The following is a 72089-nucleotide window of genomic DNA, read 5'->3' as shown; positions in this document are numbered from 1 at the left end:
GAGACCCTTGTGCCCTTTGCCGTTACAATCCCTACCACCGATAAATCATTATGGATAACTACTTGCATTTGTCGTTCATACCTTCATCCCCAATTGCTCTTGTTATTACAAGATTCCCTAAAACATTCCAATATCCCGAGAATCCATCATGCCTGCTGCCTTACAGCTCCATTTTCGCTTTAATACATATACGGATAATTCCTCACACTCATCGAGGATTTGTTCATTCCTAGTTGATTATGTGATCCACAAGATACTTTGAAATGCTATCCGGTCTTCCGATTATCCATTGCCAACTATTGCTCTACAAATACTTGTCTGCTTGCATTATGGTTACTTTCTATATGTCTAGCAATATTCACGAGCATCCTTTGTCACTGTCATTTTGAGTCTTTGATTCAATATGTTTGTGAATGCTCGCAATCTTCAATCCAACAAAGAATTCATCCTTCCGGCTCAGACATCATTTTAAACATGAGCTGGTTCTCGACCAAGCGGATTGCCATCGGTTGTACCCCTAAGTCTATGCAACTTATCCGTCCTTAATCAGAGCATTTGCTTCTGATCCCTTGATCGTAAATCATAATTCTTTTGCATTTGAGCTTTGAGTTAGTTAGATGATTCTATAGTTTGATCTCCTTGCATTGTTTCTTCCTCTGGTTGAGTACCGATGCTCACATCAGATCCCTTGAGGACCACCGAATCTGTTGTTGGATTTTATCCGATAGCGTCCTTCACATTCAATCACTTTGTAAGTTCTTTTTCCATTGGTAAATCCTATCCTCAGATTGACCAACCATGCTCTGCTTTCGAGCTTGTGTTATTTACTCCCGAAGTTTGTGGTATATGTTCCTAAGATGCCTTGATGGGTTGAACCTACGCATTCCCTAATCCGTGTGAACCCGAAAGATTTCATGGGTCATACTTATCTGGTATTGCACTAGGCAAAACTTTCAACAACTAATGTCATCTTTGAAATATGAGAGGTGAATGGAAGGTTATGCATTGACGAAGTGGGAGTCGACCTTGAACCTTCGTGTTCATGCCCATGGACACGATGTAGATCCTGTCATGGAAGCTTCTTGCAATAATAACCATTTCCTTGAAAATATCATTTGGATCTGTGAATTGATCCTTTGCAATCATGGTTCCGACCATAATTTCTTCCTTTGATTCCATTTCTCAGACAAGTAAAAGTGGTTGTCTTCTATAGATCAATACACCCCACTTGAACCTTTAATTTGATATGCCTTCAAGTATTATCTCCCTGGTATGTCGAGCATATCATGCCATTGCACTACATCTTATGAATTTGTGCTGGAGTAATACCTTTCCCTATCATAGTCAGTCCATGAGTTTTGGGTTGTCGTCAACCGAGAACACCGAATAGTGAATCGACTCCACACTGCGATTCGACAACTCTTAGTAATCTTCATTGCTTACGAGTTTAATACTCCATCATGTCATTCCTGGCCTTATCGGCTACATCATTATCGTGCTAAATTTAACTGTGCTATCTGGTTCCTCCCGGAGCACAAATTTCAACGGTGAGCTAATCTTACGTCGATCTTCCTCGTCATATCATTTCTCCTTGAACAACAAACTTGATTTCGAGTTTGTGTCATACCCATGGTTCCAATAACCTTTTGCTTCATCATTCCTTCAACTTGATGTCATCGTCGATCGATTACATCTTCAAGAGATCTCTCAACAAATGTGTCATGATCATCATCAGCATTCCGAGCTCTTCCAAGATATCTATCGAATTCTTGATGATAAATACCACCCTTTGCTCTCGGTGATATGTGTTATCATCGACCACTTTATTGTCTTTCGTTCAACACAAACTTGTTCGTGTTTTGTGTTATACCTTGAGCTCCTCACTATCTAGCTCATGTTCTGTTTTACCTTGGAGTATTACCAACTCTTTTTGTCAAGAATGTGGTGAGGATTTCACCACCTCTTAAGAATTCTTGATATAATAACACTTCTCGCCATCTGCATTCATTCCTTGGTCCCCGTGTTGTTTTTAACCGGAACAACAACAATTGAGCTATGACGCATGAATTTGAAACTTCTAGCAACCCTATTGCTTTGAAGTGAATGGGCGATGGTTTCATTCTAAGTCTTTCGATAATTGAATCACCATTCTAAACATTGATCATGCTACCTAAGCCCATATTATCGGTGCATCTTTCAAGCAATGTTTAATTGTGTAGGTTTTCCTTGAGCATGCATCATTATACCATTTGATCTGGCAAATGTTATCTCCTTGTTCCCATAATTGTGGAATCCACCCTTTGGAAATCACGATGATTTGTCGCTGAGTCCATCGGCCACCTCATCATCCTTTCCTTGGTTTACTGATGAACTCTTGTTTCAGAACTCGCTTCCATAGTTCATTCCCCGAGAATCTTATGATGTCTTCTCCTTAATTCGTGTCGCACCTTTTTATCTCAGGATCCCGAGTCTGAGGTATCCTGACACCAATAAGATCTGAATCTCGGTCAGATATGATGGTTGGAACATATTTCCAAGAGTTATAACATTGGTCTTGTGACGCCCCCGATTCAATCGTACACTAATCATACACGCAAACGTGTACGATCAAGATCAGGGACTCACGGGAAGATATCACAACACAACTCTACAAATAAAATAAGTCATACAAGCATCATAATACAAGCCAGGGTCCTCGAGGGCTCAAATACAAGTGCTCTATCATAGACGAGTCAGCGGAAGCAACAATATCTGAGTACAGACATAAGTTAAACAAGTTTGCCTTAAGAAGGCCAGCACAAACTGGGATACAGATCGAAAGAGGCGCAGGCCTCCTGCCTGGGATCCTCCTAAACTACTCCTGGTCGTCGTCAGCGGCCTGCACGTAGTAGTAGGCACCTCCAGTGTAGTAGGAGTCGTCGTCGACGGTGGCGTCTGGCTCCAGGGCTCCAGCATCTGGTTGCGACAACCAGGTAGAAGGGAAAAGGGGAAAAGAGGGAGAAAAGCAACCGTGAGTACTCAGCCAAAGAACTCGCAAGCAAGGAGCTACACTACATATGCATGGGTATATGTGTAAGGAGGCAATATGAGTGGACTGAACTGCAGAATGCCAGAATAAGAGGGGGATAGCTAGTCCTATCGAAGACTATGCTTCTGGCAGCCTCCATCTTGCAGCATGTAGAAGAGAGTAGATTGAAGTCCTCCAAGTAGCATCACATAGCATAATCCTACCCGGCGATCCTCCCCTTGTCGCCCTGTGGAAAAGTGATCACCGGGTTGTATCTGGCACTTGGAAGGGTGTGTTTTATTAAGTATCCGGTTCTAGTTGTCATAAGGTCAAGGTACAACTCCAAATCGTCCTGTTACCGAAGATCACGGCTATTCGAATAGATTAACTTCCCTGCAGGGGTGCACCACATAACCCAACACGCTCGATCCCATTTGGCCGGACACACTTTCCTGGGTCATGACCGGCCTCGGAAGATCAACACGTCGCAGCCCCACCTAGGCACAACAGAGAGGTCAACATGCCGGTCTAAATCCTATGCGCGCAGGGGTCTGGGCCCATCGCCCATTAAACACCTGCACGTTGCGAGGGAGGCCGGAAGCAGACCTAGCCTCCCTTATACAAGAGTAGGCGTTCCACTCCAATCCGGCGCGTGCCGCTCCGTCGCTGACGTCAAGAAGGCTTCGGCTGATACCACGACGTTGAGTGCCCATAACTGTTCCCGCGTAGTTGGTTAGTGCGTATAGGCCAGTGGCCAGACTCAGATCAAATACCAAGATCTCGTTAAGCGTGTTATTATGAAATAACCGCGGACGCCGACCAGGGCCAGGCCCACCTCTCGCCTAGGTGGTCTCAACCTGCCCTGTCGCTCCGCCACATAGTAACAGTCGGGGGCCGTCGGGAACCCAGGCTCACCTCTACTGGGATGGAGCCACCTGTCCTTTCAGCCCCCTTATCCGAATCACTTGCGGGTACTCAACGAGCTGACCCGACTTTAGTCACCATCTATAGTATGTATATATGTATAGTATATACCCGTGATCACCTCCCAAGTGATCACGGCCCGATAGTATAGCAAGGCAGACCGACAAGAATGTAGGGCCACAGATGATAAACTAGCATCCTATACTAAGTATTAGGATTGCAGGTAAGGTATCAACAGATGTAGCAACAATGTCAGGCTATGCATCAGAATAGGATTAACGGAAAGCACTAACATGCTACACTACTCTAATGCAAGCAGTATAGAGGAGAATAGGCGATATCTGGTGATCAAGGGGGGGGGCTTGCCTGGTTGCTCTGGCAAGAGAGAGGGGTCGTCAACACCGTAGTCGTACTGGGTAGCAGCAGCGTCGGTCTCGTAGTCTACCGGAGAGAAGAGGGGGAAGAAACAATGAATACAATGCAAACAGATGCATAATGATGCATGACATAACAAGTAACGGTGCCAGGTGTGCCCTAACGCAGTAGGAGGTGATACCGGTGAAGGGGGGAAACATCCGGGAAAGTATCCCCGGTGTTTCATGTTTTCAGACAAATGAACCGGGGGAAAGTTGCGTGTTCGCTATGCTAGGGATGTGTGGTGGACAAACGGGTTGCGTATCCGGCTTTGTCTTGTCGTTTTGAGCAACTTTCATGTTGAAAATAATTTAATCCGAGTTACGGATTAAAGTTATGATTTTCTAAAGATTTTATTAATTTCTGGAATTTAATTAATTATTTAAATAAATTCGAAAATGGAATAATGACATCAGCATGATGTCATGCTGACGTCAGCAGTCAACAAAGTTGACTGGTCAACCTGACCAGTGGGTCCCACTTGTCAGAGACACATGTTAATTATCCAAATTTAATTTAATCTAATCAGAATTAATTAGGGGTGGGCCCCACTATCATACTAGTTAAATAACTAATTAACTAACCAGGTTAATTAGACAACTAATGTTTAATTAGCTTAGTTACTTGTTTAGTTTAATTAAACAAAATTAATTAAGTTAAATATTTCTCTAATTAATTAATTAACTATTTATTTTTTTATTTTTATTTTTATTTTTATAAATACGTTCAGGGGGGTGGGGGCCCCTTGTCATTGGCCCAGGGGGCCTAGTGGGTTTGCAGGTGCTGCGGTTGCCGCGGGTGCGGGCGCTGGGCATCGGCGCCTGATTGGGCGAGCGCCCAGATCGACAGGCAAGGGGGGGCGCCAGCCACGGGCGTGGCGAGGCCGTCGGCGTGGCCGCCGGTGCCCACAACGCCGGCCAAGGGAATGGAGGGCGGCGCCACGGGAGGGCGGTGACGGGCGTTCAGAGCGGCAAGGCCTCACGCGAGAGGAGGAGAGCGGGGTGGTCAGAGCGCCGGAGTTGGTCGCGGACATGGTGGCGTCACCGGTGCAGGGGGTGCAGGAGCGAGGCAAGGTGAACGGCGGCGAGCACAGAGGAGTCGGCGACGGGTGCGGCAAACGACCAGGGTGCGCGGGGCTGGCACGTCCCCGAGCCGCGAGCAGGGGAGGAGACGAGCATGGGGCGAGTGGTGCAGACGCGCGGGCCGGTGGCCGCGGGGACGGGTCGCAACAGAAGGTAAGCGGGGGCGGCGTGTCAGTGTGCACACGATGGTTGCGGCGGCCGTAGTGATGGCGGGGGGGGGGGGGGCTCACACGAACGGTGGCAAGGGCGCGGGCACGCGAGGAGCTTCGGCCATGCGCGGGACGATGGGCGCGGTGAGCGCGGGGAAAGAGGAGGGGAGGGTCTCACAGGGGGGTGTAGGGACCGTGGCAGCGGGGGTCGAGGGGGGAGGGGACGAGGACGTCGTCAGCATCGAGGAGGCAGGCCGGTGGGGGAGGGCGCCGGCGAGGTCCAGGCGGCGTGGTCTCCAGGCGGCGACGGGCGACGGCGTGGGGCGCCGACCGAGGGAGAAGGGGATCGGGCTCCTCCCGATCCAGATCCAGAGCGAGGGGGTGGGGCTGGGGGAGAGCGAGTGTGGAGTGGGGTAGGTTAGGGTTTCGGTGGGTGAGGGGATAAGAGGTGGCCGATTGGGCTGGTTCGACCGGGCCGGCAGAAGTGGCCAGCTGGGCCGGTTGGCCCAGAGTTGGGCCAGGGGCCCTTTTCCCTTCTTTTTTTCTGCTTTCTGTTTTGTATTTTCTTTTATCTTCTTTTCTGTTTTAAATCATTTTAAATTATCTAGGCATTTTATAAAAATGTGTTTGCTTTATTATAATTACCCAGGCATTTAACTGCACACCCCGAACATTTTAGTTAAATATTTTGAAAACCTTGTTGTTTGGAATTAATTTGAAATTGAATATGAAATGTTTTCGAATCAACCCGAGATTAACTATAGTGACTGAGGTGACATGGCACCATTAACGTGAGATTACTGTAGCCTAATTATCCGGGCGTCACAAATCTCCTCCACTACAAGAAATCTCGTCCCGAGATTTAAGGGGGAAGTAAGGGGGAAAGTTCTGGTTATGAAATTCTAACGAGTCTTCTCAGTCTTGGCTGCCCTTTCGAAGAGGTTGACCCCTTTCGTTGATGTCTTCATTTCTCTGCTTCAAGGCCCCATGATCAAGTCGTCATCCTTTCTTCGGGATCTCCATCGTCCTACGAACACGACCAAGGGGAAAAACTCCGGAAGAATGCATCTCCACAAAGCTGGCCATCTGGCGGTGAACTCAATGGGAAATACACAAGGTACCCCGCGAGTTGTATTACAGTGAATTCGTTGAGTGCAATATACGATGGTACCAAAGTTTTAAACGGGTAGGCAATCATTCGATGACTAGGCAGAAGGTGGAATGGGGGTTTGAACAACGAGAATAACATGGTGTTTGATTCCAGGATGGATAATGGTATAGCATTTAGCTCATGAATCACATACGAAGGCAGGTGCAAAGGATCCATTAGAATCCGGGTTGTAAAGAAGAGTCAGGTTTCAATCCAGTGGACCTGTGGGTTATGGGCCCACCGTGTGGTTTAAAAGTAGGAAGCGCGATGACATCTTGCACAATAATGTAAGCAAGTCATGTCAGAGGATAGCCTGTCAGTTATGTCGGCAACAACATCGGTACCAAGGGCGGGGGACGAAGAGAACCATTTTCCTGCTCGTTGAAACGAGGCGGACCAATAGGCAAGGTTCTCATCCATCGGTGGCTACCAGAATGTCATCAACAATAGTAACAGGGTCTTACTGAATAGAGTTGTACACTGAAGTGTTTACATAAGCAGGAGAATATTATTGCTTACATCATAAAGATCACAAGAAACGTTAAACCAATCAATGGAAAGGAAAATACGATTATCATATTAAACAGAACAATGGAAAGGAAAATGTGTTTAAACACATATTTCAAGGGTATATCCTTCCCAAGGACAAGCAGAGCATGATATCCATGACAGGATATAATGTAGAAAACTCTTTAGGTAGGGGAGAAAATTTTCATGACATTACCCATACAACGGTGTTTGGATAATTTATCAAGAAACATTTAGCATTGGGCGTTAAATATTCTTGTTGAAAATTGAAGTACCATAGACATGCTTCGAGATAGCATTGACATGGTCTTCAAGCAAAGGTCGAACTTTGGATACTCAAAGGATCCATCAAGATAAACTTATTAAACAAGACATTCAATTTCCTCATGGAAAAATGGTTAACCTTGTCAAAAAGGAAACTATAACAATAGGGCCTCAGGCCAGGTGTGCTAGGCATGACATCACCTTACCGGGTCATATAAAGGCCAATGTTATATCTCATGGAAATATGTTCCAACCGTCATATCTGGCCGAGATTCAGATCTGACTGGTGTCAGGATAACTCAGACTCCGGATGCCTAAGAAGAAAGGCGCAACACAAATTGACGGGATGACACTATAAGATTCTCAGGAAATGAACTATGAAGCGAGTTCCGAAACAAGAGTTCATCAGTAAACCAACGAGAGGATGAGGAGGTGGCTAATGGACTCAGCGACCATTCATTGAGATTTCCAAAAAGATGGATTGACACAATTATGAGAACAAGGACATAACATTTGTCAGATCAAGTGATATAATGAGGTATGCTCGAGGAAAACATACAGAATTAAATATTGGTTGAAAGGTGCACCCGAAATATGGGTTGGGTTGCACGGCCAATGTTAGAATGGTGATTCAATAATCAACAGTCTAAGAATGAAATGTCGACCATTAACTTCAAAGCAATAAGGTTGCTAGAAGTTTTTAAAATTACTAGTCCATTTGTCGGTATTACTGTTAGGAACAACAGGGGGCCAAGAAAAGAATGGTGATGGTGAGAAGTATCACTTAAATCAAGAATTCTCAAGAACTGGTGAAATTCCCAAGATATCCTTGACATAAAAGATGGCAATATTCCAAGGTAGAACATGACACAAGCTGGGTAGAAAGGAACTCAAGGTAATACAGAAAACATGAGCAAGTTTGTGTTGGAGGGAGGGCATTAACATTGCCGATGATAATACAAACCATCGAGGGGCAAGGATGGTAATCCCCATCAAGAATTCAATAGATATTTTGGAAGAGCTCATAATGTTGATGATCACGACACCTTTGTCAGAAGATTCCATGAGGCTGCCATTGAATAACGACGACATCAAGCAAAAGGAATGGTGAAGCAAAAGACCACTGGAACCACGGATACGACACAACCTCGGAATCAAGTATTGTTGTTCAAGACAATAATATATGACAAGGAAGATCGACGTAAGCTTAGCTTAGCGTCAAAAGTGTGTTCTGAGAAGAAGGAACAGGTAGCACAATTAAGATTTAGCACGATAATGATATAGCCGATCAGGCTAGGAATGACATGATCGGGTACAAACTTGTAAGTAAAGAATATCAGTAGGAGTTGTTGAGCCGTAATGCGAACACGGTTCAGTTATCGGTGTCTTCGAGTGTTTAATAACTCGGAGCCCGTGAAAAATTGGAATCGGTGAGAACGTAGCACTTGATGAAGAACTCATAAGAAGTTATGCAGTTCCATGATAATCTCGAGATACCAGTGTAATACTCGACGACAGATCAAAGTAGAGGTTGGACCGGGGTATTGATCCATAGAAGACAAGTGCTTAAACTTGCGCAAGAAATGGGATCAAAGAAGAACATACGGTCGGAAGCACGATTGCAAAGGATCAATTCACCGATACCAAAGCATATTATATCAAGGAAATAGTTATTATCACAAGAAGCTTTCATGATAGGATCTACATCGTGTCCATGGGCATGAACACAAAGTTCAAGGTCGACTCCCACTTCTCAAATGCATGACCTATCATTCACTTCTCATTTTCGATGGAGTTGTAGTATTGAAATTTTATTTGGTAAATCACCAGGAGAATATGACTCGTGAAAACTCTCGGGTTTGCACAGAGTAGGGAAGGCATTGGTCCAACCCATCGGGTATCTTAGGAACATATACTACAAAGTTCAGAAATAAATAAATCAAGCTCGAAAGCAGAGTGTCGTTGGCCATATCAGTGAATAGAATTTACCGATGGCATTATGTATCAGGGAAAGAACTCCTCGAGGTTTTTGTATACAAAGGACACTGTCGGATTGATAATTCAGCAAAGGATCTGACGGTCCACAACGGAGCTGATGTGAGCATTGGCACATAATCATAGGAAGAATCAAGGCAAGGGCCTTAGATTATAGGAACAACCGACTAACTCAAAGCTCATTGTAAAGAATCATGATTTCTAATCCAAGGGATTAGAAGCAAACGCTCTGATTAAGGATGGGTAAGCTGAATAGACTTAGGGGTACAATCGACGACAATTTGATTGATCGATAAACAGATCATGTTCAAAATGACGTCTGAGCCGAAAGGATGAATTCTGTGATCTGATTAAGGATTGCGAGCATTCGCGACATTTTGAATCAATGGACTCAAAATGATAGTGACAAAGGCAGCCAATAAGACTACTATACTTATGGGATTAACCATAATGCAAGCAAGCAAGAATTTCAAGAGCAATAAGTTGCTTAAGGATTTTCGGAAGATTGAATATTATTTCGAAGACTTTTGTGAAACACCTGAACAACTGGGGGTGAGCGGATACTCGGTAAGTGCGAGGAATTATCCGCATGGGTATTCATGTGGCAAAGGACTGCAAGGCAGTAAGCGCAAAGTATTCTCGGAACAATAGAGAGAATATCAGAGTATCTTGTAATAACAAGATCAACGGGGAATGATTGTATGAATGGCAAGTGTACTTCCATTGGGGTTTATCAATGGAATGGAACTGCAAAAGCGATGGAACAAAGTATCGAGGGAACATCGGAGAGTAACTTCAGAACCTTCTATTGTATCAGGTGATCACCTGTATCGAGTGGCTCTCCGGGAGGAAGTAGTTACGAGAACCTAGAGTTAGATTTAGTAAAATCATTTTACCCGAATAGAAGAGAGATCAGAGTCCCAGAGTATAGACAAGGAGTAAAAGATCCTAATACCACCCAAATGGCGACGCGGGCCCATGGGCCGCACAGCCAAGTTAGAAAAAGTTTTTCAATGACTAGACTCGACTTCGGCCAAGGAGTTGGAAAGGGGGGTTCCTACAGGCAGTCGGCTCTGATACCAACTTGTGACGCCCCTGATTCAATCGTACACTAATCATACACACAAACGTATACGATCAAGATCAGGGACTCACGGGAAGATATCACAACACAACTCTACAAATAAAATAAGTCATACAAGCATCATAATACAAGCCAGGGGCCTCGAGGGCTCGAATAAAAGTGCTCGATCATAGACGAGTCAGCGGAAGCAACAATATCTGAGTACAAACATAAGTTAAAAAAGTTTGCCTTAAGAAGGCTAGCACAAACTGGGATACAGATCGAAAGAGGCGTAGGCCTCCTGCCCGGGATCCTCCTAAACTACTCCTGGTCGTCGTCAGCGGCCTGCACATAGTAGTAGGCACCTCCAGTGTAGTAGGAGTCATCATCGACGGTGGCATCTAGCTCCAGGGCTCCAACATCTGGTTGCGACAACCAGGTAGAAGGGAAAAGGGGAAAAGAGGGAGAAAAGCAACCGTGAGTACTCATCCAAAGTACTCACAAGCAAGGAGCTACACTACATATGCATGGGTATATGTGTAAGGAGGCAATATGAGTGGATTAAACTGCGGAATGCCAGAATAAGAGGGGGATAGCTAGTCCTATCGAAGACTACGCTTCTGGCAGCCTCCATCTTGCAGCATGTAGAAGAGAGTAGATTGAAGTCCTCCAAGTAGCATCGCATAGCATAATCCTACCCGGCGATCCTCCCCTCGTCACCCTGTGGAAAAGCGATCACTGGGTTGTATCTAGCACTTGGAAGGGTGTGTTTTATTAAGTATCCGGTTCTAGTTGTCATAAGGTCAAGGTACAACTCCAAGTCGTCCTGTTACCGAAGATCACGGCTATTCGAATAGATTAACTTCCCTGCAGGGGTGCACCACATAACCCAACACGCTCGATCCCATTTGGCCGGACACACTTTCCTGGGTCATGACCGGCCTCGGAAGATCAACACGTCACAGCCCCACCTAGGCACAACAGAGAGGTTAACACGCCGGTCTAAATCCTATGCGCGCAGGGGTCTGGGCCCATCGCCCATTGCACACCTGCATGTTGCGAGGGCGGCCGGAAGCAGACCTAGCCTCCCTTATACAAGAGTAGGCGTTCCAGTCCAATCCGGCGCGCGTCGCTCCATCGCTGACGTCAAAAAGGCTTCGGCTGATACCACGACGTTGAGTGCCCATAACTGTTCCCCGCGTAGTTGGTTAGTGCGTATAGGCCAGTGGACAGACTCAGATCAAATACTAAGATCTCGTTAAGCGTGTTATTATGAAATAACCGTGGACACCGACCAGGGCCAGGCCCACCTCTCGCCTAGGTGGTCTCAACCTGCCTTGTCGCTCTGCCACATAGTAACAGTCGGGGGCCATCGGGAACCCAGGACCACCTCTACCGGGATGGAGCCACCTGTCCTTTCAACCCCCTTATCCGAATCACTTGCGGGTACTCAACGAGCTGACCCGACTTTAGTCACCATCTGTAGTATGTATATACGTATAGTATATACCCGTGATCACCTTCCAAGTGATCACGGCCCGATAGTATAGCAAGGCAGACCGACAAGAATGTAGGGCCACAGATGATAAACTAGCATCCTATACTAAGTATTAGAATTGCAGGTAATGTATCAACAGATGTAGCAACAATGTCAGGCTATGCATCAGAATAGGATTAACGGAAAGCAGTAACATGCTACACTACTCTAATGCAAGCAGTATAGAGGAGAATAGGCGATATCTGGTGATCAAGGGGGGGGGGGCTTGCCTGGTTGCTCTGGCAAGAGAGAGGGGTCGTCAACACCGTAGTCGTACTGGGTAGCAGCAGCGTCGGTCTCGTAGTCTACCAGAGAGAAGAGGGGGAAGAAACAATGAATACAATGCAAACAGATGCATAATGATGCATGACATAACAAGTAACGGTGCCAGGTGTGCCCTAACGCAGTAGGAGGTGATACCGGTGAAGGGGGGAAACATCCGGGAAAGTATCCCCGGTGTTTCATGTTTTCAGACAAATGAACCGGGGGGAAAGTTGTGTGTTCGCTATGCTAGGGATGTGTGGTGGACAAACGGGTTGCGTATCCGGATTCGTCTTGTTGTTTTGAGCAACTTTCATGTTGAAAATAATTTAATCGAGTTACGGATTAAAAGTTATGTTTTTCTAAATATTTTATTAATTTCTGGAATTTAATTAATTATTTAAATAAATTCGAAAATGGAATAATGACATCAGCATGATGTCATGCTGACGTCAGCAGTCAACAGAGTTGACTGGTCAACCTGACCAGTGGGTCCCACTGGTCAGACACACATGTTAATTATCCAAATTTAATTTAATCTAATCAGAATTAATTAGGGGTGGGCCCCACTGTCATACTAGTTAAATAACTAATTAACTAACTAGGTTAATTAGATAACTAATGTTTAATTAGCTTAGTTACTTGTTTAGTTTAATTAAACAAAATGAATTAAGTTAAATATTTCTCTAATTAATTAATTAACTATTTATTTTTTTATTTTTATTTTTATTTTTATAAATACGTTCAGGGGGGTGGGGGCCCCTTGTCATTGGCCCAGGGGGCCTAGTGGGTTTGTGGGCGCTGCGGTTGCCGCGGGTGCGGGCGCTGGGCGTCAGCGCCCGACTGGGCGAGCGCCCAGATCGACAGGCAAGGGGGGGCGCCAGCCACGGGCGTGGCGAGGCCGTCGGCGTGGCCGCCGGCGCCCACGACGCCGGCCAAGGGAACGGAGGGCGGCGGCACGGGAGGGCGGTGACGGGCGTTCAGCGCGGCAAGGCCTCGCACGAGAGGAGGAGAGCGGGGTGATCAGACCGCCGGAGTTGGCCGCGGACATGGCGGCGTCACTGGTGCAGGGGGGTGCAGGAGCGGGGCAAGGTGAACGGCGACGAGCATGGAGGAGTCGGCGATGGGTGCGGCAAACGGCTGGGGCGCGCGGGGCTGGCGCGTCTCCGAGCGGCGAGCAGGGGAGGAGACGAGCACGGGGCGAGTGGTGCAGACGCGCGGGCCGGTGGCCGCGGGGATGGGTCACAACAGGAGGTTAGCGGGGGCGGCATGTCGGTGTGCACACGGCGGTTGCGGCGGCCGTAGTGACGGCGGGAGGGGGGGCTCACACGAACGGTGGCGAGGGCGCGGGCGCGCGAGGAGCTTCGGCCGTGCGCGAGACGATGGGCGCAGTGAGCGCGGGGAAAGAGGAGGGGAGGGCCTCACAGGGGGTGTACGGACCGTGGCAGCGGGGGTCGAGGGGGGTACGAGGACGTCGTCAGCGTCGAGGAGGCAGGCCGGTGGGGGAGGGCGCCGGCGAGGTCCAGGCGGCGACGGGCGACGGCGTTGGGCGCCGAGCGAGGGAGAAGGGGATCGGGCTCCTCCCGATCCAGATCCAGAGCGAGGGGGTGGGGGAGAGCGAGTGGGGGGTGGGGTAGGTTAGGGTTTCGGTGGGTGAGGGGATAAGAGGTGGCCTGTTGGGCTGGTTCGATCGGGCCGGTGGAAGTGGCCAGTTGGGCTGGTTGGCCCAGAGTTGGGCCAGGGGCACTTTTCCCTTTTTTTTCTTTTCTGCTTTCTATTTTGTATTTTCTTTTATCTCTTTTCTGTTTTAAATCATTTTAAATTATCTATGCATTTTATAAAAATGTGTTTGCTTTATTATAATTACCCAGACATTTAACTGCACACCCCGAACATTTTAGTTAAATATTTTGAAAACTTTGTTGTTTGGCATTAATTTGAAATTGAATTTGAAACATTTTCGAATCAACCCGAGATTAACTATAGTGACTAAGGTGACATGGCACCATTAATGTGAGATTACTGTAGCCTAATTATCCGGGCGTCACAGGTCTTTATATGAGCCGGTAAGGTGATGTCATGCCTAGCACCCCTGGCCGGAGGACCTATTGTTATAGTTTCCTTTTTGGCAAGGTTAGTCATTCTTCCATGAGAAAATTGTAAGACTTATTCTATCTGGCCTGATGGATCCTTTTTGTTTCCAAAGTCTGATCTTCACCTGTTGAACATGTCAATCCTATCTCGAAGCATGTCTATGGTACTCCGATTTTCAACAGGAACATTTGAAGCCCAATGCTAAATGTTTCCTACTCAATTATTCAAACACCGCTGGATGGGTAATGTCATGAAAATTCTCTCCCCTACCTAAAGAGTTTTATACATTATATCCTGTCATGGATATCATGCTCTGCTTGTCCTTGGGAAGAATATACCCTTGAAATATGTGTTTAAACACATTTTCCTTTCTATTGTTCTATTTAATCTGATACTCGTATTTTCCTTTCCATTGGTTGGTTTAACGTTTCTTGTGATCTATATGATCTAAGAAGTAATATTCTCCTGTCTATGTAAACACCCCCGTGAACAACTCTATCAGTAAGACCCTGTTACTATTGTTGACGACATTTCGGTAACCACCGATGGACGAGAACTTTGCCTATTGATCTGCCTCGCCCTAACAAGCATTAAAATGTTCTCTTTGTCCCTCCCTTGGTACCGATGTTGTTGCCGACATAACCGACAGACTATCCTCTGACATGCCTTGCTTACATGATCGTGCAAGATGTCACCGACCTTCCTAGTTTTAGACCACATGGTGGGCCCATAACCGAAAGTTCCACAGGATCGAAACCTGACTCTCCTGTACACCCCCTGTTCCCAAAGATATTCCTCGCGCGTGGCCTCGTAGGTAGTTCATGATGCCACCTTCCGCGACATCGTCGATTCTGGTATCAGACACAAAACTAATTCTAATTGCTCTAAACCCCTTTCACACTCTTTTTCTGACAACGAATGGTTGTCTATCCGCTTGAAACTTCTTATGGTACCTTCGGACTTTACTCTCGATGTGTTTTAATTGTTCAATTTGAGAGGTACTCATATGCTCAATCATGGGTTAATCCCAGATTATTACCCTTATAGCATTATGTCATTGCCGATCTGCCCCGTTACCTATTCGTAAGTACGAAGGAACCCCCAAAGAAAGGATGACGACTTCATAATGATGACCTCAGGCAGTGGAATGAAGACATCAATGTAATGGATCGATCTCTTAGAGAAGAGCAGCCAAGATTGAGAAGAACCGTTAGAATTTCGTAACCAGACCTTTCCCCCTTACTCCACCTCTTAAATCTCGGGACGAGATTTCTTGTAGTGGAGGAGAATTGTGACGCCCGGATAATTAAGCTACATTAATTCTCTGCTAATGGTGACACGTCACTTCGATTACTGTTGCTAATCTCGCGTTAATCCGAAACCGATCCAACTTCAAAATTGAATTAAAGGCAAAGACCAAAAGTTTTCAAAAATTAAAACTAAAATGTTTGGGTTGTGTCAAATAAATCGTAAGTAGTAATGGTGGAGAAACCACATTTTTATAAAATATTTAAATGCTCTAAATTAACTAAAACAACAACTAGAACAATTAATTAAATACATATTCAAGTTATAAGGTTACAAACTATTTTTAATTAAATGCCTAACTAGTATTGTCAGTGTTATAACTAGTAATACTACATTAGGTGTTGTTTTTATAATGAACGAAACTAAAATGAGTAGTAAATATAATAGCAAAACTAATAACAGGAAAAATAAACAAAAGACAAAAAAAAGGAAAACAAAGGGCCAAAAAACCCCGGCCCAATTGGGCCTCGAGCCAGCTGGCCAGCCCAACTGGGCAAAGGCCTAGCTTCCCCCCACTGCCCTTATCCCCCTCGAACCCTAACCCAACTGAGCCCCACTTCCCCCATGACACCCACTCCCCCTCGTTCCTCTCACCCCCATGATCTGGTTCGGGGGCACTTGCCCCCGATGACCGCGTCGCCGCCACCACGCTGACCCCTCCATCACCGGCGCCCTCCTCCTCAAAGCCTCTGCCACGCGTGGATCCGGTCTGGGCAGTCGATGCCCCACGCCTCTCGTTGCCTCCCCGACCTTGTTGCTGGACCGGCCCCGTCTTCCTTGATGGCCTGCCTCCACTCCGACGCTGTCGTCCCTGTCGCCCTCCTCGCGCCCCGCTGCCTCGTTCCCTGCCGCTCGATGTGAGCCTCCCCCTCGATCTCCTTGTTTCCCCCCTTTTCCATTTCTTCGTCGCCGGAGTTCGCTGGACAACCGCAACGATAGCTCGCTAGGCGCTCGTGCTCACCACCATCGGTTGCGCACACGCACACTCGCTCCAGGGCGCGCCCCTGGCTGTGGCCTTCACACGCACGCCCCCTCATGCCCGTCAGCTCCGACCACCGCTGCACGCCGTCGCCGTCGCCGTTGTAGCCCACCCCCGCTCGGAGCGATGCCGCCGTTGCACGCGCGCTGCTCCTCCTGTTCGAACGACCCGCTCCGCCGCCCAAATGGTCGTTGGAGGCCTTATTCCGACCACCACCGCCGCGTCGGGCCTCATAGCCAGCGCGTGCGCGGTTTTGCCGGTTGGGCCACTTCCTGTGGGTCCCAGCACTAACCATGGTGGTTAGCCCTAAGCTAACCTCCATAATCCACCCTTGTGACACTGACCTATGGGCCAACTTAATTAATTAAAGTAAGTAACTAATTTAGTTAAGCTAACAGGGAATGACAAGTGGGCTCCTAGCTAATTAACCAGATTAATTAAACATGTTTTATATATAACAGTCACTGACGGTGGGACCTACTCGTCAGGTATGATCAGTCAACAGCCAAATTGTTGACCGTTGATTATGCTGCTGACTCAGCCCCCTGGACCCACCAGTCAGCCTCTGCTGACTGGGCAGTTGACCCAGTCAACTGGCCCTTCCCTGTCAGCCACACATGGACATCTCTGGGTACACTTCTGTGTACCCATATCTTTTAGTGTTTAATTTATATTCGAATTAATTTAATTCCAGGAATTTAGAAAATGATTTAAAAATTTAAAATTAATATAAAATAAACCGTAGCTCAGATGGGAAAACTTTGTACATGAAAGTTGCTTAGAACGACGAGATGAATCTGAATACGCGGTCTATTCGTCAGCCACACGTCGCTAGCATAGCGAACCTGCAACAATCCACCTCTGGTTCAACTGTCCAAAAACGCAAACACCGGGAATACCTTCCCAGATGTTTCCCCCCTTTGCCGGTAACACCTAGTACTGTGTTAGGTCACCCTTAGCACCGCGTATTGGCGTGTTATACTTTGTGATACTTTGATTGCTCTGTTGTTTATTGTGTTTCCCCTTCGTTACTTCATTCTGGTAGACCCCGAGACCGACGCCGCTGCTACCTAGTACGACTACGGCGTTTACGACCCCTCCTTGCCAGAGCAACCAGGCAAGCCCCCCCTTGATCACCAGATATCGCCTATTCTTCTCTCTACTGCTTGCATTAGAGTAGTGTAGCATGTTACTGTTCGGTGACTCCTATTCTGTTGCATAGCCTGTCATTGTTGCTACAGTTGTTGATACCTTACCCGCAATCCTAAATGCTTAGTATAGGATGCTAGTTTATCATTAGTGGCCCTACATTCTTGTCAGTCTGCCTTGCTATTCTATCGGGTCGTGATCACTCGGGAGGTGATCACGAGTATATACTATATATATATATATATATATATATATATATATATATATATTATACAGATGGTGACTAAAGTCCGGTCGGCTCGTTGAGTGCCCACGAGTGATTCACAGATTGGGGGCTGAAAGGACCTTTGCCCCGATGGCCCTCTGTGTGGATCTTTATGGCAGAGCGACATGGCAGGTTGAGACCACTTAGGCGAGAGGTGGGCCTAGCCCTGGTTGGCGTTCGCGGTTGCTTCATAATAACACGCTTACGAGATCTTGGTATTTGATCTGAGTCTGGCCACTGGCCTATACGCACTAAACAACTACGCGGGAAAGATATGGGCACTCGACGTCGTGGTATCAGCCGAAGCCTTCTTGACGTCGGCGACTGAGCGGCGCGCGCCGGATCGGACTGTAAGCCTGCACTTGTATTAAGGGGGCTAGGTCTGCTTCCGGCTGCGTACGCAACGTGCAGGTGTGCAATGGGCGATGGGCCCAGACCCCTGCATGCATAGGATTTAGACCGGCGTGCTGACCTATATGTTGTGCCTAGGTAGGGCTACGACGTGTTGATCTTCCGAGGGCGGGCATGACCCAAGAAAGTGTGTCCAGCCAAAGGAGATCGAGCATGTTGGGTTATATGGTGCACCCCTGCAGGGAAGTTTATCTATTCAAATAGCTGTGTCCCTCGGTAAAAGGACGACCCGGAGTTGTACCTTGACCTTATGACAACTAGAACCAGATACTTAATAAAACACACCCAGACAAGTTCCAGAGATAACCCGGTGATCGCTTTCCCACAGGGTGACGAGGGGAGGATCGCCGGGTAGGATTATGCTATGTGATGCTACTTGGAGGACTTCAATCTACTCTCCTCTACATGCTGCAAGTCGGAGGCTGCCAAAAGCGTAGTCTTCGAAAGGACTAGCTACCCCCTCTTATTCTGGCATTCTGTAGTTCAGTCCACCGATATTGCCTCTTTACACATATACCCATGCATATGTAGTGTAGATCTTTGCTTGCGAGTACTTTGGATGAGTACTCACGGTTGCTTTGCTCCCTTGTTTTCCCCTTTTTCCTCTTCTTCCCGGATGTCGCAGCCAGACGTTGGAGTCCAAGAGCCAGAGGATCCCGAGGATGGTTCTACATGGAGTTCGGTTTTGAGGAGTAGTTAGGAGGTCCCAGGCAGGAGGCCTCGCCTTTTCGATCGGTGCTACTTTTGTGTTAGCCTTCTTAAGGCAAACTTGTTTAACTTATGTCTGTACTCAGATATTGTTGCTTCCGCTGACTCGTCTATGATCCAACACTTGTATTCGAGCCCTCGAGGCCCCTGGCTTGTAATATGATGCTTGTATGACTTATTTATGTTTTTAGAGTTGTGTTGTGATATCTTCCCATGAATCCCTGATCTTGATCGTACATGTTTGCGAGCATGATGAGTGTACGATTGAATCGGGTGCGTCACAAGTTGGTATCAGAGCCGACTACCTGTAGGAATCCCCCTTCCAACTCCTTGGCCAAAGTTGAGTCTAGTCATTGCAAAACTTTTACTAACATGGCTGTGTGACTTATGGGCCCACGTCGCCATTGGGTGGTATTAGGATCTTTTACTCCTCGATCTTTACTCTGGTACTCTGATCTCTCTTCTATTCGGGTTAAATGATTTTGCTAACTCTAACTCTAGGTTCTCGTAATTACTTCCTCCCGGAGAGACCCTCACTCCAGATGATTTCTTGCTGCATCAAAGGATTCCGATGATACTCTCTGAAGTTCTCCCGAGAGCCTTGTGCCTTTTGCTGTTACAATCCCTACCACCGATAAATCATTATGGATAACTACTTGCATTTGTCGTTCATACCTTCATCACCAATTGGTCTTGTTATTACAAGATTCCATAAAACATTCCAATATCCCGAGAATCCATCATGCCTGCTGTCTTGCAGCTCCATTTTCGCTTTAATACATCTCCGGATAATTCCCCACACTCATCGAGGATTTGTTCATTCCTAGTTGATTATGTGATCCACAAGATACTTTGAAATGCTATCCAGTCTTCCGATAATCCATTGCCAACTATTGCTCTGCAAATACTTGTCTGCTTGCATTATGGTTACTTTCCATATGTCTAGCAATATTCACGAGCATCCTTTGTCACTGTCATTTTGAGTCTTTGATTCAATAAGTTTGTGAATGCTCACAATCTTCAATCCAACCCAGAATTCATCCTTCCAGCTCAAACATCATTTTAAACATGAGCTGGTTCTCGACCAACAGGATTGCCATCGGTTGTACCCCTAAGTCTACGCAACTTATCCATCCTTAATCAGAGCATTTGCTTCTGATCCCTTGATCGGAAATCATAATTCTTTTGCATTTGAGCTTTGAGTTAGTTAGTTGATTCTATAGTCTGATCTCCTTGCATTGTTTCTTCCTCTGGTTGAGTACCGATGCTCACATCAGATCCCTTGAGGACCACTGGATCCTTTGTTGGATTTTATCCGATAGTGTCCTTCATATTCAATCACTTTGGTAGTTGTTTATCAATTGGTAAATCCTATCCTCAGATTGACCAACCATGCTCTGCTTTCGAGCTTGTGTTATTTACTCCTGAAGTTTGTGGTATATGTTCCTAAGATGCCTTGATGGGTTGAACCTACGCGTTCCCAAATCCGTGTGAACCCGAAAGATTTCACGGGTCATACTTATCTGGTACTGCACCAGGTAAAACTTTCAACAACTAATGTCATTTTTGAAATACGAGAGGTGAATGGAAGGTTATGCATTGACGAAGTGGGAGTCGACCTTGAACCTTTGTGTTCATGCCCATGGACACGATGTAGATCCTATCATGGAAGCTTCTTGCAATAATAACTATTTCCTTGAAAATATCATCTGGATTTGTGAATTGATCCTTTACAATCGTGGTTCCAACCATAATTTCTTCCTTTGATTCCATTTCTCAGACAAGTAAAAGCGCTTGTCTTCTATAGATCAATACACCCCACTTCAACCTTTAATTTGATATGCCTTCGAGTATTATCTCCCTGGTATCTCAAGAATATCATGCCATTGCACTACATCTTATGAATTTGTGCTGGAGTAATACCTTTCCCTATCATAGTCACTCCATGAGTTTTGGGTTGTCGTCAATCGAGAATACCGAATAGTGAATCGAGTCCACACTATGATTCGACAACTCTTAGTAATCTTCATTGCTTACGAGTTTAATACTCCATCATGTCATTCCTAGCCTTATCGGCTACATCATTATCGTGCTAAATTTAACTGTGCTATCTGGTTCTTCCCGGAGCACAAATTTCGATGGTGAGCTAATCTTACGTCGATCTTCCTTGTCATATCATTTCTCCTTGAACAACAAACTTGATTTCGAGTTTGTATCGTACCCATGGTTCCAATAACCTTTCACTTCATCATTCCTTCAACTTGATGTCATCGTCGATCGATTACATCTTCATGAGATCTCTCTACAAATGTGTCGTGATCATCATCAGCATTCCGAGCTCTTCCAAGATATCTATCGGATTCTTGATGAGAAATACCACCCTTTGCTCTCGGTGATATGTGTTATCATCGACCACTTTATTGTCTTTCGTTCAACACAAACTTGTTCGTGTTTTGTGTTATACCTTGAGCTCCTCGCTATCTAGCTCATGTTCTGTTTTACCTTGGAGTATTACCAACTCTTTTTGTCAAGAATGTGGTGAGAATTTCACCACCTCTTAAGAATTCTTGATATAATAGCACTTCTCGCCATCTGCATTCATTCCTTGGTCCCCGTGTTGTTTTTAACCGGAACAACAACAATTGAGCTATGACGCGTGAATTCGAAACTTCTAGCAACCCTATTGCTTTGAAGTGAATGGGCGATGGTTTCATTCTAAGTCTTTCGATAATTGAATCACCATTCTAAACATTGATCATGCTACCTAAGCCCATATTATCGGTGCATCTTTCAACCAATGTTTAATTGTGTAGGTTTTCCTTGAGCATGCATCATTATACCATTTGATCTAGCAAATGTTATCTCCTTGTTCGCATGATTGTGGAATCCACCCTTTGGAAATCACGATGATTTGTCGCTGAGTCCATCAGCCACCTCATCATCCTTTCCTTGGTTTACTGATGAACTCTTGTTTCGGAACTCGCTTCCATAGTTCATTCCCCGAGAATCTTATGATGTCTTCTCGTTAATTCGTGTCGCACCTTTTTATCTCAGGATCCCGAGTCTAAGGTATCCTGACACCAATCAGATCTGAATCTCGGTCAGATATGATGGTTCGAACATATTTCCAAGAGTTATAACTTTGGTCTTTATATGACCCGATAAGGTGATGTCATGCCTAGCACCCCTGGCCGGAGGACCTATTGTTATAGTTTCCTTTTTGGCAAGGTTAGTCATTCTTCCATGAGCAAATCGTAAGACTTATTCTATAAGTTGTTCCTGATGGATCCTTTTTGTTTCCAAAGTCTGATCTTCACCTGTTGACCATGTCAATGCTATCTCGAAGCATGTCTATGGTACTCCGATTTTCAATAGGAACATTTGAAGCCCAATGCTAAATGTTTCCTACTCAATTATTCAAACACCGCTATATGGGTAATGTCATGAAAATTCTCTCCCCTACCTAAAGAGTTTTCTACATTATATCCTGTCATGGATATCATGCTCTGCTTGTCCTTAGGAAGGATATACCCTTGAAATATGTGTTTAAACACATTTTCCTTTCCATTGTTCTGTTTAATCTGATAATCGTATTTTCCTTTCCATTGGTTGGTTTAACGTTTCTTGTGATCTATATGATCTAAGCAGTAATATTCTCCTGCCTATGTAAACACCTCCGTGTACAACTCTATCAGTAAGACACTGTTATTATTGTTGACGACATTCCGGTAACCAACGATGGACGAGAACTTTGCCTATTGGTCTGCCTCGTCCTAACGAGCAGGAAAATGTTCTCTCCGTCCCTCGCCCTTGGTACAGATATTGTTGCCGACATAACCGACAGACTATCCTCTAACATGCCTTGCTTACATGATCGTGCAAGATGTCACCGACCTTCCTACTTTTAGACCACATGGTGGGCCCATAACCCACAGTTCCACAGGATCGAAACCTGACTCTCCTGTACACCCCCTGTTCCCAAAGATATTCCTCGCGCGTGGCCTCATAGGTAATTCATGATGCCACCTTCCGCGAGATCCTCGATTCTGGTATCAGACACAAAACTAATTCTCATTGCTCTAAACCCCTTTCACACTCTGTTTCTGACAAAGAATGATTGTCTATCCGCTTGAAACTTCTTATGATACCTTCGGACTTTACTCCCGATGTGTTTTAGTTGTTCAATTCGAGAGGTACTCATACGCTCATTCATGGTTAATCCGAGATTATTACCCTTATAGCATTATGTCATTGCCGATCTGCCCCCATTACCTATTCGTAAGTACGAAGGAACCCCCAAAGAAAGGATGACGACTTCATAATGATGACCTGAAGCAGTGGAATGAAGACATCAATGTAATGGATCGATCTCTTCGAGAAGAGCAGCCAAGATTGAGAAGATCCGTTAGAATTTCGTAACCAGACCTTCCCCTCTTATTCTACCTCTTAAATCTTGGGACGAGATTTCTTGTAGTGGAGGAGAATTGTGACGCCCGGATAATTAAGCTACAGTAATTATCTGCTAATGGTGACATGTCACTTCGATTACTGTTGCTAATCTCGTGTTAATCCGAAACCGATCCAACTTCAAAATTGAATTAAAGGCAAACAACAAAAGTTTTCAAAAACTAAAACTAAAATGTGTGGGTTGTGTCAAATAAATCATAAGTAGTAATGGTGGAGAAACCACATTTTTATAAAATATTTAAATGCTCTAAATTAACTAAAACAACAACTAGAACAATTAATTAAATACCTTTTCAAGTTATAAGGTTACAAACAATTTTTAATTAAATGCCTAACTAGTATTGTCAGTGTTATAACTAGTAATACTACATTAGGTGTTGTTTTTATAATGAACAAAACTAAAATGAGTAGTAAATAAAATAGCAAAACTATTAACAGGAAAAGTAAACAAAAGATAAAAAAAGGAAAACAAAGGGCCAAAAACCCCCGGCCTAATTGGGCCTCGACCCAGCTGGCCAGCCCAACTGGGCAAAGGCCCAGCTGTCCCCCCACTCCCCTTATCCCCCTCGAACACTAACCCAACCGAGCCCCACTTCCCCCAGGACACCCACTCCCCCTCGTTCCTCTCACCCCCGTGATCTGGTTCGGGGGCGCTTGCCCCCGACGTCCGCGCCGCCGCCGCCGCGCTGACCCCTACGTCGCCGGTGCCCACCTCCTCAAAGCCTCTGCCACGCGTGGATCCGGTCTGGGCAGTCGATGCCCCACGCCTCCCATCGCCTCCCCGACCCTGTTGCTGGACCGGCCCCGTCTTCCTCGATGGCCTGCCTCCACTCCGACGCCGTCGTCCCCATTGCCCTCCTCGCGCCCTGCTGCCTTGTTCCCTGCCGCTCGATGTGAGCCTCCCCCTCGATCTTCTTGTTTCCCCCCTTCTCCGTTTCTTCGTCGCCGGAGTTCGTCGGATAGCCGCAACGAGAGCTCGCTAGGCGCTCGTGCTCACCACCATCGGTCGCGCACACGCACGCTCGCACCAGGGCGTGCCCCCTGGCCGTGGCCTTCACACGCACGTCCCCCCTGTGCCCGTCAGCTCCGACCACTGCTGCAGGCCGTCGCCATCGCCGTTGTAGCCCACCCTCGCTCGGAGCGATGCCGCTGTTGCACGCGTGCCGCTCCTCCGGTTTAAACGACCCGCTTCGCCACCCAAATGGTCGTCGGAGGCCTTATTCCGACCACCACCGCTGCGTCGGGCCTCATAGCCGGCGCGTGCGCTATTTTGCCGGTTGGGCCACTTCCTGTGGGTCCTGGCGCTAACCACGGTGGTTAGCCCTAAGCTAACCTCCCTAATCCACCCTTGAGACACTGACCTATGGGCAAACTTATAATTAATTAAAGTAAGTAACTAATTTAGTTAAGCTAACAAGGAATGACAAGTGGGCTCCTAGCTAATTAACCAGATTAATTAAACTTGTTTTATATATAACAGTCACTGACGGTGGGACCTACTCCTCAAGTTTGACCAGTCAACAGTCAAATTGTTGACTGCTGATTATGCTGCTGACTCAGCTCCCTGGACCCACCAGTCAGCCTTTGCTGACTGGGCAGTTGACCCAGTCAACTGGCCCTTCCCTGTCAGCCACACATGGACATCTCTGGGTACACTTTTGTGTATCCATAGCTTTTAGTGTTTAATTTATTTTTGAATTAATTTATATCCAGGAATTTAGAAAATGATTGAAAACTTTAAAAATTAATATAAAATAAACCGTAGCTCGGATGGAAAACTTTGTACATGAAAGTTGCTCAGAACGACGAGATGAATCTGATATGCAGTCCGTTCGTCAGCCACACGTCCCTAGCATACCGAACCTGCAACAATCTGCCTCCGGTTCAACTGTCCGAAAACGCAAACACCGGGAATACCTTCCCGGATGTTTTCCCCCTTTGCCGCTAACACCTAGTACCGCGTTAGATCACCCTTAGCACCGCGTATTGCCGTGTTATACTTTGTGATACTTTGATTTCTCTGTTATTTATTGTGTTTCCCCTTCGTTACTTCTTTCTGGAAGACCCCGAGACCGTCGCCGCTGCTACCCAATACGACTACAGCGTTTATGACCCCTCCTTGCCAGAGCAACCAGGCAAGCCCCCCCCTTGATCACCAGATATCGCCTATTCTTCTCTCTACTGCTTGCATTAGAGTAGTGTAGCATGTTACTGTTCGGTTACTTCTATTCTGTTGCATAGCCTGTCATTGTTGCTACAGTTGTTGATACCTTACCCGCAATCCTAAATGCTTAGTATAGGATGCTAGTTTATCATCAGTGGCCCTACATTCTTGTAAGTCTGCCTTGCTATACTATCGGGCCGTGATCACTCGGGAGGTGATCACGGGTATATACTATACATATATACATATTATACAGATGGTGACTAAAGTCGGGTCGGCTCGTTGAGTGCCCGCGAGTGATTCACGGATTGGGGGCTGAAAGGACCTTTGTCCTGACGGCCCTCTGTGTGGATCTTTGTGGCGGAGTGGCAGGGCAGGTTAAGACCACCTAGGCGAGAGGTGGGCCTGGCCCTGGTCGGCGTTCGCGGTAGCTTCATAATAACACGCTTAACGAGATCTTGGTATTTGATCTGAGTCTGGCCACTGGCCTATACACACTAACCTACTACGCGGGAAAGATATGGGCACTCGACATCGTGGTATCAGCCGAAGCCTTCTTGACGTCAGTGACTGAGCGGCGCGCGCCGGATTGGACCGTAAGCCTGCACTTGTATTAAGGGGGCTAGGTCTGCTTCCGACCGTGTAAGCAACGTGCAGGTGTGCAACAGGCGATGGTCCCAGACCCCTGCGCATAGGATTTAGACCGACGTGCTGACCTCTTTGTTGTGCCCAGGTAGGGCTGCGACTTGGTGATCTTCCGAGGCCGGGCATGACCCAGGAAAGTGTGTCCGGCCAAAGGGGATCGAGCGTGTTGGGTTATGTGGTGCACCCCTACAGGGAAGTTTATCCATTCGAATAGCCGTGTCCCTCGGTAAAAGGACGACCCGAGTTGTACCTTGACCTTATGACAACTAGAACCGGATATTTAATAAAACACACCCAGACAAGTTCTAGAGACAACCCGGTGATCGCTTTCCCACAGGGCGACGAGGGGAGGATCGCCGGGTAGGATTATGCTATGCGATGTTACTTGGAGGACTTCAATCTACTCTCTTCAACATGCTGCAAGACGGAGGCTGCCAGAAGCGTAGTCTTCGATAGGACTAGCTATCCCCCTCTTATTCCGGCATTCTGCAGTTCAGTCCACCTATATTGCCTCTTTACACATATACCCATGCATATGTAGTGTAGATCTTTGCTTCCGAGTACTTTGGATGAGTACTTACGGTTTCTTTGCTCCCTCTTTTCCCCCTTTTTCCTCTTCTTCCCGGATGACGCAACTAGATGTTGGAGTCCAGGAGCCAGAGGATCCCGAGGATGGTTCTACATGGAGTTCGGTTTTGAGGAGTAGTTAGGAGATCCCAGGCAGGAGGCCTCGCCTTTTCGATCGGCGCTACTTTTGTGTTAGCCTTCTTAAGGCAAACTTGTTTAACTTATGTCTATACTCACATATTGTTGCTTCCGTTGACTCGTCTATGATCCAACACCTGTATTCGAGCCCTCGAGGTCCCTGGCTTGTAATATGATGCTTGTATGACTTATTTATGTTTTTAGAGTTGTGTTGTGATATCTTCCCGTGAGTCCCTGATCTTGATCGTACGTGTTTGCATGCATGATTAGTGTACGATTGAATCGGGGGCATGACAAGTTGGTATCAGAGCCGACTGCCTGTAGGAATCCCCCTTCCAACTCCTTGGCCGAAGTTGAGTCTAGTCATTGCAAAACTTTTACTAACATGGCTGTGTGCCTTATGGGCCCACGTCGCCATTGGGTGGTATTAGGATCTTTTACCCCTCGATCTTTACTCTGGTACTCTGATCTCTCTGTGCTATCTGGTTCCTCCTGGAGCACAAATTTCGATGCTGAGCTAATCTTACGTCGATCTTCCTCGTCATATCATTTCTCCTTGAACAACAAACTTGATTTCGAGTTTGTGTCGTACCCATGGTTCCAATAACCTTTCACTTCATCATTCCTTCAACTTGATGTCATCGTCGATTGATTACATCTTCATGTGATCTCTCGACAAATGTGTCGTGATCATCATCAGCATTTCGAGCTCTGCCAAGATATCTATCGAATTCTTGATGAGAAATACCACCCTTTGCTCTCGGTGATATGTGTTATCATCGACCACTTTTTTGCCTTTCGTTCAACACAAACTTGTTTGTGTTTTGTGTTATACCTTGAGCTCCTCGCTATCTAGCTCATGTTATTTTTTACCTTGGAGTATTACCAACTCTTTTTGTCAAGAATGTGGTGAGAATTTCACCACCTCTTAAGAATTCTTGATATAATAACACTTCTCGCCATCTCCATTCATTCCTTGGTCCCCGTGTTGTTTTTAACCTGAACAACGACAATTGAGCTATGACGCGTGAATTCAAAACTTCTAGCAACCCTATTGCTTTGAAGTGAATGGGCGATAGTTTCATTCTAAGTCTTTCGATAATTGAATCACCATTCTAAACATTGATCATGCTACCTAAGCCCATATTATCGGTGCATCTTTCAAAAAATGTTTAATTATGTAGGTTTTCCTCGAGCATGCATCATTATTCCATTTGATCTGGCAAATGTTATCTCCTTGTTCTGGAACCATGCCTTGGCGCATTGTCGGTGCGCGTGGCCGAGCTCCTCCTTGCAGTAGCAGCCAAGCCGGATCACCTCCGACCCAGGTGCCGCCGCGGGCCCATTGCTGCCCTCGGGACTGAGGTGGCAGATCCGGCACGCCACGTCGCGGGTCGCGCCCCCCGTGTTGAGGTCGATGTCGATGGCCACCGTCGCCGGCGCCGAGTCAATGTCGATGACCACCGGCCCGACATTCCCCATTTCCGCCCCGCCGGCCGCTATCTGCTGCGAGGTCACGACCGCCGCGGGCACGACGGCCGCGTCTCGCCGCATCGCTCCCGGGGCGAACCTGTCGGTCGCGGGGGCTACGACGGGAACATGAGGCGGTATGATAATATGGGTTGCGTGCGGCGGGATGGTTTGGGTGGGTCGCTATGGACGCGGGAGGGAGTTGGGTCGAGCCGGCCTACACATGATGCGTGTGTCATTAGTTCATCGCTCATCATGGCCTATCTGCCGGCTCGGATGCCCGTACAAGCACCAGCGCGGCAACAACTCCGTACGATATGACAGCGTCCGTCGATCCGGCCGAACAACCTGTGGTGGCTGTGTTGCCGACGTGGTCAGGACTCAGGAGTGTTGATGCTCGTTTTTTAGAGGAAAAGAGAGTTTTATTCCATAATGAAAGAGTTACAGTCGAGAGGTAAAAGATCCTCAATACATGGTGGACCTAGGTACAACCACACAGCCGTGGTACACTCTAAACGACTATAATTTGCCAAATGGCCGGCAACTCTATTTTGATCCCTATATATTTTCGGGGGAATAAAGTCCCGGTCTTTCATCAACTCCTTAATTTCAACCACCAGATGTCCATAGGCACAACGAACTAGTCCATCTTCTGTAAGACTAGACAAAGCTTCGCTTGAATCAGACTGGACAATGACTAAACGGTTAGAATGTTGTAAAGCAAGCGCCATCCAAGTGAAGCTTTGTCTAGTCTCACAGGAGTGTCGATGCTTGACCGGCATAAGTCAGGGACCACGCGTATTAGGGCATGAACTATGCTGGCAGCACCTCCAGCCAGCCACATCAACACAAAGATTTTTTAAGGGGCATGTACAATGGTGGCATATTGATACGGATGCCTCATGACAAAAGTAGGTTGAGGCATATATATTGATTTTCTCCCCAATGCAAACTACTAATAGTGGCCTCGTCAAAGAATTGAAAGTAGAGTCTCACTACACATCCGTCTCTCCTCTTCACTTCAAACTTTTTAGCTTTGTGCACTAGACCACACTTTTTGTCCCCAAGCACCCGCCTCTTGTTGAGGATTCCGCTGCTCCATCCAAACCTACTTTTTTAGACATCCGATCCTACATGACGTACGGGGCATCACCTTGGGGCTATGCATTGTACATGTCCTAAGTAACCATATGTATTTTTGTAAGAAAAACGGATTACAAAGAGTACACACTATCCCACCACAAGAGACATACATAGATGTTTCACAATATTGCATCAAAGACTTCACAAGAAAGTAAAACTAGAGAAGAGCAAAGGAGGAAGTCGGACGCCCTCCCCTGCTCCTGGGTCCCTCCTCGTGGGCGATTCGAGGGCGTCAAACCCTAGCCCCTCCACGCCTCCTCCTGCTTCCTTGTCCTTCCCGCCGCCACACGAGGAGGTCGCTGGCGTTCCCACACGGGTGCCGGTGAAGGTGGCGGCGAGGTCCCTGCTGCACACTTCTTGTCGGGGAGCTTTGGTACGCCGGGGCGGCGGCCCTGGGTATGAAGGTGAAAGGATCGATATAGTTGACTAGAGGGGGATGAATAGGCAACTAACAATTTTTAGCTTTTCTTTACCAATTTAAACTTTGCATCAAAGTAGGTTGTCTAGATATGCAACTAGGTGAGCAACCTATATGATGCAACAACAAAGCACACAAGCAAGTAAAGGATATATCACAATAAAACTTGCACAAGTAAAGGTAAGAGATAACCAAGAGTTGAACCGATGGAGACGAGGATGTGTTACCGAAGTTCCTTCCCTTTGAAGGGAAGTACGTCTCCCTTGGAGCGGTGTGGAGGCACAGTGCTCCCCAAGAAGCCACTAGGGCCACCATATTCTCCTCATTCCCTCACACAATGCGAGATGTCGTGATTCCACTATTGGAGCCCTTAAAGGCGGCAACCATACCTTTACAAACAAGGCTGGGGCTCTCTCCACAACTTAATTGGAGGCTCCCAACGAAACCCCAGAGCTTCACCACAATGGAATGTGGCTCTGAAGTGACCTCTTTCAACAAGGGTGCCCAAGAACCTAAGAGTAACAAAATCCACACAAGAAAGTATGGGGGAATCAAGTTTCCTTTGGTGAGAGTGTAGATCTAGGTCTCCTCCTTCAATCGCAAGCAAATCAACAAGTTTGAGTGGCTAGAGAGAGATCGGGCAAGAAAGCTTCGAGGGCATTAATGGAGGAGAGAGAGGGGCAAGAGATAATAGGGAGGTAGGAGAAGCACCTCCTTAAATAGGGTCCCCTCAGATCCAACCATTATGCGTAGAAACACACAGGAGCGGTACTTCCGCAAGGGTCACCGGTACAACCGGTGAATGCGGGAAACCCCTGCTAGGGCACCAGGGCGGTACTTCAAGTGAGACAACCGGTAGTACCGGTATATCGGAACATACCGGAACTACCGTCCAACCACCGCCCGACTACCGCCTCACCACAGAAGGAAATCACCCCAGGCCGGTAGTTAGAGCGGTGGTTGGGCCGGAGCTACCGCTGGGCCAGCAGTTCCTGAGCAGTGGAGTCCGAGGCGGTACTACCGCCCTGAACACCAGTAGTACTGGTTTGTCAAGATAAACTGGAACTTCCGTTCCACTACCGGTCTACCACTGTACCCGGTACAGAAGGGAGGGGGCAGTGGTAAGACCGGAACTACCGGCCAACGGTACAACCGCTCAATGGAGCGGTACTACCGCCATGGGCAGAACTGCATAGAACAGAGTACTTTAGGGAACCCCTCTCTTCTCGAACGAAGGGTCTATGGTGGGTGCCGAGAACGTGTACGTGAAATGATTCACCCAATACCATTCGATGAGGATTCCCTCTTAGTAGACCGGATATCCTATGACCAAAGGAATAAAACGTCGGAAACTCCGTCTTCGATCTTTTCCGCATAGAGGGAAGTCCTAACCGTCTTGCGCCGCACAAAGTGTACCTGAGAAAATTAGAACGCACGATTAGTCCACACGAGTGTTGTCATCATCACCAAAACTTTAAGGTAGAAGATGCCCTTACAATCTCCCCCTTTTTGGTGGATGATGACAACCACTCGAAAGGCACGGGAGGTACAGAAAATATAGACGGGGCTCCCCCTGAGTGTGAGCATTATTTAGAGTTTGCTTTGAGATTGCAAATGCTCACACTAGGGTCAATGCTCCCCCTAGATTTTATAGACCAACCAGTGACAATGACACAATACCGATCATAAATCATAAGATAGTAGAACAAAGCATGCAAGCTTTACTGACAGACGAGTGCATAGATAGATAAATAGATAAGGGACGCATGTCTTACACCATGCACAAAGACACACCATAGGACAAGTTCACAAGACACTAAAGAGCAACTGCAAAAGAACGCACAAGACCAACTACAAAAGAACCCCCCATGCAACTCCCATGACCTAATGGAGCTCTCTCCCCCTTTGGCATCAAGACACCAAAAAGGAAGAGAGGAAGCTAGCGCCCCGAGGCTCAGTAGACCTCCTCGCCAGTCGCCGCAAAGCTGTGAGAAGCATCATCACCCTCATCATCAGTGTCATTAGGCTCCTCAGCCTCCTCGGCCTCCTCAGACTCCTCAGACCCCATAGTAGTCGCCTCAGGACCATGGACAGAAGAGGTGGCAGGCGCTTCATCAGACCACTGACAGTTCTCCATGCACCACAAATCCTCAGGAGTGATAGTCTTCTCAAAGCCACTCTTCACATCTGGCACATTGAGGTGCCTCATCAACTGAATCTGCCTGTGACACACCATCTTCTCCGCAACATGGGCCTTGTAGAGCTTCTTCTAAATGTGAGTCTGTAAGCAGAAGGTCTTCTTGATCTTGGATGTCAGCTTCTCAACCCAAGTGGGCTGGGCCCCAGCCTCCAACTCAAAGTCATCATCGTCCGAGGTAGCATATACATCCTCCTGATTGCCCGTAGAAAAACAAGGAGTCTTATGCTTCTTCTTCCCCAGAACCTTAACCTCATGCTCCGTGAGGTTTGCAGGAGTGGAGAGAGGCTCTCCTGGCCTACGGACTGCCAAAACGGTGTTCAGAAACTGCATCACAAAAGGAGCATAGATCGGTACCTTGCGGTACCACACCATATTGTACATCTCCTCCCACATCCACTTGGAAACATCAACCGTGGCGCTGGATCCCCTCTTGGTCTTCATGGCCACAAGTAAATCCACTAGATAATCATAAATATCATCTTGGTTCCCGACCTTGGGAAGCAACACACACCAGAACACACGATGCATAATGTCATAGACGGGCAGAAGGTCACTGGACTTACCCACGATACCATGTCCAGGAATGTACAGAGGGGCAAGCTTCACCTTATCCATGGGATGAGGTCGGTTGTGAGGACAGAGGCCTCCTTGACCCTCCACCCCGGTATCCTCATAGCCAAGAGCATTGCAGAAAGCGTGCCACGGGACATGAAAGAATTCATCATGGCACATGAAGTAAAGGTGGCGCTCAGCATTAGAGCCGAATTGGACTGTAGCATAGAACTGGTGGATGAGCTGCACATCAAAGTCACAATTCAGGGTCATGAGCTTGATCAAGTCAAACTCCTCACAAATCTCTAGAGCTTCTCCAAAGTAGTCAAGGTTGTTCCTCCAATGCTCAATGTCAATGGACCACATCAGGGTGAACTTGTTCTTGTGATGCTCGAAAATTTCTGACACAATCCTCATCTGAAACTCATTCCGGAACTGAGGGTTGTTCCAATGAGGAGTAGGTGCAGCACAGTAGGGATCCTGAAAACGAGCCGTTTGCCAGTCCAATATCTTCCACTTGTGCTTTGGCATCGCAGCACGTTGGTTGGCAGCTGCATACTTCTCCCGATGAGTGGCTTTGGTAGGGAGGACCACCTCATGAGCATCCTCATTGTCATCTGACGGTTTGCCCCTACGGGCCCTCTTCTTGGTGTTTCGAGGCTTTTGAGCAGCACGAGAGCTAGAGCCACCTGCAAACGCATAGAGAGATCACAGAAACCACAACAAATATGAGAAGAATGTACACAAGATCAGAGGAATATATCTCATGTATGTAAATAGAAGAGGAATAGTGCAGATGGGTTCAGAGAGGGCAGTTTTTCTGGTTGTTCGACCGGTAGGACCGCTCCAGCGGTAGTACTGCTCGCCAGGAGCGGTAGTACCGCTGAGAGCGGATCTGCCAAGAGGAAGAACAGGGACAACCCTATCTCGAATCTAGATGCATTATTCCTACTGCTAGCTATGCACAGGAAACATGAGGAGTTTATACGGATCTCTCCCACCAAACATTTGGCCAAAAATGCGAGAGTACAAGCAATACCCTAGAGAAAGGATACAAAAAGAGGAACCCTAAAAACGAGAAGAGCAGGGCATTACCGGTATCTATGGGAGGAGATCGAAGGAGAGGCGGCCTCAACGGAGCAGATCCGATGAAGGGCCGATCGATCCAGAGGGCCCGAGGGCACTCCGGGGCAATGGGCGGCTAGGGTTCGGATGAGGGACGAGCGCGAAGGGAAAAATAAAACCCCTTCAGCACGCGCCCCTTATATAGGTGTGATAACCCACAACTATAGGGGATCGCAATAGTTTTCGAGGTAGACTATTCAACCCAAATTTATTGATTCGACACAAGGGGAGCCAAATAATATTCTCAAGTATTAGCAGTTGAGTTGTCAATTCAACCACACCTGGAAAACATAATATCTGCAACAAAGTATTTAGTAGCAAAGTAATATGGAAGTAACGGTAACAGTGGCAAAAGTAACAGTAGCAGTTTTATAGTAATTGTAACAGTAGCAACGGTAGAGTAACTAAGAAAAGATCAATACGTGAAAAGATCGTAGTCATTGGATCAGTGATGGATAATTATGTCGGATGCGATTCCTCATGCAATAGTTATAACATAGGGTGACACAGAACTAGCTCCAGTTCATCAATGTAATGTAGGCATGTATTCCGAATATAGTCATATGTGCTTATGGAAAAGAACTTGCATGGCATCTTTTGTCCTACCCTCCCGTGGCAGCGGGGTCCTATTGGAAACTAAGGGATATTAAGGCCTCCTTTAATAGAGTACCATACCAAAGCATTAACACTTAGTGAATACATGAACTCCTCAAACTACGCTCATCACCGAAGGTGGTCCCGATTATTGTCACTTCGGGGTTGCCGGATCATAACACATAGTAGGTGACTATTGACTTGTAAGATAGGATCAAGAACTCACATATATTCATGAAAACATAATAGGTTCAGATATGAAATCATGGCACTCGGGACCTAGTGACAAGCATTAAGCATAGCAAAGTCAAAGCAACATCAATCTCAGAACATAATGGATACTAGGGATCAAACCCTAACAAAACTAACTCAATTACATGGTAAATCTCGTCCAACCCATCACTGTCCAGCAAGCCTACGATGGAATTACTCACGCACGATGATGAGCATCATGAAATTGGTGATGGAAGAAGGTTGATGATGACGACGATGATGAATTCCCCTCTCCGGAGCCCCGAACGGACTCCAGGTCAGCCCTCTCGAGAGAGATTAGGGCTTGGCGGCGGCTCCGTATCGTAAAACATGATGAATCCTTCTCTCTGATTTTTTCTCCCCAAACATGAATATATAGAGTTGGAGTTGAGGTCGGTGGAGCTCCTGGGGGCCCACGAGGCAGGGAGGCACGCCCCCCGGGGGGGGGGGGGGGTGGGCCCCTGGTGTTGATTCTTTCGCCAGTATTTTTTATTGATTCCAAAAATATTCTCCGTGAAGTTTCAGGTCATTCCGAGAACTTTTATTTGTGCACAAAAATAACACCATGGCAATTCTACTGAAAACAGCGTCAGTCCGGGTTAGTTCCATTCAAATCATGCAAGTTAGAGTCCAAAACAAGGGCAAAAGTGTTTGGAAAAGTAGATACGATGGAGACATATCAACTCCCCCAAGCTTAAACCTTTGCTTGTCCTCAAGCAATTCAGTTGACAAACTGAAAGTGATAAAGAAAAACTATTACAAACTCTGTTTGTTCTTGTTTTTGCAAATATTTAAAGCCAACATTCAAGTTTTCAGCAAAGATTATGAACTAACCACATTCACAATAACATCTAGGTCTCATATGTACTCATACAATGGCATAATCAACTAGCGAGCAATAATAATAAATCTCGGATGAGAACACTTTCTCAAAACAATCATAACATGACATAACAAGATGGTATCTTCCTAGCCCTTTCTGAGACCGCAAAACATAAATGCAGAGCACCTCTGAAGATCAAGGTCTAACTGGACATTGTAATTCATGGTAAAAGAGATCATGTCATAGTTATACTCAATATAAATTAATAGTGATGGATGCAAATGACAGCGGTGCTCTCCAACTAGTGCTTTTAAATAAGAGGATGATGACACAACATAAAAGTAAATAGATATGCCCTTCACAGAGGGAAGCAGGGATTTGCAGAGGTGCCAGAGCTCGAGTTTTGAAACAGAGATAAATAATATTTTGGGTGGCATACTTTCATTGTCAACATAACAACCAAGAGATCTCGATATATTCCATGCTACACACATTATAGGTGGTTCCCAAACAGAATGGTAAAGTTTATACTCCCCCACCACCAGCAAGCATCAATCCATGGCTTGCCCGAAACAACGGGTGCCTCCAACTAACAACAATCCTGGGGGAGTTTTGTTTGCAATTATTTTGATTTGAGCATGGAACTGGGCATCCCGGTTACCAGCCATTTTCTCATGAGTGAGGAGCGGAGTCCACTCCTCGTGAGAATAACTGAGGGAGTCCTGGATTAGGGGGTGTCCGGATGGCCGGACTATGACCTTTGGTCGGACTCCCGGACTATGAAGATACAAGATTGAAGACTTCGTCCCGTGTCCGGATAGGGACTTTCCTTGGCGTGGAAGGCAAGCTTGGCGATACGATATGAAGATCTCCTCCCATTGTAACCGACTCTGTGTAACCCTAGCCCTCTCCGGTGTCTATATAAACCAGAGAGTTTTAGTCCGTAGGACGAACAACAATCACACCATAGGCTAGATTCTAGGGTTTAGCCTCTCTGATCTCGTGGTAGATCAACTCTTGTACTACCCATATCATCAATATTAATCAAGGAGGAGTAGGGTTTTACCTCCACCGAGAGGGCCCGAACCTGGGTAAAAACATCGTGTCCCTTGTCTCCTGTTACCATCCACCTAGACGCACAGTTCGGGACCCCCTACCCGAGATCCGCCGGTTTTGACACCGACATTGGTGCTTTCATTGAGAGTTCCTCTGTGTCGTCACCTTTAGGCCCGATGGCTTCTTCGATCGTCAACCACGACGCGGTCCAGGGTGAGACTTTTCTCCCCGGACAGATCTTCGTATTCAGCGGCTTCGCACTGCGGGCCAACTCGCTTGGCCATCTGGAACAGATTGGAAGCTACGCCCCTGGCCATCAGGTTAGGTTTGGAAGCTTAAACTACACGTCCGACGTCCGCGGGGACTTGATCTTCGATGGATTCGAGCCATGGCCGAGCGTGCCGCACTGTCTCGATGGGCATGATCTAGCTCTGCTATCGGACAGCGCCCAGAGCGTCGCTTAGGTGTCCGCTCCGACCATTAGCTCGGAGCCGACTACGCTAGTCAGGGACGGACGGTTGGACGTCGCCCTAGGAGCCGCAATCTCTACAGCGATACAGCCGAATACTAGCCTAGTCCTTTGCAAGGCCCGTGACTCCGAGGTGCCAGACTCCGTTCCGGACTCCGAATATTCTGCACCCCTTCCGATCGAACCCGATTGGGCTCCGATCATGGAGTTCACCGCCACGGACGTCTTTCAGCAGTCGCCCTTTGGCGATATCCTGGATTCACTAAAGTCTCTCTCTTTGTCAGGAGAGCCCTGGCCGGACTATGGTTAGCAGGGTTGGGATGCGGACGACGAGGAAATTCGAAACCCACCCACCACCCACTTTGTAGCCACTGTCGATGATATAACTGACATGCTCGACTTCGACTCCAAAGACATCGACGATATGGACGCCGATGAAGGAGACAACCAAGAACAAGTACCTATAGGGCACTGGAAGGCCACCTCGTCATACGACATATACATGGTGGACACCCCCAAAACAGGGGATGGCGATGAAAAAATGGAGGACGACCCCTCCAAGAAGCAACTAAACCTACATCACCAGCGTACGATGTGCCCAATCGGCCACCCTGTGGCCGCAACAGAGAGGCCTTTCGGCCCTCAATCCAAGCCGCACCCCGGCGCCGCTCTAAAAATACCAGAGAACGGGGAAACGCAACAGACCCGCGAGACATATTGGAGGATAAGGCAAGGCAAACAAGATCGATCTACGGATCGCGTGGGCGCCCCACATCACGGGACGATAACCGTCACGCCGGATATGATAAATATGGCCAGGCCGAATACAACAGACAAAGCTCATCCGAGCTACGTTGCGATATAGCCCAGTACAGGGGCACCGCACACCCACTGTGCTTCACAGACGAAGTAATGGATCATCAAATCCCCGAGGGTTTTAAACCCGTAAACATCGAATCATACGATGGCACAACTGATCCCGCGGTATGGATCGAGGATTATCTCCTTCATATCCACATGGCCCATGGTGATGATCTACATGCCATCAAATACCTCCCGCTTAAGCATAAAGGACCAGCTCGACATTGGCTTAACAGCCTGCCAGCAGAGTCAATTAGTTGTTGGGAGGACCTGGCATCCGCATTCCTCGATAACTTCCAGGGCACTTATGTGCGACCACCAGACGCCGATGACCTAAGCCACATAATCCAGCAGCCAGAGGAATCGGCCACACAATTCTGGACACAGTTCCTAACCAAGAAAAATCAAATAGTCGACTGTCCGGACGCCGAGGCCCTTGCAGCCTTCAGGCACAACATCCGAGACGAATGGCTTGCCCGGCACCTAGGACAGGAAAAGCCGAAATCTATGGCAGCCCTCATGCATGACCCGCTTTTGCGCGGGCGAAGACAGCTGGCTAGCTCGTAGCAATAACATAACCAAGAGCCCTGGCAATTCGGATACCAAGGACAACAATGGCAGGTCACGTCGCAACAAGCACAAGCGTCGCATTAATGGCGACAATACCGAGGATACGGCAGTCAATGCCGGATTCAGAGGCTCTAAACCTGGTCAGCAGAAGAAGCCATTCAAAAGAAACCCTCCGGGCCCATCCAGTTTAGACTGGATACTCGATCGCTCGTGCCAGATACACGGCACCCCGAACAACCAGCCAACCACACCAACAGGGATTGTTGGGTGTTCAAGCAGGCAGGCAAGTTAAGTGCCGAAACCAGAGACAAGGGGCTGCGTAGCGATGACGAGGAGGAGCCCCGGCCGCCGAACAACAGAGGACAGAAGGGCTTCCCCTCGCAAGTGCGGACGGTGAACATGATATACGCAACCCACATCCCCAAAAGGGAGCAGAAGCGTGCCCTCATGGACGTCTATGCATTGGAGCCAGTCGCCCCAAAGTTCAACCCATGGTCCTCCTGCCCGATCAGTTTTGATCGAAGGGACCACCCCACTAGCATCCGTCACGGCGGATTCGCCGCATTGGTCCTAGACCCAATCATTGATGGATTTCACCTCACTAGAGTCCTCATGGACGGCGGCAGCAGCCTGAACCTGCTTTATCAGGATACAGTGCAAAAAATGGGTATAGAGCCGTCAAGGATTAAACCCACAAAGACAACCTTTAAAGGCGTCATACCAGGTGTAGAAGCCAGCTGTACAGGCTCGGTTACACTCGAAGTGGTCTTCGGATCCTCGGATAATTTCCGAAGCGAAGAGTTAATCTTTGACATAGTCCCATTCCGCAGTGGCTATCACGCCCTGCTCGGACGAACCGCATTTGCAAAATTCAATGTGGTGCCGCACTACGCATATCTCAAGCTCAAGATGCTAGGTCCTCGCGGAGTCATTATGGTAAATGGAAACACCGAACGCTCTCTCTGAACGGAGGAGCACACAGTGGCCCTGGCGGCGGAAGTACAGAGCAGCCTCTCAAGGCAACTCCCCAATCCGGGTGTTAAACGTCCGGACAACGTCAAGCGCGCCCGAAGCAACCTCCAACAAAGCCGGCTGGCACGTTCCGAGCAAGCATAGCAGTGCGGACCCAACCCCAGCCCTCGCCAGATGGCGATATCGGTACCACGCGTACATAATTACGCTCTGAAATACCATGGGCATAAGGGGTGGGGCACAACTACGACACGCCCAGAATGCGGCTCAACCACACTTAGGGGCTCCCTACTCTGCCGTTTCCTTTTCTTTTTATATACTTTCAGGACCCAACTATTCGGAAGGCCTGTCCGGCAATACACTCGCCGAACACACGATGCAACAGCCAGGGAGAGAACAAGCCACGTCGAATGTCCAGGTGGTCTCTATAACGAGCTAAATACCCGTTTTACTTAAATTCACGCAGCTTGCCCCTGGAGGGGGACATGCCAAATAATCCCATCCCTTGCTTATCACACTATTTGTATCGTTCTGCTTTCATAGCAGCTCTTTTTAATAAACAATACATACCTCTTATCTATTATTGTATTCATCTATTTTTATACAAATATGTTCAGTCATGACATTATGCAACCATACACTTTGGTACGTCCAATACACCAGGGGCTTAAGCACCCCATAATATGGTGTGAGAAGACCGAACACTCTCATGAGTGTGGCACCCCGAACTTATAGCACTATATGCATCGGCTCCGAATCATGTCTTGGGTCAATAGTTGGGTTTGCCCGGCTCCCATGTTTTGGTACCTTACGTTCCACATTGTTGGCTAAGGTAGCGCTGGGAGAACTACTGCGATTGTGTCCCAGTTGAGCTGGGTTAACACCTCAGTAGAGAAAGCTAAAACTGACCGTCATGATAGTGCGAGAGACCGGTCGCTGTTCGCGAGGTTTTTCGAGTCCCTAAAGACTTATGCCGCTTCGAGCGAGGAGCCGGATTCATCTGGCCTAGGCGTGGATAGTGCCCCGAACTCGGTCTTCCGAATACTAGGGGCTTCGCTGACATTTAAAATTATAGAATTCTATGGCTAAGTGAGAGTGATAAAGCATTATAAGTCCGATGGCCTTGCTCGTTGTGCTGAGCGCCTCCCTAGATGGACCCAAGAATGGGAACAAGAGCGCTCAGGTTTATCCCGAACACCCCAACACTTGTGGCATGGGGGTAGAAGCCGATGACTTGCATCTCTCAGATTTAATAAACGGCCGCACAGAAGGTAATATTTTAAATTAACAAGCGTTGCTTAACGCACATGAACAAAGTTTTCAGCGTACAGGATAACAAATGCGAGTCTACTCAAAAATTACATCTTTGGAGCACTCATCCGCTATAAGGCGGGCACCCTTCAGAATGCCCTTATAATACATCTCGGGCGTGCGATACTCCTTACCCGGTGGTGGCGCGTCCGTCAAAAGCTTCTCCGCGTCCAGCTTGCCCCAGTGCACTTTAGCACGGGCAAGGGCCCGACGGGCACCTTCAATACAGACGGAGCGCTTGATGACTTCAATCCACGGACACGCATCCACCAGCCGCCGCACCAGACCGAAGTAGCTCCCAGGCACGACCTCTCCAGGCCACAGCCGAACTATGAGGCCCTTCATGGCCTGTTCGGCCACCTTGTGGAGCTCGACCAGCTGCTTCAGCTGGTCGCCCAGGGGCACCGGATGTTCGGCCTCAGCATACTGAGACCAGAACACCTTTTCCGTCGAGCTCCCCTCCTCGGCTTGGTAGAACGCGGCAGCATCAGACACACTACGGGGAAGATCGGCGAACACTCCGGGAGAGCTCCGGATCCGGGTAAGTAGCAGATAATTTACTTTTATATTCTTGCTTTGCATAGAGAATGCCTTACCCGCCGCTATCTTCTTCACCACCTCGATCTCCTGGAGGGCCTTCTGGGCTTCTGCCTTAGCGGTTTTGGCACTCTCAAGAGCCAAGGCGAGCTCGGACTCTCGAGTCTTCGAGTCACGCTCCAAACTCTCGTGTTTTTCCACGAGATCCTAGAGCTCTTGCTGCACCTCCGCCACCCGTGCCTCCTGCTTCTCTCGCTCGGTGCACTCTAAGGCCGCACTATCTTCGGCCTTGGAGACCGCCTCCTTCAGGGTCGCCACCTCGGTCGTGGCCCCTGCAACATTTACATTGGTCCTGTCATTATTTGCAACCAAGTATTGCTGTATACACTTACATGCGGTACTACATACCCTCCTTGTCCTCAAGCTGCTTCTTGGCACGGCCGAGCTCGTTGTCGAACCGATCGAGGCTCTCCTTCAATGCATTGACCTCTGCAGTCAGTGCGGCAGAGGTCAGCAGCACAACCTGCATTCCCATATTGACACATTTATGTTAGACTCCTACGTATATCTTTTTAGATCCTCAGCTCGGCTTTTCTTTCCGAACACCGAACCGAGCATCAGGGGCTACTGTCTATGCGGTAAACATTTTTATATGTTTCGAACACATACCTCAAAGCCTATTAATAGACTTGTACAGGCTTCTGTCAGCCCGCTCTTTGCGGACTGAACCTTTTGAATCACCGCACTCATAACAGTGCGGTGTTCCTCGTCGATGGAGGCGCCGTTAAGCACCTCATGCAAATTGTCCGGCGCCTCCGGGTGGACGGAGGTCGCCGGCGTCGTAGGCTTGACCTTCTTGTGAAGGCGTCACCTGTCGGACTCTGGAACCGTTGATGGTTCCGGAGCAGTGTCCGGCCCGGGGCCGGACTTAGATCCCTCTGGGGCTTTACCCCCTTTGGGCCTGGAGTCCGGGAGGTTGCCTTGAGGTGCCTCCAGGACCACCTCCTCCTGGTTCGGTCCCCTTCGGGACCCCACCTCGGCGTCGTCCGCAGGGAGAGGGGAGGAGGCCGTCGGAAGTGAAGTGCTGTTCACATCCGACGAATTCAGGGAGCCGCTCGACGAATCGCCGAGCTGAGCTCTGGGCGGACTGCATAATAAAATTCGGTGTTAGAAATTACCGAATACTAGAGGAGCACCGTAAGTCATTCGGGTAACCGGACACTTACGATTTTGACAGGGGCTTGACCCTGGATGGACATTCCTCCCCGCCGTCTTCGGCATCGGAGGCGTAGTCCGGCAGAAGGGTCTTCCCCTTCTTGGACCCTCCGGCCTCCCCAGTTGGGGCGGCCTTCCTTTTCTTTCCTCCCCCCGTTGGAGGGGGAGAGGCTTCTTCTTCCTCCTCCTTGTCTTCAGAGGCGGAGGGCGCCTGGGGGTTGTTGGACGATGAATCCGACACCACCAAGCGCCGGGAGCTCTTTCGAGTCCCCATGGCCTTCTTCTTGGCCTTCTTCTCCGGCACCAGGTGAGGTGCCGAAACCAGTAGCTTGGTTAGACGAGCATCCGCTAGGTCTTCGGGCAAAGGAGCCGGACAGTTGACCTGCACAGACTTCTTCAGCTAGTCCTGTCAAAGGTAAGGGAGTTTAGATCCCGCATAGAGTCAAACTATGTGAAACAAAATACCCCGAAATGGGAAAATTAAGCTCACCGCGCTGGCTTGGCGCTTGGCGCAGAATCCGTGATCCTCAATGACGGGAGGGGAGACCTCGGAGCTCTTGAATAGCACCTTCCAGGCGTCCTCGTGCTTTGTGTCGAAGAGCCGGGACAGAGTCTGGTGCTGGGCCGGGTCGAACTCCCACAAATTGAAAGCCCGTCGTTGACACGGGAGAATCCGGTGGAAGAGGATGACCTGGACCACGGTGACAAGTTTAACCTTCCTGCCGATCAGGTCCTTGATGCAGGTTTGAAGTCCGGTCACTTCTGCCGAATTACCCCATGACAGGCCCGTCTCTTTCGAAGATGTGAGCCGCGTGGGGATGCCAGATCAGAATTCGGGGGCCGCTGCCCATTCAGGGTCACGCGGCTCGGTGATATAGAACCACCCCGATTGCCACCCTTTGATGGTCTCTACGAAGGCGCCCTCGAGCCATGTAACGTTGGCTATCTTGCCCACCATGGCGCCTCTGCACTCCGCTTGGCGTCCGCCCACGACCTTCGGCTTGACGTTGAAAATCTTCAGCCATAGGCCAAAGTGGGGCTGGATGCGGAGGAAGGCCTCGCACACGACGATAAACACCGAGATGTTGAGGATGAAGTTCGGGGCCAGATCGTGGAAGTCCATGCCGTAGTAGAACATGAGCCCCTGGACGAACGGGTGAAAAGGAAAGCCCAGTCCGCGGAGGAAATGGGGAAGAAATACAACCCTCTCATGGGCCTAGGGGTGGGGATGAGTTGCCCCTCATCTGGAAGCCAGTGCGCGATGTCGTCAGACAAGTATCCGGCCTTCCTCAACTTTTTGATTTGCCCCTCCGTGACGGAGGAGGCCATCCATCTACCTCCCGCTCCGGACATGATTGGAGAAGGTTGAGGCAGGAAGTGCGGACTTGGGCGTTGGAGCTCGAGTGCACAGGAAGGGATAGGCAAAGGAGGAAGAAGGCGTAAATGGAAAGGGTAGAATCTTATCCCCTTATATGGGCGGCCGAAACTACGAGCCCCCACCGGCCTAATAAAACTCGCCTATCTCCCAAGCGCCGCGGTTAATGACGCGGTTGGGTTACCCACGCCCGTATTGATGAGAATCCCAGAATAAGGGGACACGATCTTTGCTTCGACAAGACATGCCAAGGAAACTGCCTCGCTAAACACGCTGAGGTGGAATAGTAAAACGATTCGAATAAAGGCTTGACCGTGGCATGATGTCACGCTGCAGAATACGTCAGCAGATTAGATTTGTGCGGAAATTATTCTGTCTACGGTGGTATGTGGACCTTATTTTTGCAGAGCCGGACACTATCCTTGTGTTCAACATCTTCTATGAAGTATTCGGAGAAGGAACCCACCTTGCAATGCCGAAGACAATTTGCACGCCGGACTCGTCGTCATTGAAGCCAGGTTCAGGGGCTACTGAGGGAGTCCTGGATTAGGGGGTGTCTGGATGGCCGGACTATGACCTTTGGCCGGACTCCCGGACTATGAAGATACAAGATTGAAGACTTCGTCCCGTGTCCGGATAGGGACTTTCCTTGGCGTGGAAGGCAAGCTTGGCGATACGATATGAAGATCTCCTCCCATTGTAACCGACTCTGTGTAACCCTAGCCCTCTCTGGTGTCTATATAAACCGGAGAGTTTTAGTCTGTAGGACGAACAACAATCATACCATAGGCTAGATTCTAGGGTTTAGCCTCTCTGATCTCGTGGTAGATCAACTCTTGTACTACCCATATCATCAATATTAATCAAGCAGGAGTAGGGTTTTACCTCCACCGAGAGGGCCCGAACCTGGGTAAAAACATCATGTCCCTTGTCTCCTATTACCATCCGCCTAGACGCACAGTTCGGGACCCCCTACCCGAGATCCGCCGGTTTTGACACCGACATTGGTGCTTTCATTGAGAGTTCCTTTGTGTCGTCACCTTTAGGCCCGATGGCTTCTTTGATCGTCAACCACGACGCGGTCCAGGGTGAGACTTTTCTCCCCGGACAGATCTTCGTATTCGGCGGCTTCGCACTGCGGGCCAACTCGCTTGGCCATCTGGAGCAGATCGGAAGCTACGCCCCTGGCCATCAGGTCAGGTTTGGAAGCTTAAACTACACGTCCGACATCCACAGGGACTTGATCTTCGATGGATTCGAGCCATGGCCGAGCGTGCCGCACCGTCTTGATATGGAACGCACATATGACAAGCTTCATCTTTACCGTTAATGCATCTACCTATTAATTGAGCAAAATAATGTATGGAAGGGAAACAAATGCTCCCTATGGTAGCTTGTGTGATTTCTCTAGATTCCCCCACAGTGATACTAGCAAGAAAGTCTTTATATTCAGATTTGCAAGGTTCACTAACATTGCCCCACTGCGGGAGTTTACAAACAGTATTAAAATCTTCCAAGTCCATGGTATATGATTTATCATAAAGATCAAATAAAACAGTGTGAGAATTGCGCAAGGATGTAAATTTAAACCTTCTCACAAAGGAATAAGTTAGGTAGTAGTATTGGGAGCACTTATCTGACACGAAGTCCCGAAGATCAGCATTATGCACATACGCGTAAAATTCATCGTTAATGCCTGCCTAGACCATAAACTCCTCTGACGGCCATTCACAAGGCCGCACTTGAGCTTCCCTAGGTGGTTCATAGTCCGGCTCACGTATCGCGAGCCTTGGTCCTTTCTTTCTCGAGGAACCACCTTGGTATGTTTTCCTATGCATTTTTCTTTCTCTGAAAAAAATTCTGAAATTTTATTGACTCAAAATAAAAGTGAACCAAACTCAACAAAATTGATAGCAACTACTCCCACAAGTGCCTAGAACCTACATCATGCATTAGAACTACTTGGGACCCTATAAATTTGACATGCAAGCTCAAGAACAGGATCACCTTAGCAACACAAATTTGCAATAAATAAAGCACTAGAACAAAAACTAATTGGACCATTGGAGGAGTCACATACCAAAGAGCAATCCCCCAAAACAGTTCATGAATGAAGCTTTGAGCAAGGAGATCAAAAATCACAGCAAAATGAGCTAGAACACGAGTTTGAGCTGTGTGGTGATTTTTTTCTGGAGGAAGACAGCGTGTGGGTGCAGGAATAAGTGGAGGGGGGTCACGTGGGGCCCACGAGGCAGGGGGCGCGCCCAAGGGCGGAGGGCGCGCCCTGGACCCTCGTGACCAGGTGGTGTGACCCCCTGATGTGTTCTTAGTGCCAAATATTCTTAAATATTCTACAAAAAATCATATTTCATTTTTGGGACGTTTGGAGAACTTTTATTTTCGGGGTATTTTTTATTGCAAGGATAAATCAGAAAACAGACAAAAAAAATACTATTTTTGCTTTATTTAATCTAAATAACAGAAAGTAGAAGGAGGGTACAGAGAGTTATGCTTTCTAACTTCATCCATCTCATGCTCATCAAAAGGAATCCACTAACAAGGTTGTGAAGTCTTGTTAACAAACTCATTTCGAATCGCATGAAACCGGAGAATCACCGAATAACACTAGGTTACCTCAACGGGGATATGCATGTCCCCAACAATAAGAATATCATATTTGTTCTTGACAGTAGGAAGAGGAAATTCAAAACCTCCAATAGTAATCGTTGAAAATTTTCCAATACAATTGGTATTGTGGACTTGAGGTTGTTTCCTCAGGAAGTGTACCGTATGCTCATTACCATTAACATGAAAAGTGACATTGCCTTTGTTGCAGTCAATAACAGCCCCTGCAGTATTCAAAAAGGGTCTGCCAAGGATAATTGACATACTATCGTCCTCAGGAATATCAAGAATAACCAAGTCCGTTAAAATAGTAAGATTTGCAACCACAACAGGCACATCCTCACAATTACCGACAGGTATAGCAGTTGATTTATCGGCCATTTGCAAAGATATTTCAGTAGGTGTCAACTTATTCAAATCAAGTCTATGATATAAAGAGAGAGGCATAACACTAACACCAGCTCCAAGATCACATAAAGCAGTTTTGACATAGTTTCTTTTAATGGAGCATGGTATAGTTGGTACTCCTGGATCTCCTAGTTTCTTTGGTATTCCACCCTTAAAAGTATAATTAGCAAGCATGGTGGAAATTACAGCTTCCGGTATCTTTCTTTTATTTGTAACAATATCTTTCATGTACTTAGCATAAGGATTCCTTTTGAGCATATCAGTAAAACGCATACGCAAAAAGATAGGTCTAATCATTTCAGCAAAGCGCTCAAAATCCTCATCATCCTTTTTCTTGGATGGTTTAGGAGGAAAAGGCATGGTTTTCTGAACCCATGGTTCTCTTTCTTTACCGTGCTTCCTAGCAACGAAGTCTCTCTTATCATAACATTGGTTCTTTGATTGTGAGTTATCAAGATCAACATCAGGTTCAACTTCTACATCATTATTATTGCTAGGTTGAGCATCAACATGAACATCATCATTAACATCATCACTGGGTTCATGTTCATTACCAGATTGTGTTTCAGCATCAGAAATGGAAATATCATTGGGATTCTCAGGTGTGTCAACAACGGGTTCACTAGAAGCATGCAAAGTCCTATAATTTTTCTTTTTCTTCTTCTTAGAAGGACTAGGTGCGTCAACATTAGTTCTCTGAAAATCTTGCTCAATTCTCTTAGGGTGGCCCTCAGGATACAAAGGTTCCTGAGTCATTTTACCCCCTCTAGTCATAACTCTAACATCATTATCATTTTTCTTATTATTTAATTCATTGAGCAAATCATTTTGAGCTTTAAGCACTTGTTCTGCTTGAGTGGTAACCATGGAAGCATGTTTACTAATAAGTTTAAGTTCACCTTTAACTCTAGACATATAATCACTCAAGTGTTCAATCATACAAGCATTGCGTTTCAATTGTCTACCAACATAAGCATTGAAGTTTTCTTGTTTAACAATAAAATTATCAAACTCATCCAAGCATTGACTAGCAGACTTATAACGAGGAATATCACCTTCATCAAATATATAGAGAGAATGTACCTTAATACACGTGTCGGGTTATCAAGACCATGTATTTCTTCAATAGGTGGTAAATTCTTAACATCTTCAGCTTTAATACCCTTTTCTTTCATAGATTTCTTTGCCTCTTGCATATCTTTAGGACTAAGAAATAGAATACCCTTTTTCTTCGGAGTTGGCTTAGGAGTTGGTTTAGGAAGTGTCCAATTGTTTTCATTAGTCAACATATTATTCAATAACAATTCAGCTTGATCAACAGTTCTTTCCCTGAAAACCCAACCAGCACAACTATCCAGGTGGTCTCTGGAAGCATCGGTTAGTCCATTATAAAAGATATGAAGTATTTCATTTTTCTTGAGAGGATGATTAGGCAAAGCATTAAGTAATTGGAGAAGCCTCCCCCAAGATTTTGGGAGACTCTCTTCTTCAATTTGCACAAAAATATATATTTCCCTTAAGGCAACTTGTTTCTTATGAGCGGGGAAATATTTAGCAGAGAAGTAATACATCATATCCTGGGGACTACACACACAACCAGGATCAAGAGAATTAAACCATGTTTTAGCATCACCCTTTAGTGAGAATGGAAATAGCTTAAGGATATAGTTGTAACGAATTTTTCCTCACGAGTGAATAGGGTGGCTATATCATTCAATTTAGTAAGATGTGCCACAACAGTTTCAGATTCATAGCCATAAAAAGGATCAGATTCAACCAAAGTAATTAACTCAGAATCGACAGAGAAATCATAATTCTTATCAGAAATACAGATATGTGAAGTAGCAAAAGCAGGGTCATATTTCATTCTAGCATTCAAAGACTTCTCTTTCACCTTAACTAACAGTTTCTTAAGATCATATCTATCTTTGCAAGCAAAAAGGTCTCTAGCAGTTTCTTCATCCATAACATAACCCTCAGGTACATCAGGCAATTCATATCTAGAGGGAGAATCTTCATCATCACTTTCATCACTATTATTAGTTTCAATAATTTCATTCTTTCTAACCCTAGCAAGTTGTTCATCAAGGAATTCACCTAATGGCACATTATTATCAAGCATAGAAGTAGTTTCATCATAAGCATCATGCATAGCAGAAGTGGCATCATGAATAACAAGCGACATATCAGAATCAATAGCAGGTGCAGGTGTCGCAAGTTTACTCAAAACAGAAGGTGAATCAAGTGCAGAGCTAGATGGCAGTTCCTTACCTCCCCTCGTAGTTGAGGGGAAGTTCTTGGTTCCTTCATCTTTCAAGTTCCTCATAGTGATCAACAGATATAAATGCCAAGTGACTCAAAGAATAGAGCTATGCTCCCCGGCAACGGCGCCAAAAAATAGTCTTGATAACCCACAAGTATAGGGGATCGCAACAGTTTTCGAGGGTAGAGTATTCAACCCAAATTTATTGGTTCGACACAAGGGGAGCCAAAGAATATTCCCAAGTATTAGAAGTTGAGTTGTCAATTCAACCACACCAGGAAAACTTAATATCTGCATCAAAGTATTTAGTAGCAAAGTAATATGGAAGTAATGGTAACAGTGGCAAAAGTAACAGTAGCAGTTTTGTAGTAATTGTAACAGTAGCAACGGTAAAGTAACTAAGCAAAGATCAATACGTTAAAAGCTCATAGGCATGGATCAGTGATGGATAATTATGTCGGATGCGATTCCTCATGCAATAGTTATAATATAGGGTGACACAGAACTAGCTCCAGTTCATCAATGTAATGTAGGCATGTATTCCGAATATAGTCATACGTGCTTATGGAAAACAACTTGCATGACATCTTTTGTCCTACCCTCCCATGGCAGTGGGGTCCTATTGGAAACTAACGTATATTAAGGCCTCCTTTTAATAGAGTACCGGACCGAAGCATTAACACTTAGTGAATACATGAACTCCTCAAACTAAGGTGACCACCGGGAGTGGTCTCGATTATTGTCACTTCAGGGTTGCCGGATCATAACACATAGTAGGTGACTATTGACTTGCAAGATAGGATCAAGAACTCACATATATTCATGAAAACATAATAGGTTCAGATCTGAAATCACGGCACTCGGGCCCTAGTGACAAGCATTAAGCATAGCAAAGTCATAGCAACATCAATCTCAGAACATAATGGATACTAGGGATCAAACCCTAGCAAAACTAACTCGATTACATGGTAAATCTCACCCAACCCATCACCGTCCAGCAAGCCTACGATGGAATTACTCACACACGGCGATGAGCATCATGAAATTGGTGATGGAAGAAGGTTGATGATGACGACGGCGACAGATTCCCCTCTCTGGAGCCCCGAACAGACTCCAGATTAGCCCTCCCGAGAGAGATTAGGTCTTGGCGGCCGCTCCGTATCATAAAACACGATGAATCCTTCTCTCTGATTTTTTCTCCCCGAACATGAATATATAGAGTTGGAGTTGAGGTCGTTGGAGCTCCAGGGGGGCCACGAGGCAGGGGGTGCACCCCAGGGGGGTGGGCGCGTCCCCCACCCTCGTGGACAGGGTGTGGGCCCCCTGGTGTTGATTCTTTCGCCAGTATTTTTTATTAATTCCAAAAATATTCTCCGTGAAGTTTTAGGTCATTCTAAGAACTTCTATTTCTGCATAAAAATAACACCATGGCAATTCTGCTGAAAACAGCGTCAGTCCGGGTTAGTTCCATTCAAATCATGCAAGTTAGAGTCCAAAACAAGGGCAAAAGTGTTTGGAAAAGTCGATATGATGGAGACGTATCAAGGCGCCCAGCTGTCAGCCGGTAGTATCGCTCCGAAAAGAGGTAGTACCGCTCCTGTAGCTAGCCGGTGTTTGAGAGCGGTACTTCTGCTCCAGAAGTAGCCGTAGTACCGCTTCCAAATACCGGTAGTACCGGCGAAGGGTACAGGTGCAGGTAGGAGCGGTAGAACCGCTCATACCCGACCGGAAGTACCGCTGGGACTGCCCAACCTAGTGGCAGAACGGTAGAATCGCTCTGACCACCGGATGTACCGCCAAGTTCTACCAGCCCATGCACAAAGAGTTCAAAGTTGTGTACCTTGGGAAGATGGCTTGGGATGAGAAAGGCTTAGGATGGAAGAACGACACTGTATTATGATGATGAAGACTCTCAAGAGTGCAAGAAGCAAACAAATAAAATCCACTCTTTAGAGAATTCAAACATCTAGGAGAACCAAAAAGCAAGGGAAAATGAAACACACAAAAGAAACTACCTTTGCGCAAGGGCGGTGGCCAGATCCACCTATGTTTGAGCAAATGGTATGGCGCCGCGAAGAATTATCCTTGGGCCCATGACCAAAACTCGCCTTTGAAGCACAAGTACCATAAAAATGGCTAATGTGAAAGAGTTGATCAATTTATGCATAATGGGGAGAGGGAGAGTTCATTGACAATCAACACTCCTCCTATGCCCATGCCTACACCTAAATAAGATATCACGTTGAGTATGGTAGGGTGTGCAAGGGTTCAAGCTACATTGCTCGAATCAATGATATTTATCTCATGCCTTAACTCGGGAAATCTTGCTTCATCCAAGGGTTTCGCAAAAATATCTGCAAGGTTATCATGAGTGTTGACATACTTGAGCTTGATCTCCCCTCACCTAATGCGATCCCGGATGAAGTGATACCAAATCTCAATATGCTTCGTCTTGAAGTGTTGCACCATGTTGAGAGAGATCTTGATGGCACTTTCATTGTCACACCAAAGAGGCACTTCGTCACAAGTGACACCGTAATCCTTCAAAGTTTGCCTCATCCATAGAAGTTGAGCACATCAACTACTGGCAGCCACATACTCTACTTCAGTGGAGAGAGAGATACAGAACTTTGTTTCTTAGAAGACCAACTCACTAAAGAGCAACCAAGCAATTGGCACCCTCCGGAGGTGGACTTCCTATCCACTTTGTCTCCCGCCCAATCCGAGTCTATATAGCCCAAAAGATCAAAGTTGGCTCCTCTTGGGTACCATAAGCCAAAGTTTGGGGTATGAGCCAAATATTGAAAGATTCGCTTGACCGCCACAAAGTGACTTTCCTTAGGTGCGGCTTGAAACCGTGCACAAATTCCCACACTCAGCATGATATCCGGTCTAGATGCACAAAGGTAAAGCAGGGAGCCAATCATGGAGTGATATACCTTTTGATCCACCGCTTTACCATTGGGATCTATGTCAAGTTGGCATTTGACGGGCATTGGAGTGGAAGTCGGCTTGACATCACTTAGCTTGAATATCTTGAGCATGTCTTGAGTGTATTTGGCTTGGTTGATGAAGGTTCCTTCTCTTCTTTGCTTCATTTCGAATCAGAGAAAGAACTTCAACTATCCCATCATAGACATCTTGAACTTTGAGGTCATGAGAGCGGCAAATTCCCATTGAAAGCTTTGTTAGGGGAACCAAAGATAATATCATCAACATATAATTGACAAACAAACAACTCCCCTTTGACCTTCTTAGTAAAAAGAGTGGGGTCGATTTTCCCAATTTCGAACCCATGATCTTGCAACAACTCAGTAAGATGCTCATACCACGCACGTGGGGCTTGTTTTAGGCCATAGAGTGCCTTGTTGAGTTGGTACACATGATCGGGGAAATAGGGATCCTCGAACCCCGGGGGTTGTTTGACATACACCAACTCATTAATGGGACCATTAAGAAAATCACTCTTCACATCCATTTGTTGCAACTTGAAATTACGATGAGAAGCATAAGCAATCAACATACGAATAGATTCAAGGCGAGCAACGGGAACAAAGGTTTCACCATAGTCGATACCCTCGACTTGGGAGTAGCCTTGTGCCACCAAACAAGCCTTGTTGAGAACAATGATTCCATGAGCATCTTGCTTGTTCTTGAATATCAACTTGGTTCCAATGACATATGATTCCCGGTTGGCCTTGGCACTAATTTCCACACTTGGTTATGCTCGAAGTTGTTGATTTCTTCATGCATGGCATTGAGCCAATCCGGAACCTTGAGCGCCTCATAGACCTTTTGGGGTTCGACACAACAAATAAACTGTCGGATTTCGGGTTCCGGCAGACCCTCAAGGTTCGAACTCTGGGGTGCACGCGGAGATCACACCCCCTGCCTACCCATGTCTCACCGCCTCACAAGGATCTAAAACTACACGAAAAACAATACAGAGGACACGAGATTTATACTGGTTCAGGCCACCATTGTGGTGTAATACCCTACTCCAGTGTGTGGTGTGGTGGATTACCTCTGGGGCTGATGATGAACAGTACAAGGGAAGAACAGCCTCGCGAGGGTCTGTTCTTGGCTGGTGCGATGAACTGCTAGGGAAGTTCAGTCGCCTCTCTCTCTCTCTCTGGTGTTGATCTCTCTCTCTCTTTCCAATGCCTCTCTTCAGATGCCTCTCTTTTAGATGCCTCTCATTTTGATGCCTCTCTTTTTGATGCCTCTCTTTTTGATGCCTCTACCCTGGGGGTGGCTAGCTCTATTTATAGAGGGAGGCCCTGGGCCTCTTCCCAAATATTGAGCGGGAAGGGCGCCAACAATTGGCCATTTTGAAGGGGAACATCTAGTACACTTATCCTGACTAAAGTTGGTCCTCGCCTGCAAAAGACCCTGACGATGACGCCGGCTTGGGCTCCACGATGACCTCCATCCTGTCGTCCTGCCGGTCTTGGTCTTGTTGCACCGAAATGGTTGCCTTTGGTTGATACTCTCGCCTGCGCTTGCCCCCTTTGCACCAAAGAGGAAACAAGGACTCTGCGCAGGCCGGCGCCCGCCTGGCGCCCGCCTGGCCTTGGTCGTCATGGCTTGCGTCATGAGCACCTCGCGAGGTACCCCGCCTTGATCTCTCCACCTCCTCGCAAGCCAACCTGACGAGGCCGTGCCCGAGGAAGCCTCCTGTCATCCGCCTCGCGAGGCTTGGCCCCTCGTGAGGGTCTTGAGCATATGTTGATGAAGATGGGCCATACTGGGCCACTCCTGGAGCCATGCCGCAGGCCGCAGGTAGGCAAGTTTGGGTACCCTTGTTCCCAGAACACCGATAGTAGCCCCCGGGCCCAAGGCGCGCCTGGACTTGGCTTAGCAGAGAAGCGAAGGGGCAAGTGTGAAGCGCCGCAGGCCCCAACAGCATGCGGCCTTGGGCGCCGCATGCCGGTTGATTGGACCTGGGCGTCCTTGCTCCCCACGACGCCTCAGCAACTGCACGAATTGACAAGTCCCTGCATGCAAAACGGGTCATGATTACCTGCGATCGTGGAGGCTGACGGTTGGCCTCCCTCGGCTATATGTACGGAACGGCGCAAGCCCCTTCAGTCCATATCCTCCTGTTATTCTCCGTCTACTTCTTTGTCCTTGCCCCTTCCTGTGCCAATGGCACCGATCTGTTGGTTTTCTGCCGAAGAGAAGGGGAACGTCCCCCGAGAGGGTCCCATCCCGCTCCCTTCAAAAAAATGGCTCGTCCACGGGGAAGGGGGTGCTTGACAGGAGGTGTCTAGGCCGTGGTTCGAGCGGCCGCCGCTGGGATTCCGATTGCCCCGTTACACCCGGATCGAGGATCCTGTAGGCGTAGGCGCCGAGCGGCACCGCCAGAGGCGCCGTCGCTGCCGGCGGATCACGGCAGTGTGCGTCGTTCCTCCTGGAGTTCACGCCGAGGGCTCTTCTTGCGAGCTTGTGCTTCACGCCGCCATGCCTCCTCGGTCTTGGATTCGCCTCCCTCCTTCCTTCGCCTTTGAGATCCCGCCGAGGGGGCCTATCGAGCTTTGGCTGCAGCATGCTGACTGCAGCACCCCTGCAACTCAAGCAGAGGTCGAGGTCGTCGCTCCGGGCAGGGTCTATCTGACCCGTGGCTGAGGCGAGATCACCCGGGTCGGCAAGACGGGTGGCTCCCTCGTAATCCACCTCGAGTATGACGGCGCCTCCCTGATGTTCTTCAAGGTCTTCAACGCGGAGGGATGACGACTGGAGTGATGCCCTGAGAGAGGCGGTCGGAGCCCTGCCGTGGCGAGGACTAGGCTTGTCGATCGCTTCCCCAGCAGCTCCTCAGGCAGCGGAGGCATCGGAGGATCCAGTGACTCCGCCGAGCTCTTCGCGACTCCGGAGACGAGCGACGACAACTATGAGCCCCCGAGCTTGTGTCACTGTCGGAGCAGGGCGGGCTCGTCAGGCCGCCGTTGCCACTGATCTGTATGGGGTTGGCGCTGGTGGCTGACGGCCCACTATTGATGATGGCGTCTCTTGCGGAGACGCGCGTAGTTAGCACTCTTTAGGATTTTCTCCTTTTGTTCCCTACGAGGAATCGAAGAACACACCCCGCGGGGGTTTGTAAGGTGCTTGTTGTTCCATTTGTTAATATGATCCTTATCGTGAAGCAGTGAGGGATGCTCATTCCGTCTTAGCTTAGTTCCTCCTTTCGAACCTCGCGAGGACTTGACGCTCTGCGCTGACAGGTCCCGGTCCCAAGGCGGCTTCAGCCGTCGCTGGTATGCCAGGTCGCGATGCCATGGTCAAGGCCAGGAGGTGAGCGGCCCGGGGTCCAGTAAGAGCCCCTGAGTCGCGATGCTCAGGAGGTCCCCTTTAGCGCTCAAGAAGCCATCATTCGGTGAGAAAGGAGCAAGACGTTGCCAAAACGGGATTGCATTAAGTGTGAGGTCGGTGCTGCGATAGCTAGCATTTCCGGAGGGTGACTTATCTCGGGGGTCAGAAGCCACTCCTTGGCGTGGCGCCAGGCCCGCGCGTTGGCAGTTGAGGAGTTGCCTGGCGAGGTCCCCACGTTCCTCTTCCCTCTCGACTTTGCTCCCCCTCATGCTCTACGTCCTCAGGTCCCGACCCTCGAGCGAGCTTAGCCATCGCTGGTATGCCAGGTCGTGATGCCGTGGTCAAGGCCAGGAGGTGAGGTCTGGAGAGCCAGTAAGAGTCCATGAGTCGCGATGCTCAGGTACCCCCCTTTTAACGCGCAAGCGGTTCGCACGGGCGAGAGCGAAGGAGACGCTGCGGAGGCCTCGCCCGATGCTGCTCCTTAAAGCGATCCTGCGAGTTCATCACAAAGAAAACGAGAGTATTGCCATTACAATTGTCGACCAGCTGCTGGTTGCTCTGGGAGGGTGACGAGGCACTGAAGGCTTGGTGAGGTGGCGCCCTGCGGGGTTGCCGCGGCCAGAGCTCAGCCATCCAGGTTTGTCGACGTTGTAGGGACAGACCCATGCGCAAGCGTCGTGCCGTGAGGGAGCAGCTCCATCAGTTGGTGTCAATCGAGCGGGCGATTAAGTCAAGCACGTTAACCATGAAGGAGCGAATCCATTTAGATAGGTGCAGAAAAAGGTGAACACCGCCTGGTCTGGCCCGAGCGGCTTGGGGATAATGCAGCCCGAGGGGCGCCCCCAATAAAGTAAGCTAAAACATGAATCAAAGGGAATACACGCCACAGGGACGGACCCACGCGGCCTGGAAATGATGCAGCCCTGGGGGCCACTCCCAGCTAAAAATGAAACTTGATGGATATCACCTGGTGATGTTGAAGATGAAGGGGTGCTGAAGTAGCGGACGGCGTGCGCTGCGGGAAACGATCTTCACGAGCCCCCATGCCCAGGGGCCTCTCGAGGCTATGGAGGCTCTGGTGGCTCCTCGCGGACCATCTCCATCTCTGCCAGGACTATGGAATGCCTGGCCACTTGAGCCTCCAGGATGCTCCTCATGAGGCGCTGACGCACAGCAGCTGCGTTCGGCAGGCCGTAAGGCATGCGAACATAGCTGTGGGGTGGGCCTTCGCAGCGTCCCATGCGTGAGGGCCAGAGGCGCTCCTGAGAGGCGGCTCGGTTGAATCCTGGTATGTCGATGCAGACACGCAACACGCCATCCTCGCCTGGATGGGGAGCTGCGGCGGGTAAGCGGCGGCTGCCACTCATGATTCTTGACTCCTGCATCTCCTGAATGATCTCGATGACGAACTCCTGAGGGTTTGGCCCTCCTTGCCTTGCTCCTTCCTGAGGGAAACATGCTTTGAAGCACGCCTCCAAGTGGTGCCCGAGCGCCTCCCTCGTGATCCTCGCAAAGTCGATGGCCCTCCAGGAGGCCCCCGAGCCTTGCTCGAGGAGGGCGCCGGGCGCGCCTTCCTATGCGACAGAAGGAGGTGCCCCCTGAACAGGCACGGACCCTGAGGGGCATGCCTCCCGAGGGGTCGGCCAGGCGATGTCTTCTTCTTCTTAGGGGCAGCCTCGGGAAGCCTCCCACTCCTGTGATCTGGGTCTTTTTCAATTGATGCGGCTTGGAAAGCATGTTCTAGAGAACACACAACGTCTCTCTCTTCACACGGCACCGTGATGACTCCACCGCTTCCTGGCATCTTGAGGACATTGTAGCCATGATGGGTCATGGCCATGAACTTGGCCAGGGCTGGGTACCCGAGGATTGCATTGTACGGCAGGCGGATGTGAGCGACATCGAAGTCAATGAGCTCGGTGCGGTAGTTGTTGCTCTTCCCGAAGGTAACAGGAAGGCGGACCTGCCCTATCGGAACCGTGGAACCATCAGTAACTCCTGAGAAAGGCTTGGTCGGCTGCACTGATTGTAGGGCACTTGGAGATTGTTGAACGTCTCGACGAGTAGGACATTGAGCCCTGCTCCGCCATCGATGAGGGTCCTGGTGACTTGCACATTGCTGATGATTGGGGAACAAAGCATCGGGAGGACTCCGGTTGTGGCCGCGCACTTGAGCTGATCCGCTGAACTGAACATTATAGCGCACGTTGACCACCTGAGAGGGTGCGTGGCCTCAAGCTTGGGGAGGACTGCATTCACCTCGCGAGCAAACTGCTTGAAGATTCGCTGAGAGGCCGGGGCTTGAGCGCCGCCCAAGATGCAAGCGATTGCGCGCGGCTCCTGGAAGCCTCCAGCCCCCTCATCCTGATGATGGTCTTCATTCCTCCTCGGCTGCGGTGGCAGAGGAGGGAGGCCTGCGTTGCCTTGCGGGCGATCCTCGCGAGGCTGATCCCTCAAACCTCCGTCACGAGGAGGGTCCCTCCAACCTCCCTCACGAGGCTGGTCCTGCCAGCGGTCCTCGCGAGGTCAGTCGCGCCACCCTTGGCGAGGGCCACGGTCTTCCCATCGTCCTCCACCTCTTCCTGCTCCTCGACCATAGCCCCGGTCGCTGCGCTCGGGGCGTCGGCCGGTACGCACATCTCGCACGGCCCTGAGTTCTTGGCATTTGTTGGTGTTGTGGGTGTGGAGGTCGTGGGACATGCAGTACCGGCTGCCCTTGGATGACTTAGGCTGATCTCTGCCTCGCTTGGTGTCCGGCTTTGCTGCAAGCACGGCGGCCCCCTTGCACTTCACGTCCTTGGCCTTGGGCTTCTTCTCTTCTGGGTCAACAACTAGCAGCTCAAGGAGGGAAAGGCGCCCTTCCTTGGCCCTAGTGCACTTGGTCACCAGGTTGAACAGCTCCAGGGAGGTGCACAGGACCTCATGAATCGCGAGCTCCTCCTTCATCTTGACGTCACGCACGCTGTCAGAGAAGGCCGAGATGATGGCCTCCTCAGACACCTTGGGGATCTTAAGGCGAGCGCTGTTGAAGCGCTGGATGAACTTCTGCAGGGTCTCTCCCGGTTACTTCTTGATGCGGCGCAAGTCGCTCATGGCCGGGGGCCGGTCGCGGGTACCTTGGAAGTTGGCGATGAACCGGGTGCGCATCTCATCCCAGGAGGATATCGTGCCAGGAGCCAGGTTCAGGAGCCAGGTGCGGGCGCCGTCCTTGAGCGCCATGGGGAACCAGTTTGCCATGACCTTCTCGTCCCCGTTGGCGGCTTTGATGCCCAGCTCATAGAGCTGGAGGAACTCCGCAGGGTCAGCCGTGCTATTGTAGCGTGGGGGCAGGTCTGGCTTGTACTTGCCCGGCCAGGCCACGCTGTGCAGCTCGGCGGTGAAGGCACAATAGCCTGCTGTGGCCGCGGGAGGTCTTGGGTGACGGAGAGCTTGATCTTGGAAGTCCTTGTGCGCTGCCTCCAGGTGCAGCACATGGTCTTGATGCGCTGGAGTGGGAGCGCGCCCGTGCCGGGCCGGTGCGGGGAGCACACGGGCGGCTTCTTGGGGGCGAGGGATCTCTTGGGAGCTCTTCTCTTGCTGTGTTGGCGCCGGATGGAATGGGTTCCGCCCAGGGACCACGCGTCTTGAGGCCAAGGCGCCTTCTTGAGGGGGAGGCGGCTGAGGCGCTCCCGGAGCTTCGTCGCCTGCGCAGGGCTGGGCGTGGTGCAGCGAGAGGGATGGCGCAGGGGAGCCCCCAGCGGCGCTGACGAGCTTGGCGATGCGGGCGAGCCACTCGTCGTAGAGGTCGTCGACGGGACGGTAGTGCAGGAGCTCCCGCGCTAGGAGTAGCGCGACGTGCACGTCCACAGGGGCGCGACGGGCGTGCGACGAGGAACCGGCTGGGGTTAGCGTCGTTGTGGCCGTGCGGCCTTATAGCCGCACTGAAGGATGCAGGGACGATGCCTGTTGCTCGTTCCCCGCCGGGCCGGTGGCGGCGTTGACGGCAGGCGACAGGGAACGGCAGGCGCGCCCGCAGACGGGGGCCGTCTGGGCGACGCGAGTGGCGAGAGCGGCCCGACGCTCGGCGCGGGCTCGACGAGCGTCTCACATGGATGCGACGGGCGGCGAAACACGAGGCGGCGGAAGGTGGATTCCGGTGCACCCCTACCTGGCGCGCCAAATGTCGGATTTTGGGTTCCGGCAGACACTCAAGGTTCGAAGTCTGGGGTGCACGCGGAGATCACACCCCCTGCCTACCCATGTCTCACCGCCTCGCAAGGATCTAAAACTACACGAAAAACAATATAGAGGACATGAGATTTATACTGGTTCAGGCCACCATTGTGGTGTAATACCCTACTCCAGTGTGTGGTGTGGTGGATTGCCTCTGGGGCTGATGATGAACAATACAAGGGAAGAACAGCCTCGCGAGGGTCTGTTCTTGGCTGGTGCGATGAACTGCTAGGGAAGTTCAGTCGCCTCTCTCTCTCTCTCTCTCTCTCTCTGGTGTTGATCTCTCTCTCTTTCCGATGCCTCTCTTCATATGCCTCTCTTTCAGATGCCTCTCTTTTTGACCCCTCTCTTTTTGATGCCTCTCTTTTTGATGCCTTTACCCCGGGGGTGGCTACCTCTATTTATAGAGGGAGGCCCTGGGCCTCTTCCCAAATATTGAGCTGGAAGGGCGCCAACAATTGGCCATTTTGAAGGAGAACATCTAGTACACTTATCCTGACTAAAGTTGTTCCTCGCCTGCAAAAGACCCTGACGATGACGCCGGCTTGGGCTCCATGATGACCTCCATCCTGCCGTCCTGCCGGTCTTGGTCTTGTTGCACCGAAATGGTTGCCTTTGGTTGATACTCTCGCTTGCGCTTGCCCCCTTTGCACCAAAGAGGAAACAAGGACTCTGCACAGGCCGGCGCCCGCCTAGCGCCCGCCTGGCCTTGGTCGTCATGGCTTGCGTCACGAGCACCTCGCGAGGTACCCCGCCTCGATCTCTCCGCCTCCTCGCGAGCCAACCTGACGAGGCTGTGCCCGAGGAAGCCTCCTGTCGTTCACCCCGCGAGGGTCTTGAGCATATGTTGATGAAGATGGGCCGTACTGGGCCACTCCTCGAGCCACGCCACAGGCCGCAGGCAGGCAAGTCTGGGTACCCCCGTTCCCAGAACGCCGACACAAACGTGTGATGTTCACAATAGTTTGCTAATTGTCTACGAGTGCTTGCCCCCTTTCTTAGGCTTCCAACCAAATTCTCCATGAGATGACCTTTGGTTCTGAGCTTGGAAGCAATCTTAGCGGCATAACGCTCTAATTCCTCCTCGGGTGTGAAAAGAGGAGTGGAAACTTGATCATCTTGAGCGACATCTTGAGCTTGTTCTTGATCTTGAGCTTGCTCTTGATTTTGAACTTGACCTTGGGCATCACTTGGTAGCTCACCACCATCTTGAGGTTGATCTTGCCCTTGATCTTGTTCACGTGGTTGAGGGACTTCACTTTGTTCTTCGGAAGCGTGTGGGTCTTGGGTTGGTGATGGCTCCACTTGAGTGGAGCATTGTCCTTCTCCTTCGTCCACAAGGGGTTCCTCAATGGGTAGGATATGACCAACACCCATTCTTCTTATGGCTTGGGGAGGAATTTCATCACCTACATTACAAGTACCACTTTGCTCCACTTGGGAGCCGTTATTCTCGTCAAACTCTACATTACACATCTCCTCAATGAGTCCCGTGGACTTGTTGAGGACACGGTAAGCATGAGAGTTTGTAGCATAACCAACAAATATGCCATCATGAGCTCTAGCCTTGAATTTAGACAAACGAACACCTTTCTTGAGAATGAAGCACTTACACCCGAACACCCGGAAGTACTTGAGGTTGGGCTTGTTACCGATGAGTATTTCATACGGAGTCTTGCTCAAGCCTTTGCGGAGATAGAGCCGATTGGATGCATGCCATGCGGTGTTGATGGCTTCGGCCCAGAAGTTGTAAGGAGACTTGAACTCCGCCATCATGGTCCTTTCCGCATCCATCAACACCCGATTCTTCCTCTTCGCGACACCATTTTGTTGAGGGGTGTATGGTGCAGAATATTGATGCTTGATCCCCTCATCACTAAGAAACTCATCCAAGGTGTACTTATTGAACTTGGTGCCATTATCACTTCTTGTTGTCAAGATCTTTGCATCGTGTTGACATTGAGCTTCATTTGCAAAGTTAATGACAGTTTGTTGAGTTCCACTCTTCCTCTTGAAGAAATATACTCAAGTGTACCTTGAGTAATCATCGACAATTACCAAGCAATACTTTCTACCCCTAAGACTATCAAAGGATGGAAGCCCAAAGAGATCCATGCAAAGGAGCTCCAAGGGTCTCTTCGAGTAGATGATAGTCATGGGAGGGTGAGCCTTCTCATGTAACTTTCCTTCAATACAAGCACTGCAAGCACGATCTTTTGCAAAACTAAAATTTGTTAGTCCACGGACATGGTCCCCCTTGAGAAGACTTTGCAAAGATCTCATATTGATATGGGATATACGGCGATGCCAAAGCCATCCCACATCAACTTTAGCCATTAGGCATGTCGCGGTCTTAGTGGGTCGCTCCGAAAAGTTAATCACATAAAGACCGTTCTCGACATGCCCAACAAAGGCTACTTTAAGAGTCTTGCTCCACAAGAGGGCCACAGTATCAATATCAAAGAATGTAGCAAAGCCCATGAGTGCAAGTTGACAAACGGAAAGTAGATTGTATGCAAGGGACTCAACAAGCATGACTTTCTCGATCGTGAGATCATGAGAAATGACAACCTTGCCAAGACCCAATACCTTAGGAGACGAGGCATCACCCCACTCGACGTTGGTGGGCATAGATGGGATCTTGTGCACATCCACCACCAAGTCCTTGCTTCCGGTCATATGATTTGTGGCTCCGCTATCGAGCAACCATGATCCCCCACCGGAAGCAAACACCTACAAGAGATCAATGTTTTTTTAGGTACCCATTTTTTAATGGGTTCTTTGATGTTAGTAACAAGGGTCTTAGGAACCCAAATAGACCATTCAATGTACTCATCAGGAGAACCAACAAATTTGGCATAAACATACCAATCATTAGCATGACACAACACATAAGAAGGGTTAAATTCGCCGGCTTTGTTGGAAGGGGTGACATTGCCCTTTTTGACATCACCACCCTTCACATTGTTCTTCTTCTCCTTTGGAGCACCCTCTCCCTCCTTCACAAAAGTTTCCTTGAGAGGAGGAGGTCGTTTGATCTTGTCGTTCTTCTTCTTGCTCTTGGACTTGGGTGCGAACCCAACTCCCTCCTTGGCCACAACTTCCTTTTGATTTCTCGAAAGGTCATTGAGGTTCTTCTCACCTTGTATGCAAGACATAAGACCTTTCTCAAGTTGCTCCTTCAACTTGGCATTCTCGTCGACAAGATGCATGCTCACAACACGGGTTAGTAGCATTTGCATTATCAATTAATACCATATGAGGAAAAGTGGCTTTCTCCTTGGTTAGCTTCACTTGGAGTTGATCATGAGACTCCTTGAGGCTAGTATGGGCACCCTTCAAGACTTTGTGAGCCTTTTCAAGTATCTCAAACTCCTCCTTGAGTCTAGCATGGTCAACCCCAAGTTTAGCCTTCTCGGAAATGAGCACACGAGATACAACAAGAGCATGATCAAGATCTTTCTTTAATTTAGCATGGTCATCATTGTGTGACTCCTCAAGAGCCAAATGATGAACACGCTCTTCCTGAAGTGCATTAGAGAGATCTGATATCTCATCGGCATAGTCATGACTATGTCCTTCCATCTGAGAGATGGTTTCTTCATGAGCTTCGATCATGTCATTGGATTCACCAAGTTGTCCAAGAGAGCAACGAAGTGCTTCTTGGATTTTCCCTTGAGCTTACTCATAAAGGACTCAAATTCATTAACTTCCTCATTAGACCCCTCACTTTCATCAATGCAATCCGTCAAGGAAGGATTAGTAATGATGGTGGTTTTGATGTTGGGGGTTACCTTGTTGGTGGCTTTAGCCATGAGGCACTTGGCGGTGATGTTCTCATTGGGTGAATCAAAGAGAGACACCCGTGGAGTTGTGGCAATGGCAACGGAGGCCATGGCCATGGCTTCACTATCTTCATCGTCATCATCATCCTCATTGTATTCTTCTTGTGCCACCAGCCCTTTGGTCGGAGTCTTGTTGGTGAAGTTGTTCTTGTTGAGGAAGGACTTGGCTTTGTCTTTTTGGATGAGCTTGCCACCATTGTCTTCCCGCTTCTCGTAAGGGCACTCCGCACCAAAATGGCTCACATTGCCACAATTGTAGCATGTTCTCACACATTGCTTGCCCTTGAAGCCACTTGAGTTATTCTTGTTGAAGTTGGGCCTTGTGTTCTTCTTGCTCCAAAATTGCCTTGAAGCAAGAGCCATGTGCTCATGGTACTCATATTTCGTATCTTCGGGGTTGTTCTCCTCTTCTTCCTCTTCATTTCTTCTTCCACACAAAACTTGGCCTTCAAAGCAAGGTTGGGCTTCTTTGCTCTTTGAGAACGCAACACCGCATTGTCGGCGGTCTTGTCCAAGATCCTCATTGCCACAAACTCATCCAACACTTCACTTGAGGACAAGGTATGGAAGTCTGGCCTTTGATGGATGACGGAGGACATGGCCTTGTGGTAGGGCATCATGGCCTTGAGGAACTTGCGCTTGATCCAATTGTCATCCATATCCTTGCTCCCATGATCTCGGAGTAAGACCACGAGAGTGGTTAATCTCCGGTAAAGCTCACGAGGTTCTTCATCTTCATTCATTGCAAACTCATCGGCTTCATCTTGCACCACTTCCACTACAAGAAAATACACTTCCGTGATGATACGTGTTTGACAGTAGGTCGCGTTTTTTGTCATGCATGTACATCCATGATGATTTTATGATAGAATCAAGATAGTCATACATGTGTTGTCGTAGAAGTGTTTCATGACATTACCAAAATTATCATCACGGAAGTGTCCACTTCCATGACGATAAATTGCGCGTCACAGAAGGGCTTTCGTCAAGGGTGACCGACACGTGGCATCCACCGTAACGGAACGCCGTTAAGCCATCGGGTCCGGTTTTGGATCCGATAACCCGTTAACAGCCAGGACCAAAGGGGCTTTTCCGCGTGTAAAATCATCATTGGCCGAAGGAAACATGTGTTGCCTCACCGTTGGGCAGATGTCATCCACTCATTGGACGAGAGGCGCCTATGATAGGTTGACACGTGGCATGGCCCAATAGTTGCCCATTCCGGTCAAAAAGGCCGGCCCAGTAAAAATTAACAGGACGGCCCATATAAGGCCTACTTGTGTTAGGTCCATTTAAGCCCATGATCCATATGAGATGTGCCAATTCGGCCCGTCAATGACCCGTTAAATATTTGACACCATTGCAGACCATCATCAGTTCAAGCCCGTTAACAGCCCGCTATATATTTGGGCTCAATATCGGCCCGATGAGATTTCGGCCTGTTAACGGCCCATTCAATGGATGGGCCAATTTTCAGGATGTACATCTTTCGTCCTTTTAGCAACCCATTTAAATGTTGGGCTAATTTCCGGCCCGGTGTGTCTTTCAGCCTGTTGACGGCCCATAATCAGTTGGGCCATTTGTAGTCGGACCTGAGTTTCGGCCTTTTAGCAACCCATTTAAGTGTTGGGCCAATTTCCGGCCCGGTGTCTCTTTTAGCCTGTTGATGGCCCATAAATCAGTTGGACCATTTGTAGTCGGACCTGAGTTTTGGCCTTTTAGCAACCCATTTAAGTGCTGGGCCAATTCCCGGCCCTGTGTGCCTTTTAGCCTGTTAACGGACCATAAATGAGTTGGGCCATTTGTAGTCGGACCTGAGTTTTGGCCTTTTAACGGCACATGCCCTTCATGGTCCAATACCAGCCCGGTTTCTCTTTCGGCCTACTAAAGGCCCACAACACAGTTGGGCCATTTACAATACGACCTGACTTTCGGTCTCTTAGCGGCCCATGCTCTTCATGGTCCAGTACAAGCCCGCTGTCTCTTTCGGCCTGCTAAAGGCCCATAGTATAGTTGGCCCATATGTAGCCCAAACTTAGTAACGACCTATTAATGACCCGTGAAATCAATTGGGCCCACCTGTTGCCCGCTTCGATGTCGGCCTGTTAACGACCCGGGAGGTAAGAGGGTCGACCATGAACTTTCGGCCTAGTAACGGCCCATTAACTTGATGGGCCCACTAAAGTTCGTACATATCTTTAGGCCAAATTGGATAATTTGAGCCCATTATGATGAGCAATTATGCACAGGACCAAAACTGATCAAGCAAAGGTACGACATACAGGGGAAAATGTTGCACATCCAACATATATTACAGGAAATTCATCCACTGGGCAATCAAAGATTGATGCCAGTGCAAATAAATGAACAGAACCTAACGATCTACAACGTCACAATCTGCAACCTCAGCACGGATGACGCCCATAAGCATGTGGGCAAGTTCTTGCTGCTTTGCTACACTGTCTGTGAAAACATTGATCAATTGTTGATTCAGCCATTAATTGGTTCACAAACATACATTTTTTCCGTTGTATTCGAGACAGAGGATACTGAACAGATTCAGATGGCGATTTTGGCAGGCTTTTATTATTGATAGTGGAGAGTGTCTCGACCACTGCATCATAACATAAATTAGGAGGGGAACCAAACAGATTAATCATGAGTTATTGGCATATTACCTGGCCTAGATTTATTGGAAAGAAACAATGGGGTTGTCTTGCTGTTTTCAGAGTTTGTCTTCTTATCTTCAGCAGCCTGCACCAAATTATCACACTAGCATTCCTATCATTGGCCAAGTCAGATAATAGGAAAGCAACATTGACACAACAAACGTTTGGGCAACTAGCCTACACCAAATTAACACAATATGGCACAACTATCATCAGCCAGGTAAGGTAATACCAAAGCAACATTGACACAATGAATGACTGGGCAACCAGAGCAGCACTAAAATTCGTAATGTGCATGATATGAGATAGTACACTCATGCAGCTCAGTATGCAAAACTACCAGGTAGTTTTCTTTACAAAAATCAACATTGGCACCTTTAACATTTTTCTACAACTAATTTTAGATCAGAGAAAGGTTGGATTCATGCCGATTAACAAAATACATGCTGATGTAAAAATATAGTGATATACAACAGGTACTTACATCATCATTGGAGCACAGAGAATTCCCGCAAGATATTGTCCTCGAATAAAATCCCAATGAAGGAAGTCTTCTATCATTTAACCTTATTTTCTAAAAGAGAGATGGGTAAGAAACATGTAGAAAATATGATCAGAATGCTATAAAATTTCATGATGCGAGGATACGCACACGCTTCTTAGAATGGAGTTGACATTCTTTTGCTAGACTGGAGCGGACTAGTTCTTTGGCCACTGGAATCTGCTTATTATCAGTGGGAGTTGGGTTTCTCTGTGCTGGAGTAGTATCTATGAAAAATGGAGTTGGTTTATTATCTCCTGGCGTTTGGATCTTTTGCAAAGACCTGGTTTGTAACCCTTCAGATTCTAACATAGCCGTCTTCCCCTTGCATGCCTTATATAGAAGAATGGTGCTTCAATTATAAAACATGCTACAACAAAGATGGAATAGGTACTGAAGAATAGAAAGGCATGATATATTGACATGTATTCCCTCCATCCGGAAATAAATGGATGGGTCTAGGCATATTTCAGTTCTAGATACATCTAGTTTTATCCATTTCTGCGACATGTAATCCGGATGGAGGGAGTATGATGTAAGAGCTAGGGATACGACAAGACAACACAGTAAAAAAAACCTGAAAACCCACTGCAGAACCAAAGTATTCAAACCCACTGATATGAGATAGTACACTCATGCAGCTCAGGATGCAAAACTACCAGGCATTTTTCCTTAAAAAAATCAACATTATGGACTTTAATCATACATTTTTCTACAACTAAATTTAGATCAGATAAATGTTGGATTCACGCCGATTAACAAAATACATGTTGATGTAAAAATATAGTGATATACAATAGGTACTTACATCTGCATTGGAGCACAGAGAATTCCTACAAGAATCTTTCCTCACAGATGATACCAGTGCAGAAATTCTTCTATTTGTTAAGCTAATTTTCTAAAAGAGAGATGGGTAAGAAACATGTAGAGAATATGATCAGCATGCTATAAAATTTCATGATGCAAGGTTACACACACACTTCTTAGAATAGAGTTGACATATTTTTGGTGGACTGGGGCGGACTAGTTCTTTGGCCACTGGAATCTGCTTATTATCAGTAGGAGTTGGGTTTCTCTATGCTGGAGCAGTATCTATAAAAACTGGAGTTGGTTTATTATCTCTTGGCGTTTGGATCTTTTGCAAAGTCCTTGTTTGTAACCCTTCATATTCTAACATAGTCGTCTTCCCCTTGCATGCCTTGTATAGAAGAATGGTGCTTTAATTATAGAACATGGTACAGCAGAGAGATGGAATAGGTACTGAAGAATAGGAAGGCATGACATATTGACATGTATTCCCTCCATCCGAAAAAATGGATGGGTCTAGGCGTATTTCAGTTCTAGATACATCCTTCTTTATCCATTTCGGCAACATGTAATCTGGACGGAGGGAGTATGGTGTAAGAGCTAGGGATATGACAAGACAACACAGTGAAAAGAACACTAGTTGAATGTAAAACTGTATGCTAGCGGAATACGTACAGAAAAAACTAAGGCAACATACACGTGTATGATTGGGAAACTAAGATGGCATTGCAACAGAGCACTAGAACAACACTTCAATGTAAAAAACATGGTATGGTAGACAGATGAAGTACATACTGATGAATAACAATGCATAAGATATTCAGAAGCATGATGTCCAAATTAAGAAGATGGCATTGCGATAGAGTAGAATGATAGTACTTGAATTTGAAAACATGTTATCATGAATGGAATAGGTACTGAAAAACAGGAAGGCATGAAATATTTACATGCATGATCAGCATGCTAAGCACATGACATTGCAACAGAGTAGATACACTCCAGGACATTATATGCATGTTGTACCCATATCACATGCCAAGTTAGTGCAAGGACCTTGTGGGGTGAAGAGGATTCATCATCTTTCTGCAAGTCTTCTAAAGAACTGCCTTTACATGTTCCATCATATTGGGTATCATTGACATCAATTTTATTGGCCTTTACATTGCTCCGTGAGGTTCTTGTGGATATATCAGTGTGTGCAATTATATCTGACATGCATGGAAGACAACTAGTAGTTAGATTTATGTAATGAGTTCCTGTAGGAGACGACATAAATAGTAGGACTGGGGTTAACTAGCAGCAACAGGTCTCAAAAACTAAAGGGAGAACACAAATGAAAGCTACAGAATATATATCATTTGTACTCGAGATTGACTAGATGGCACACAAAAGTACTAAAGAACAACATAGGTAATACTAGAAGTGGTATAATACTATAATCACCAGCCTGTGGGATAGCATTGGCTGATGGATGATAATTACGGAACAACATTACCTAAAGAACAAGTATCTTAGCTAAACTATGGAACATCGTTAACTCGTAAACAAGACCCATAAGAGATCAGCATGAATATACACTGAAATGTGATAATCTATTTTCCATGCTTAGATGAATAACAAAGCCATAAATGTTGCACACAAGTAAGATGAGGGTACAACCTCTCTGGACGCCATCCATAGGAGTGAGCATCATGTGCTGACTTGTCGATGGCCCTGCAATTGTTGTGGTTGTCCATGTCGGGCATGCGCATTCGATGCAGGGAACTGTTGAGTGGGGACTATAGCTCCCTCCTGGTGTTTGCTTCTCTTGTTGGAGCAGATGCGGTGAGTCGGAAGACAGTGTGGCTGAAGATGTAGATAACGCATAATGTTAAGAACGACATATCTCTTTGATCTGAAGAAATACACTAAGAGATCAACAACAAGGTACGAGAGTGGTCACCCCTCTGTTGACTGAAGACTAAATTGGGGTCGCACGGTTTATTTTATTTTGGTACTGTTCGATCTACGCCGGATGGCTTGATGGCAGTCTTGTGCCTCCTAGCTGACACTGTTCGGAATCTTCCCTGAAGAGCCAGCGACCAACGGCAGAGCAACCTGCCTCCGCCGTCTATAGCCCCGGCCAAAACCACGCTCCCCGCCCCACCGCACTGTCGTGGTTGCGCTGCCCCCGGGCCAATCCAGAAAGACTCCCCGTCATCCAGAGCAGGCGGCGGTAGTACCTTCAACCCACGCAACTCTAAGATAGCCATCTAAGTGCTGCTTCCGCGGTGAACTTGCAGCTCCGCACCCTTACGTTAGACATCAGCCAACCGGTAGCCTAGGAGCTCCGCTGCCTCGAGGGGTGCTACTTCCCATTGAGAATCGATTGGCCTAGAATAAAAATTCAGACAACTGACGCCTAAATAAAGTGATTTGAGATGAGGGTGCAACCTATTTGGCGGCATGGTGAAGTAGGCAGGTCCAGCTGCCGAGTAGTGAGGCCGGTGTGGTTGCGGTGGTGACCGGTGGCAGGGAAACAGCGATGTCGCGACGGTCAACATCTACGGGGAAGCAGCATGGGGACTCTGGACGGGTCTGAAGTTGGAGCCGCTCCGGCACCGTGAACAACGGCGGGGGTGAATCGACTCCGGTATGATTCACGCAGCCGTCGTCGAGGCAGCTCCAACAGCACGGAGTAAGAGGCACATGGCCCAGTGCACGACGACAAATGGACAACATCTCCTGCATTAGGGAGGAGGGCGGCTGTGAAATTGGTGCGGTAGGGTCACCATGGAGGAGGGGCTGAGGTTTCGCGGCTCGGGAGAAGGGAGATTCCGGGGATAAGGTGATTTGGCGCCCACGAGGTATGAATGGGGGGGAGGGGAATGGAACCATGTCTTACGGAAGCATTTGTCTGAAATGTGAGGGGGAGTTACAGTTCTACCCCTGCCTTTAAGCTTCTCGGCTTGGGTCTGTGTACTGAGGGTCGGGGATAGTAGAGTAACTTTGCTTCTCCCCAAATAGTGGGCGGGAGCGATTTCGGGCAAGGAGGGCGTGTTTTGAAATATAGTGGGCACGGGCGATTTCGGGCAAGGAGAGCGTGTTTTGAAATAGTGGGTGCGAGCTATTTCGGGAGAGGAGAGCGTGTTTTTCCGACCATGGTTTATGAATTATTCAGCACATGTCATTTCGGCCGAGGAGAAGGCGCACTTGGATGAAGTTACGAACCTACCCTCGATGTACAATGGGCCAATTGATGCGTGTCCCACATAGGACGGTAATTTCCCGTCTCCTGTTTATTTGCTCGAGCGAATTCCACCGAGCAGAGGACTTAACAATTCGTTCAAATTTTGGGAGAATGAGCATCCACGTCTACCTTACCACGTCGATTCGAATCAAATTTTGAAATATTAGCTTGCCACTTCTTTTTAGATGGAGAGATGATGCTCGGGAGTAATGTGTTTTTACATGCTCGTTGCTAGCGATTTACTATATGACAAATAGTTGACCCACTCAAAAATGGTAACCAAACCCAAAATGAAATATCTCGATTCTATAAAAGAGCTCGTTCACTAAGGCAAAATAGTGAACTAAATCTAAAATTGAACACCTCAATCGAGTAGAATGTTGTACAGTATTATAGTACTCCATGAACATGTTGAAAGTCAAATTAATGAACTTGTTTGATATACGCATATATCCGTTCATGTGTGGATTGTGGACAACATGTTCTCCAATTTAAATATTTGAATGCAAGTTTATATCGAAACATGGTTTATATCAGTCTTTGATGCATAAAACGCGACCGTCCCCTCTCCCGGACTCCTGCTCTCTCTCTCTCTCCCTCTCTCTCTCTCTCTCTATCTCTATCTCTCTCCCTCCCTCCCTCCCTCCCTCTCTCTCTCTCTCTCTCCCTCCCTCTCTCTCTCTCTCTCTCTCTCTCTCTCTCTCTCTCTCTCTCTCTCCGACAATCTTCAATTCTATCGCACGCATCCAACACACAAACCTTGTTGGTCCATCTCCCTTTCTCTCCATCTCTCTATCTCTTTGTGTGTGTGTGGGGGGGTCTTTCTTGTTCGCATACATATATACTCCATCTATAAGTCTCTCTCACACACTATGTATGATACTCTAGTCCAAGCTAGCTAGATATCTTGGGCGCACTCATCATACGCACACAAATTCCTTGGCTCATTGCCCGTAACTCTCTCAG

Source organism: Triticum aestivum, chromosome 3B (genome assembly GCF_018294505.1).
Source record: "Triticum aestivum cultivar Chinese Spring chromosome 3B, IWGSC CS RefSeq v2.1, whole genome shotgun sequence".
NCBI classification, from domain to species: Eukaryota; Viridiplantae; Streptophyta; class Magnoliopsida; order Poales; family Poaceae; genus Triticum; species Triticum aestivum.
The sequence above is the reverse complement of the archived record's forward strand: the minus strand, read 5'-3'. Positions refer to the sequence as shown.